The 69,819-nt window shown below is 57.2% G+C and overlaps 3 protein-coding genes across 6 annotated transcripts in view; 2 read left to right on the top strand and 1 right to left on the bottom strand.

Moving 5' to 3' along the window:
* Positions 1-16,249, top strand: part of LOC144947883 (AT-rich interactive domain-containing protein 1B-like) — a 114,807-nt gene extending 98,558 nt beyond the window's left edge. Inside the window, 11 exon segments of the mRNA XM_078877261.1 lie at positions 71-206; positions 1,630-1,904; positions 7,389-7,539; positions 8,053-8,169; positions 8,936-9,050; positions 10,273-10,890; positions 11,038-11,254; positions 11,536-11,666; positions 12,051-12,869; positions 12,871-13,560; positions 13,562-16,249. Of these exon segments, the coding sequence (XP_078733387.1) occupies positions 71-206; positions 1,630-1,904; positions 7,389-7,539; positions 8,053-8,169; positions 8,936-9,050; positions 10,273-10,890; positions 11,038-11,254; positions 11,536-11,666; positions 12,051-12,869; positions 12,871-13,560; positions 13,562-14,419 (4,127 nt within the window). The 3' untranslated portion in view covers positions 14,420-16,249.
* Positions 16,250-23,918: 7,669 nt separating this feature from the next.
* Positions 23,919-48,139, top strand: C47H6orf118 (chromosome 47 C6orf118 homolog). Its single transcript, XM_078877146.1, has 12 exons — positions 23,919-24,214; positions 27,620-27,840; positions 28,179-28,243; positions 32,659-32,781; positions 38,781-38,840; positions 41,585-41,703; positions 42,097-42,164; positions 43,137-43,321; positions 44,806-44,859; positions 46,070-46,131; positions 47,320-47,431; positions 47,835-48,139. Exons 1-11 carry the CDS (start codon positions 23,919-23,921, stop codon positions 47,423-47,425), a joined length of 1,359 nt encoding a protein of 452 aa, XP_078733272.1. The 3' UTR covers positions 47,426-47,431; positions 47,835-48,139.
* A 5,183-nt stretch (positions 48,140-53,322) lies between these two features.
* SRRM1 (serine and arginine repetitive matrix 1) overlaps positions 53,323-69,819 on the bottom strand; it is a 22,281-nt gene continuing 5,784 nt past the window's right edge. The window contains exons 4-16 of one of the 4 annotated variants that reach the window (XM_078877258.1): positions 66,007-66,177; positions 64,607-64,725; positions 63,780-64,136; positions 62,783-62,989; positions 61,881-62,051; positions 60,091-60,203; positions 59,136-59,207; positions 58,567-58,647; positions 58,027-58,159; positions 56,116-56,157; positions 55,227-55,313; positions 54,295-54,926; positions 53,323-53,464 (exon numbers count right to left, since the gene is read on the bottom strand). In XM_078877258.1, the coding sequence (XP_078733384.1) occupies positions 54,410-54,926; positions 55,227-55,313; positions 56,116-56,157; positions 58,027-58,159; positions 58,567-58,647; positions 59,136-59,207; positions 60,091-60,203; positions 61,881-62,051; positions 62,783-62,989; positions 63,780-64,136; positions 64,607-64,725; positions 66,007-66,177 (2,070 nt within the window). In that variant the 3' untranslated portion in view covers positions 53,323-53,464; positions 54,295-54,409. Of the gene's footprint in view, positions 53,468-54,294; positions 54,927-55,226; positions 55,314-56,115; positions 56,158-58,026; positions 58,160-58,566; positions 58,648-59,135; positions 59,208-60,090; positions 60,204-61,880; positions 62,052-62,782; positions 62,990-63,779; positions 64,137-64,606; positions 64,726-66,006; positions 66,178-69,819 lie in introns of all 4 variants that reach the window. The other 3 variants (XM_078877257.1, XM_078877259.1, XM_078877260.1) reach the window with 3 other exon arrangements.

Below are 69,819 nucleotides of genomic sequence, written 5' to 3'. Positions count from 1 at the left end.
CAGCACTCGCCCCGGCAGTCCGTGAAGGCTATGCGGGGGACCTTTGTCTTTGCGTGTGGCCACTTGGCAGCCGGCTCGGGCTCCATGCAGGGGCCCCAGACGCCGCAGTCGACCAGCAGCTCCATGACGGAGGGGGCGGCCGAGATGAAGCCCCCCACTCCGGCATCCACCCCGCACAGCCAGCCGCCCCCCACCGTGGGGAACAGGTGCGTGCTGGCACACACGCATGTACACATGCACACGCATGTACTCACGCGCACGCACGCACGGACACGCGCAAACACGCGCAGACATACGCAGACACATGCGTGCACACAGACGAATGCACACAGACGAATGCACATGCACACACACGCACGCGTACACAAACGCGTACACGCGTACACGCACACAATTGCAAATGCACGCACACGCAGGTGCAGGTTCATGTACGTGCATATAAAGTCACAGGAAAAGATCTCCCAAATGGGCTTTAACAGACTGTTGGGGCAAGTGCTGTTAGCCGGCACGGTACACGAAGGGGGGTGGTGGGTCAACTCCCAGCCCGGCCGCCTTTGTCTCCCCAGTGCCGGCCGGCCGTGGTTCTCAGCAGACCATCCTCTTGTGTTTCGATTTAAAGCTTTCGTGACTGCAGGGATTCATCTTCTTGGTTCTTCCGGTAAAGTCACGTAGAATGGAAATAATAAAATAATAAAAATGAAACATAATAAAATAATTCTCACAACGTTTCGGCCACAACGCAAGCAGCCTCCTCGACAGACCTGTTCTTTACCTGAGGACGGCTGCTTACGTTGTGGCCGAAACGTTGTGAGAATTATTTAATTATGTTTTATTTTTATTATTTTATTATTTCCCTTCTACGTGACTTTACCGAAAGAACCAAGAAGATACATCCTCTTGTGCTCGCTGACAGGTTGCCCCAACAGTCTGTTCGCGTTTGTGTTCTTCAGTGTATGTTCTTGTGTGTGTGTGTTCATTATGAGACCTCCTTTGGCAGTTGCAAGATATAGTAATAGGTTTTTACCTTTTTATCTGGCAACAAAACTGACACCTTTATACAAGGGATCATGTTTGCATTACCCATTATCAGAGTTGTATTTTTGTTTGCATTTTGACCGCAAGTGTTGGATCCCTTGTATATAGGTGTCAGTTTTGTTGCCAGATAAAAGGGAAAACGCCTATTACTCTGTGTGTGTTCATGTTCACGTGTGGAGGCGTGGTTGCGTAGTGGTTCGCGCTACGCTGCGCTACGAACTCAACGGCACGAGTTGGATTCCTGCTCACGGGACAACATCAGTTTCAAATAGCTTAACCGGTCCCACGCCTCCCCTAGGTCGACTCAGCCTTAAACGAGCGTGTGAACATCGGCGCTGGGGGATGTACACAGGCAGCCGGGCACGGTGCCCCGTACTGCCCTTCAGAGGTGCTCGCTTGCCCCAACGATGTGCTAAGGCGTGTGTGCGTGTGTGTGCGTGCGTGCGTGTGTGTGTGCGTGTGTGTGTGTGTGCGTGCGTGCGTGTGCGTGTGCGTGCGTGTGTGCGTGTGTGTGTGTGTGCGTGTGTGCGTGTGTGTGCGTGTGTGTGTGCGTGTGTGTGTGTGTGGGGGGGGATCTTTGTCTGCGTGCGCCAGGAACAGCACCATCAGCCTGCAGGACCCCTTCTCGGAGAACGGGGACCCGGCCTTCCAGCGCCGCAACGCGCTCACCCCCAACCCCACCAACGCCCCTTACCACAGCCTCACCCCGCCCGCCGGTGCGGGGCCCGACGCGCTGGCGCGGGCCGCCTACGAGCAGGGCCGGGCGGAGGGGCAGTACGGTGCCCCCCGTGACCCCCGTGACCCCCGCGACCCCCGCGACCCTCGCGACCCTCGCGACCCCCGAGACCCCTACAACCCCATGCGCAAAGGTACAGAGAGTGCGGGGAGAGGGGGGGGGCGCTGTGATAGGGGGGCTTTGTTAGAGGGGGGGCACTGAGGGGGACAGCATTGAGAGAGGGGGGGCTCTGTGAGAGGGGGGCACTGTGAGCGTGTTCTCTGTGTATGCAGTGTGCAGTGTTTATCTGTATGTAGCGTGTTCTCTGTGTATGCAGTGTGCGGTGTTTATCTGTGTGTAGCGTGTTCTCTGTGTATGCAGTGTGCAGTGTTTATCTGTATGTAGCGTGTTCTCTGTGTATGCAGTGTGCGGTGTTTATCTGTGTGTAGCGTGTTCTCTGTGTATGCAGTGTGCTGTGTTTATCTGTGTGTAGCGTGTTCTCTGTGTATGCAGTGTGCAGTGTTTATCTGTATGTAGCGTGTTCTCTGTGTATGCAGTGTGCAGTGTTTATCTGTTTGTAGCGTGTTCTCTGTGTATACAGTGTGCTGTGTTTATCTGTGTGTAGCGTGTTCTCTGTGTATGCAGTGTGCAGTGTTTATCTGTGTGTAGCGTGTTCTCTGTGTATGCAGTGTGCTGTGTTTATCTGTGTGTAGCGTGTTCTCTGTGTATACAGTGTGCTGTGTTTATCTGTGTGTAGCGTGTTCTCTGTGTATGCAGTGTGCAGTGTTTATCTGTGTGTAGCGTGTTCTCTGTGTATGCAGTGTGCTGTGTTTATCTGTGTGTAGCGTGTTCTCTGTGTATACAGTGTGCTGTGTTTATCTGTGTGTAGCGTGTTCTCTGTGTATGCAGTGTGCTGTGTTTATCTGTGTGTAGCGTGTTCTCTGTGTATACAGTGTGCTGTGTTTATCTGTGTGTAGCGTGTTCTCTGTGTATGCAGTGTGCTGTGTTTATCTGTGTGTAGCGTGTTCTCTGTGTATACAGTGTGCTGTGTTTATCTGTGTGTAGCGTGTTCTCTGTGTATGCAGTGTGCTGTGTTTATCTGTGTGTAGCGTGTTCTCTGTGTATACAGTGTGCTGTGTTTATCTGTGTGTAGCGTGTTCTCTGTGTATGCAGTGTGCTGTGTTTATCTGTGTGTAGCGTGTTCTCTGTGTATACAGTGTGCTGTGTTTATCTGTGTGTAGCGTGTTCTCTGTGTATACAGTGTGCTGTGTTTATCTGTGTGTAGCGTGTTCTCTGTGTATGCAGTGTGCAGTGTTTATCTGTATGTAGCGTGTTCTCTGTGTATGCAGTGTGCGGTGTTTATCTGTGTGTAGCGTGTTCTCTGTGTGTAGCGTGTTCTCTGTGTATGCAGTGTGCAGTGTTTATCTGTGTGTAGCGTGTTCTCTGTGTATGCAGTGTGCAGTGTTTATCTGTGTGTAGCGTGTTCTCTGTGTATACAGTGTGCTGTGTTTATCTGTATGTAGCGTGTTCTCTGTGTATGCAGTGTGCGGTGTTTATCTGTATGTAGCGTGTTCTCTGTGTATGCAGTGTGCAGTGTTTATCTGTGTGTAGCGTGTTCTCTGTGTATGCAGTGTGCAGTGTTTATCTGTGTGTAGCGTGTTCTCTGTGTATGCAGTGTGCAGTGTTTTTCTGTGTGTAGCGTGTTCTCTGTGTATGCAGTGTGCAGTGTTTATCTGTGTGTAGCGTGTTCTCTGTGTATGCAGTGTGCTGTGTTTATCTGTGTGTAGCGTGTTCTCTGTGTATACAGTGTGCTGTGTTTATCTGTGTGTAGCGTGTTCTCTGTGTATGCAGTGTGCTGTGTTTATCTGTGTGTAGCGTGTTCTCTGTGTATACAGTGTGCTGTGTTTATCTGTGTGTAGCGTGTTCTCTGTGTATACAGTGTGCTGTGTTTATCTGTGTGTAGCGTGTTCTCTGTGTATGCAGTGTGCAGTGTTTATCTGTATGTAGCGTGTTCTCTGTGTATGCAGTGTGCGGTGTTTATCTGTGTGTAGCGTGTTCTCTGTGTGTAGCGTGTTCTCTGTGTATGCAGTGTGCAGTGTTTATCTGTGTGTAGCGTGTTCTCTGTGTATGCAGTGTGCAGTGTTTATCTGTGTGTAGCGTGTTCTCTGTGTATACAGTGTGCTGTGTTTATCTGTATGTAGCGTGTTCTCTGTGTATGCAGTGTGCGGTGTTTATCTGTATGTAGCGTGTTCTCTGTGTATGCAGTGTGCAGTGTTTATCTGTGTGTAGCGTGTTCTCTGTGTATGCAGTGTGCAGTGTTTATCTGTGTGTAGCGTGTTCTCTGTGTATGCAGTGTGCAGTGTTTTTCTGTGTGTAGCGTGTTCTCTGTGTATGCAGTGTGCAGTGTTTATCTGTGTGTAGCGTGTTCTCTGTGTATGCAGTGTGCAGTGTTTATCTGTGTGTAGCGTGTTCTCTGTGTATGCAGTGTGCAGTGTTTATCTGTGTGTAGCGTGTTCTCTGTGTATACAGTGTGCTGTGTTTATCTGTATGTAGCGTGTTCTCTGTGTATGCAGTGTGCGGTGTTTATCTGTATGTAGCGTGTTCTCTGTGTATGCAGTGTGCAGTGTTTATCTGTGTGTAGCGTGTTCTCTGTGTATGCAGTGTGCAGTGTTTATCTGTGTGTAGCGTGTTCTCTGTGTATGCAGTGTGCAGTGTTTTTCTGTGTGTAGCGTGTTCTCTGTGTATGCAGTGTGCAGTGTTTATCTGTGTGTAGCGTGTTCTCTGTGTATGCAGTGTGCAGTGTTTATCTGTGTGTAGCGTGTTCTCTGTGTATGCAGTGTGCAGTGTTTATCTGTGTGTAGCGTGTTCTCTGTGTATGCAGTGTGCAGTGTTTTTCTGTGTGTAGCGTGTTCTCTGTGTATGCAGTGTGCAGTGTTTATCTGTATGTAGCGTGTTCTCTGTGTATACAGTGTGCAGTGTTTATCTGTGTGTAGCGTGTTCTCTGTGTATGCAGTGTGCAGTGTTTTTCTGTGTGTAGCGTGTTCTCTGTGTATGCAGTGTGCAGTGTTTATCTGTGTGTAGCGTGTTCTCTGTGTATGCAGTGTGCAGTGTTTATCTGTATGTAGCGTGTTCTCTGTGTATGCAGTGTGCAGTGTTTATCTGTGTGTAGCGTGTTCTCTGTGTATACAGTGTGCGGTGTTTATCTGTGTGTAGCGTGTTCTCTGTGTATGCAGTGTGCAGTGTTTATCTGTGTGTAGCGTGTTCTCTGTGTATGCAGTGTGCAGTGTTTATCTGTGTGTAGCGTGTTCTCTGTGTATGCAGTGTGCAGTGTTTATCTGTGTGTAGCGTGTTCTCTGTGTATACAGTGTGCGGTGTTTATCTGTATGTAGCGTGTTCTCTGTGTATACAGTGTGCAGTGTTTATCTGTGTGTAGCGTGTTCTCTGTGTATACAGTGTGCTGTGTTTATCTGTGTGTAGCGTGTTCTCTGTGTATGCAGTGTGCAGTGTTTATCTGTGTGTAGCGTGTTCTCTGTGTATACAGTGTGCTGTGTTTATCTGTATGTAGCGTGTTCTCTGTGTATACAGTGTGCTGTGTTTATCTGTATGTAGCGTGTTCTCTGTGTATGCAGTGTGCTGTGTTTATCTGTGTGTAGCGTGTTCTCTGTGTATACAGTGTGCTGTGTTTATCTGTGTGTAGCGTGTTCTCTGTGTATGCAGTGTGCTGTGTTTATCTGTATGTAGCGTGTTCTCTGTGTATACAGTGTGCTGTGTTTATCTGTGTGTAGCGTGTTCTCTGTGTATGCAGTGTGCTGTGTTTATCTGTGTGTAGCGTGTTCTCTGTGTATGCAGTGTGCTGTGTTTATCTGTGTGTAGCGTGTTCTCTGTGTATGCAGTGTGCTGTGTTTATCTGTGTGTAGCGTGTTCTCTGTGTATACAGTGTGCTGTGTTTATCTGTATGTAGCGTGTTCTCTGTGTATGCAGTGTGCAGTGTTTATCTGTATGTAGCGTGTTCTCTGTGTATGCAGTGTGCGGTGTTTATCTGTGTGTAGCGTGTTCTCTGTGTGTAGCGTGTTCTCTGTGTATGCAGTGTGCAGTGTTTATCTGTGTGTAGCGTGTTCTCTGTGTATGCAGTGTGCAGTGTTTATCTGTATGTAGCGTGTTCTCTGTGTATGCAGTGTGCAGTGTTTATCTGTGTGTAGCGTGTTCTCTGTGTATGCAGTGTGCGGTGTTTATCTGTGTGTAGCGTGTTCTCTGTGTATGCAGTGTGCAGTGTTTATCTGTGTGTAGCGTGTTCTCTGTGTATGCAGTGTGCAGTGTTTATCTGTGTGTAGCGTGTTCTCTGTGTATGCAGTGTGCAGTGTTTATCTGTGTGTAGCGTGTTCTCTGTGTATGCAGTGTGCAGTGTTTATCTGTGTGTAGCGTGTTCTCTGTGTATGCAGTGTGCAGTGTTTATCTGTATGTAGCGTGTTCTCTGTGTATGCAGTGTGCAGTGTTTATCTGTGTTGCAGTGTGCTGTGTTTATCTGTGTGTAGCGTGTTCTCTGTGTATACAGTGTGCAGTGTTTATCTGTGTGTAGCGTGTTCTCTGTGTATGCAGTGTGCAGTGTTTATCTGTGTGTAGCTTGTTCTCTGTGTATGCAGTGTGCAGTGTTTATCTGTATGTAGCTTGTTCTCTGTGTATGCAGTGTGCAGTGTTTATCTGTATGTAGCGTGTTCTCTGTGTATACAGTGTGCAGTGTTTATCTGTGTGTAGCGTGTTCTCTGTGTATACAGTGTGCAGTGTTTATCTGTGTGTAGCGTGTTCTCTGTGTATACAGTGTGCAGTGTTTATCTGTATGTAGCGTGTTCTCTGTGTATGCAGTGTGCAGTGTTTATCTGTGTGTAGCGTGTTCTCTGTGTATGCAGTGTGCTGTGTTTATCTGTGTGTAGCGTGTTCTCTGTGTATGCAGTGTGCTGTGTTTATCTGTGTGTAGCGTGTTCTCTGTGTATGCAGTGTGCTGTGTTTTCTGTGTGTAGCGTGTTCTCTGTGTATGCAGTGTGCTGTGTTTTCTGTGTGTAGCGTGTTCTCTGTGTATACAGTGTGCTGTGTTTTCTGTGTGTAGCGTGTTCTCTGTGTATACAGTGTGCAGTGTTTATCTGTGTGTAGCGTGTTCTCTGTGTATGCAGTGTGCAGTGTTTATCTGTATGTAGCGTGTTCTCTGTGTATGCTGTGTGCAGTGTTTATCTGTGTGTAGCGTGTTCTCTGTGTATACAGTGTGCAGTGTTTATCTGTATGTAGCGTGTTCTCCGTGTATGCAGTGTGCAGTGTTTATCTGTATGCAGCGTGTTCTCCGTGTATGCAGTGTGCGGTGTTTATCTGTATGTAGCGTGTTTTCTGTATGTAACGTGTTCTCTGTATGTAGCGTGTTCTCTGTGTATGCAGTGTGCGGTGTTTATCTGTATGTAGCGTGTTCTCTGTATGTAACGTGTTCTCTGTATGTAGCGTGTTCTCTGTGTATGCAGTGTGCGGTGTTTATCTCTGTATATCTCTCTGTGTGTAGCCCTGTCTATGCAGCGCCCTCTGGCTCTCTGTGCGGCGAACTGTCGTGATTAACGAGCGTGCTCCCCCCCGCCCCCTCCATGTCCGTCGCCACTCCCAGCGGTCCCCGTGCCCGACCCATACGGCTCCCAGGGCCCGTCGGCCCGGCTGCCTCCCGACCCCTACGGCCGGGGGCCTCCCACGGGTCTGGCCGGCCTGGGCAGCATGAGCCAGAGGCACCCGTACCCCTATGCGCCGGGCTACGACCGCCGGTGAGGTCCCCCCCCCCCCCCCGCCGCTGCCCCACACTCACCGATCACAACGCCACCTGGCACCGCTTCGTCGCGATTGGACGTCGCGGTTCACGCGAGAGTCGGTTCGCTTCTCGCGCTGCCCAACCACCCCCTCCCCCACCCCCCTCGTGTGCCGTCTACGGCCTTCGTAGGTGCTGCTCGCTCACGGCACTTGGCCCCGGCAGTCTGCGTGAGGGCTTTAAGTGGGGGACCTTTGTCTTTGTATTCCCTGTGGTGGGGAGCGGTGGCGCGGTGGTTCACGAACCCGGAGTTCACTTCCCTCTCGCGGCGAATATCGGTGACGATGATCTGAACCGGTCGTGAACCTTCCCCAGGTTAACTGGGGATGTTTGCCACACCCCGACCCCCTCAAGGGTGTGCCGTGCCGGCCTTCTTAGGTGCTGCACGCTAACGAGCACTTTCCCCAGCAGCTACTCTTGCCCCCACTGGTCTGTATGGTTACACGGGGGAACTTTGTCTTTGTGCGGTCAGGGCAGAACACGCGCTGTCGGTGGAGGCCGGAGTGGGCCCGGTAAACCCGCTCGTTCCGCCGTCCGTGGCGGACCCCGGGATGTACTCCCCCGGGGGGCGCGGGCCCCCCCAGCCCAGGTGAGGCCACAGCGTGGCGGTCCGCAGGGCCACGGGTAGCTGGGGGCCCCATGGGGAGAGCGAACGAGAGTGGAGGAGGCCTTGTCGTCAGAACCGTGGAGGATGGTGATAGCGAGGAGTGATTGTGATTAGCACGAAAGAAGTTCAACATCCATGATTGTACGTACGTATGTTTAATCGGAGGTGCAGGGGTTAAGGACGACAAACTAAAAAGCAGTTCTAAAGAAATTAGTTTTCAAGCTAGATTTAAAAGCGCATAGCTCAAGTTGCTTCCTAAATATCGCAAGAGCGTTCCAGACGGCCGCCAAAGCGCATCTGAAAGCGCGCCATGCAGTGACCGCCTTTTGTTCGATGGCGAGATAAAAACAAATTATAGGGAGGGAAGAATGTAGAGAAGGCGGGGGAGAGGGGGATGGTGCGAGAGGGAGGGTGAGAGGAGAGAGAGAGAGGAAACGGGAGTGAGGGATGGAGAGCGAGGAGATAGAGGGAGAGGAGGGAGAGGAGGGAGTTTGGGAGCGGAAGAGAGGCCTTCTTGAGGGTCCCTCGAGGCCCCTTGGTTCCACTTACCCTGTCTGGCTGCTGTGCGTGAGTTGGTCGTGGCGTTCCGGTCGGACCTCATTAAACATGCATGCTGGGTTATTTATTCATACACTCCGCTGCTGCCGCCGCTGCGGCCACGGCTGCCGTGGCGGCCGTGGTGGCGTTGCTGACGACTGCTGACGAGTGTGAAAAAACTGCCGTGGCACGCTGTGTTTACTCCGTTCAGGCACGACAACTACGGGCAGCCGTACCCGGGGCAGGGCCCCCACCAGGGCCAGCCGCCCTACCCCCCGCCCGGCCAGCACGCAATGTACCAGCAGCAGCAGCCGCAGCCACAGCCGGTAACGCACCGATCGGCACGCGCAGCCCTAGCCCAACACGACACGGTGAAGCCCAACACGATTAGGTCTGGCACGGCGAGACCCGGCACGGCTAGGCCCGGCACGGCTAGGCCCGGCACGGCTAGGCCCGGCACGGCTAGGCCCGGCACGGCTAGGCCCGGCACGGCTAGGCCCGGCACGGCTAGGCCCGGCACGGCTAGGCCTGGCACGGCTAGGCCCGGCACGGCTAGGCCCGGCACGGCTAGGCCCCGCACGGCTAGGCCCGGCACGGCTAGGCCCGGCACGGCTAGGCCCGGCACGGCTAGGCCCGGCACGGCTAGGCCCGGCACGGCAAGGCCCGGCACAACTGGTACACTCCCGGGTTTAGCGGGAGGTGGCGGACGGCAGATCTTAGGGGTGGTCGATGGACAATGTTAGATTTAAAAAGAGTCAACCGTTAATTCATGACACCGTTTATATTCATAAATATAATCAACATTAATAACCTAAATATACTCAGCACAGTCCCGACGGCTGAAGCTCACCAAGCGACGATGTCGCGGTGGCCATGTTTTCATGGGGTTGTTTATCCGGCAGCTGATTGGCCGCTGCAGCGTTGGTGACGATGTTTGGGGCCTCGTGATGATCGCACGCTTTTTCTCCTCCCGCGGGTCTCGCCACAGCGACGCTCGCCGCTGCTTCCCGTGGCCACGCCATGTGCGTGTTTGTTGTTGCTCTGGAGACCAGGAGATCGATCATCGATGTTCGGTCGCAGCGTTGATCGCATTCGTCGTGATTTCTCACTTAACAGAGTGGGCCGCATGAAGGCTACTGCCATCTTCCGCGGTGTGAGATGATGACGCTGATAGTAAAGCGGCTCAGCAGCGTCTCTCGGTTAAAATTAAACTATTTTTATTTTACCAGGTAAGGGCCACTGAGCTGTGAGCTTATTTTTCTCAACGAAGTGGTTTATCACGTGGAAATTTAGAGCGGCCAAATACTCTAAACGTACGTTCATTCTAAATTTGGAGAAAAAAACCAGAGGACCCGGAGAAAAATTCACGTGACCACGGGGAGAATATGCAAACTACAAATGTACAGGTGTCAGGGTCTGGATCGAACCCAAGACCCCCCGGCGAGGTAGCTAACATCTCGCCTCCGTGGCGCCCCAGTCACCGTAACTCCTCGTCTCCCCGTGCGTCTCCCTGACTCGCCTGCTTCTCTCCGTCTCTCCGTCTCGCAGAACTATAAGCGACCCATGGAGGGCATGTACGGCCCGCCGGCCAAGCGGCACGAGAGCGAGGCCTACGGCCTGGCCTACCCGGCCCAGCCGCCCTCCGACCCCTACGCGGGCTACCCCGTGCCGGGGGCCACGGGGGCCTACGGGGACCGCCGGGCGCCCCCCACGCACGCCCCGACCCCCGCCAGCCAGTTCCCCTTCGGCTACGCGCCGCCCGACCGCGCGCCCCCGCAAGCCCCCCAGGCCATCGTGGGCGCCGACTCGGGCCCCCCGCCGGCGCAGGGGTCGGCGGGGGGGCAACCGGGCTGGGGGCCGGCGCGCGCCGGAGGGGGGCCGGCGACTGGCGGCCCCGGGGACGCGGCGTACCCCCCCTACCCGAGCCGCCCGCCCTCGCAGGCCCCGCCGTACCCGGGGGCGGCGGGGGGAGGCCGCGGCGCGGGCGAGGACGGGGGGGCCCCCGCAGGGGAGCCGCCGGGCCCGCGGGCGCCGGGCGAGTGGCACTACGCGCAGAGGCCCGCGCCGTACGCGGCGACGCCGGCGCCGCAGCCCCATGGCCACGCGACGCCCGGCGCCGGCCAGAGGCCTCCGTACCGCACGGCCGGCCCCGCCGGATACCCGCAGGTAGGTGGCGGCGCCGTCGCGCGGGCCGCACGGCGGCCGCCCCCTCCCCCCGCCCCGGCTTGACGTGGCGCCCCCGCCGGCACCGGCGCCTCCGCCGTCGCCGCCGCGACCGTGACCGACCGCGCGTCTCCGTGCCGCCGCCCGTAGGTGTCTCCGAGCAAGCCGCCGTACCTCTCCGCCGGCGGCGTGCGGATGCAGAAGGTGGGGCCCCCCGTGCCGGCGTCGCAGCTGCCGGGGGGCGGGCCCCCCGCGCCGCTCGCTCTGCTGCCCCCCCCGCGCAAGGACCCCCCCTTCCCGCCGGGGTGCGTGGAGGCGACGCAGGCGGCCGTGAAGGCGCGCCGCCGCCTCACCGCCAAGGACGTGGGTGAGCAGGGCACGCGCACCGCTCCACGCTCGCCGCTCCACGCTCACCGCCGCTCTCCAGGCGCCACCACTCACCACCGCTCGCCACCGCACATCGCTCGCCACCGCTCGCCACCGCTCACCACCGCACATCGCTCACCATCGCTCGCCATCGCTCGCCATCGCTGGCCAATACTCGCCACCCCTCGCCACCGTTCACCATCGCTCCCCGCCTCTCGCCACCGCTCGCCACGACTCGCCGCTCGCCGGCACTCACCGCTGGCGACGTGGCTGTGGGAGCAGGCACCCCGGAGGCGTGGCGGGTGATGATGTCGCTCAAGTCGGGCCTGCTGGCGGAGAGCAGCTGGGCGCTGGACTCCATCAACGTGCTGCTGCACGACGACGCCACCGTCGCCAGCTTCAGCCTCTCGCAGGTGCTGCCACTGCTGCCCTGCTGCTCCGCACCGCCCTGCGAGCCGCCCTGCACCACCCTGCACTGCACCACCCTGCACTGCACCACCCTGCACTGCACCACCCTGCACTGCACCATCCTGCACTGCACCATCCTGCACTGCACCACCCTGCACTGCACCACCCTGCACTGCACCACCCTGCACTTGATAATGTTGATGATCATGGTGATGGTGATCGTGGTGATGATGATGACGATGACAATGCTGATGACAATGGTAATGATAATGATGACGGTGAGCGTGGTGGTGATGACAATGACAATGATGATGACTGTGACGATGACGATGGCAATGATGATGATGATGGTGGTGGTGACGAATGATGACGGTGCTGCCGCTGCCCAGCTGCCCGGCCTGCTGGAGCTCCTCGTCGAGTACCTGCGCCGCTGCCTCATCCACATCTTCGGCATCCTGCGCGAGTGCGAGATCGGGGGTCGCGCCGCTTACGACGACGACGACGAGGAGGAGGAGGAGGAGGACGAGGAGGAGGAGGAGGAGGACGGCGCCGCGCAGGACGCGGAGGAGCACGCGGCCGCCTGGGCCGGCCACTGGGTCGACGACGACGACGACGGAGAGGAGGGAGAGGAGGACCCGGGTTGGGACGAGGAGGAGCAGGAGGAGCAGGAGGACGAGGAGGAGGAGGAGGAGGAAGAGGAGGATGACGAGGCCTGCCCCGCCGGCCCTCCTGACGACGACGACGACGACGCAGGCGGCGGCGGTGGCGGTGGCGACGTTGCCGCGATGGCGAACGCCAACGAGCGGCCGCGGCGACGGGGGGGAGCGGCCGCCCCCCGCCGGCCGCCGGGGCCGTCCGCCGAGCGCAAGCGCAAGCAGGCGAGCCGCTTCGACCGGCGGCCGCTGGCGCTGGCTCTGGAGGACGCGGACGGGGCCTACGTGCTGGACCGCTCGGCCCGCCTGGGCCAGCCGCGGGAGTTCGACAGCGGCCTGCGGCACTGGCGGGTGGGCGGCGGCGACACCACCTGCCACATCCAGACGCACTTCGAGCGCCGGGACGAGCGGCCCAGGAGCCCGGCGCCGCCGCGGCAACCGCAACAGTTACCGCAGCAGCAGCAGCAGCAGCGACCGGCGCAGCAGCAGCGGCAGCAGAACGGGCCCGTGGAGGGCGCGCGGCCCAACGGCGAGAGCAACGGCGCGCGCAGCGGACGGGGAGCCGGCGGGCGGGGAGGAGGGCGACGCGCCGCCCGTGCGGAACGGCACGGGCGGCGAGGAAGCGGCGGAGCGAGCGGCCGGGGGCGGCGACCCGGCGCCGGGCTCGCCGGACGGCGCCGGCCTCGCCCGGGGCAGCCCCAGGCCGGCGGCGAGGGCCGGGAACGACGCGGACCGCAGGCCGTCGGCCTCCAGCAGGCGGGAGACGGCGCAGCGGGGCCAGCGGCAGCAGCTGGGCCAGCAGCGGAAGCGGCAGCAGATGCTGGAGGACGAGCCGCAGGGCCGCGACGAGGCGCCGCTGAGCCGCACGCGTCCCTGGCAGGAGTCGCTGGTGGGCCGCTGCGCCTGCGTCTCCAACATCGTGCGCAGCCTGTCCTTCGTGCCGGGCAACGACGCCGAGATGGCGCGCCACCCGGGCCTGCTGGTCATCCTGGGCCGCCTCGTGCTGCTGTGCCACGTCCACCCCGACCGCCGGCCGCCGCTGCGCCAGTGCCGGCGCCCCCCGCCGGACGCCCCCGGCGACGAAGCGGGGGGGGACGGTCGCCGCCCCGCGGCCGCCGGCGAGCGGGGGCCGAAGGAGGAGCGGGAGGAACCGGCGGCGACGAAGGCTGAGAAACGGCCGGACGGCGACGACGACGACGGCGCCGCGCGCGAGCCCGCCGACGGCGCCGGCAGGACGGAGCGGAGGCCGTGCGGCGGGGGCGACGCGTGGGGGGGGGTGGGGGGCGTGGGCCCCGGCGTCCGTGGTGCCCGCCGCCTGGCAGGAGGAGTGGCTGCTGGAGTGCGTGGAGACGCTGCGCGAGAACGCGCTGGTGACGCTCGCCAACATCGCGGGCCGCCTGGACCTGTCGCTCTACGCCGAGAGCGTCTGCCTGCCGGTGCTCGACGGCCTCCTGCACTGGGCCGTGTGCCCGGCGGCCGAGGCGCGTGACCCCTTCCCGTCGCTGGCGCCGTGCGCCGTGCTCTCGCCGCAGCGGCTCGCGCTGGAGACGCTGTCGAAGCTCGGCGTGCAGGAGGGCAACGTGGACCTCATCCTCGCGACGCCGCCCTTCTCGCGGCTCGAGTGCCTCCTGAGCGCGCTGGTGCGCTTCGTGGCCGAGCGGCGCAACCCGGTGTGCCGCGAGATGAGCGTGGCGCTGCTCGCCAGCCTCGTGCAGGGCGGCGGCGCCGACGGCGTGCCGGCCCGCGCCGTGGCGCGGCACAAGGGCACCGTGGGCAGCCTCGTGTGCTTCCTCGAGGACGGGCTGATGGCCGCGCTGCAGCAGACGCAGCAGCAGACGCAGCAGACGCAGCAGCAGCAGCAGGCGCAGCAGCAGGGCGGCGGCGGGGGTGGCGGGGGCGGGGCGGCCGCCTCGCTGGAGCCGCCCAGCGTGGACATGCTGCGGCGTGCCGCCGGCGTGCTGCTGGCGCTGGCCAGGCTGGACGGGTGCCGCGCCGAGTTTGTGCTGTACGAGGGCCGGCTGCTGGACATCGCCATGTCGCACATCCTCAACCCCTACATCTCCCCCGTCGTGGCCGACGTGCTTTACGTGCTGGGCCACACGTGACCCCCGCCCCGCCCCCCCGCTACGCGCGGCCCGCCCCACCCCGTGTCCCCCGCCGCCCGCCTCTCGCCGGGCCCCGTGTCACCGTGTGGTCTCGCTCGGGTGGGGGGGGGGCCCCGTGGCGTCGCTACCGGCCGGGCCTCCTCTCTGCGCTTCCCCGCCCGTTATTTTCCCCGCGTCTTAGTTTTGTGGTTTTTATTTTCCCCGATCGTCGAGTCCAACGCCGCCGTCGCCGCCGCCTCCGCTGGCAAGGCCCGGCCCGAAACCTAGGAGGGGACCGGATCTCCCCGCGGCACTCCCCGAGAAGCGGCGGACGTTCGAGGCGCCGTGCCGGGCGGGCGGGCGGCAGTTGGGATGGAGGACACTTTGCGCGTGCGCCGAGTGTTCACCAGGTCCAGCCGGGTGCCGTTTAAAAGCCACGAACAAGGAACTGAAACTGAAACCCGGCGCCCCCCCCCACCCCCACCCCGGGGCACCCCTGCCCTGCGGCCGCGCGGTGCCCAAAGCGCCAGCCAATCGGTACTCCTCCTCCTCCTCCTCGTCGCTAGCGCCGAGCCCTGCGTTTGGTACCGGCCCAGGAGACGTCGCCGTGTATTTAATTATTATTGACGTGGCAGAGTTGAGGTCGTGCGACGCGTGCGTGCGTGCGCACGTCCGTACGACGCGTGCATGCGTGCGCGTGCTGCCCGTGGTTTGGGGCCCAGAGGACGCTGCCCTGTGCGTGAAAGGGGGCCGCTCGGTGCCCTGAGCCTGCCGACCTGCGTGAGGGTGGGTGACTGCGTGTGTGTGTGTGAAAGAGTGAATGTTTATATGTGTGCGGCGTGTGTGCGGATGACTGTGCGTGCATTTCTGCCTTTGTCTAAGCGCGTTTGGTGGTGGGGGTGGGGCGTGGAGGCGCGCGTGGTGGTGGTGGTGGTGGTGACCGTGCCGTGGACAGCAGTGGGACCCGGCGCGTCGCCGGTCAGCTTGGTTACGGTGGAACCTCGGAGACCGCCCAGTGCCAGGCCGCGAGGACGTGGACAGCTGCAAACCGCCCGGACGCTGGGCGTGCACCCGGCAGCCCGCGGCGGGGACCGTGGATTTATAATCGCGACCACGGCGGCGGCGACGGCGACGGTGACGGCGACGGTTATCGTTATTATTATAATTATGGTTGTTGGCGCGTAAGCTGGGCCACCGGGCCCCGTTCCCGCCGTCGGCCGTCGCCCCCCCCCCCCCCACCACCACCACCTGCCCCCCACTCGCGTGCCGGGCGCGGCGTGCTCGTTGTACATACCTGTACATTGCCTACCCCCCCCCCTCCCCACCGCGCCCCCCTTATCATTATTACTGCTATCGTTATTATTACTGCGTGTATTTTATTTCACGTCCGTTTATAATTATTATCGTACTTTTCATTTTGTTTTATAAACCCGCCCCCCCCCCTTCTAGAAGGAAGTAATTGTAGCTAGAGTTGTGAGGACTGCTCCCCCCACCCCCCCACCCACCCCCCACCCCCCACCATCATCCCCAGTGCTTAATGGTGGGGGGAGGGGCGGGGTCCCCCGTGCCAGTGTACAGCCTCCCTCCTGCGTCCACCCAGCGAGCGACTCCCCCTGCCACGTCTTCGCGGGAAGACTTGAGGAGCGACGCGAGAGGGCACCGCTGCTTGGCGCCAGAGTCCTCCGCATCTTTGTATTGCCCAACAGCTCGCTCCCCCAGCCCCCCCCCCCCCCCCGTGTACATTCTGCCCACGGCGAGGTGACCCCCCGCCCCTCGCTCCTGCCACCCCGTGCCATTTATTCTTTATGAATCTTTATACTGTATGTCCCCCCTCCCCCGCCCCCCCCCCATGGTAAAAATAAATGTACATGAACCGCTTTCTACACGTCCAGTTGTGACCCGGACTCTCCACCCTCGTCACCCGCGTCTCTTCCAAGTCAGCCCTGGGTCAGCCCTGGGTCAGCCCTGGGTCAGCCCTGGGTCAGACCTGGTCCAGCCCTGGGTCAGACCTGGTGCAGCCCTGGTCCAGCCCTGGGTCAGACCTGGGTCAGACCTGGGCCAGCCCTGGGTCAGCCCTGGGTCAGACCTGGGTCAGCCCTGGGCCAGCCCTGGGTCAGCCCTGGGTCAGCCCTGGGTCAGACCTGGGTCAGCCCTGGGTCAGCCCTGGGCCAGCCCTGGGTCAGCCCTGGTCCAGCCCTGGGTCAGACCTGGGTCAGACCTGGGCCAGCCCTGGGTCAGCCCTGGGTCAGCCCTGGGTCAGACCTGGGTCAGCCCTGGGTCAGACCTGGGTCAGCCCTGGTCCAGACCTGGGTCAGCCCTGGGTCAGCCCTGGTCCGGAGTTGGGCCATTATTGGGTTTCATGTAAACCGCCCTGTCTCCGCTGCTGGCCTTATCAATAATAATAAGAATGTCTTAACGAGTCTCAAGACGTGCTTTCAGGAAGGCGCCGTGCTGGGATGTTTGGCCGACTGTCGATGTCGTCTTTGGCTTCGATTGGGAGGAGACCTCGGTGCTTGGAGAGAGAGAAAAAAAACCCCTGCCATGGTGCGCCGGTCAGCGTACAGGACTGGCCATCCAGAGGTCTCGCAGGTTCAATTCCATCTCCCGGCGCTGCAGTTGCAACAATGGGGCAGACATCTCAAATCCTCCCCCCCCCCCTCCCCACGCCGCAGCCTCTATCCACCCAGCGGTGTCAGAGGTCGCCGGTTTGACCTCGGGGCGTGGCGGTTGAAAATATTTGGTGCGGTTTTATTGAATCGCTCCCCCACCCTGAGGACACCGCAGTCAGACGACCGGCAGGTCGCGTGCAGTGGGGTGATTTTGACTTAGCTTTCGTGACTGCAGGAATTCTTATTCTATGGTTCTTTCGGTAAAGTCGCGTAGATAGAAAAAATAACAATAAAATCACGAAAATTAAAATGAAAATGAATGAAAAAATTATAATATCACGTTTGTTATCGCAACACAAACGGTCGTTCTTGATGACGACCTATTGTGTTGCGATCGAAAGGTCGTGATATTTTAATTATTTTTTATTCACTTTATTTACATTTTTATTATTTTATTCTTATTTTCTATATCTACGTGACTTTACCGAAAGAACCACAGGATATGGTGGGGTAATGTGTGGGTACTCCCATATCTTCCAACACGGTTTGGCCAGCATGGAAGAGTAGGCCAATAGCACTCGGCTCTCGAGGGACTCCTTTCTTGTGGAGGCCCTTCTGGCACCAGTGGCGAGGTCAAGAAGTTTCAGGGCCGAGGGAAAAACCGGAGGACCCGGAGAAAAATCCACGCGACCACGGGGAGAGAGACACGCAGACTTCAAATATACAGCAGGCGTCAGGGTCGGGATCGAACCCACGACCTCCTGTAGACCAGGCGAGGTAGTTAACATCTCCTAGCCACTGTGATGATGATGAGAGAGAGACACCGCAAACTCCAAATATACAGCAGCAGGCGTCAGGGTCGGGATCGAACCCACGACCTCCTGTATCCCAGGCGAGGTAGTTAACATCTCCTAGCCACCGTGGCTTTGCCAACCTGCACTTACCACTGTGGTGAAGTATGGTCAAATGCCACGTGGATCGAGAATATCGGGAATGTACATCATCATAACGTGCCACGGATGGGGACACGCGCCCGAGGAGACGGAGTGACGTGTGCTGCGTGGTTCGTTACGTTGTCGCAGGAAGCCTTCATCCAGCAGTGGATTGACCATGGCTCGTGATGATTCTTCATTATCGAGTTGTGAGTTAAAATCCTGATTTAGGGATTGACTCTGCCAATCATCCGTGGCGGGGTCGGTAAAATGAATACACAGAACCTCTTCCTGGTGGGGGGGGAGGGGGCAGATGAACAGTGGTCGTCCTATGGATAGACTCGCCCCGTTATCGGAACGTGGAATTTCCCCCACCGGCTCTGAGATGAGCACCAATGCCTCAACGTGCATTTGAAGACGTCACGTGTGTACGTTTATCGTGATGCCGCTTGCTGACCCGGGAAAGCCTCGAGTCTCAGGCCTTCTCAAGTCGGAGTGGAGATGTCGCTGCTGGGGGAGCGGTCGCGTAGCCGTGAACGCAACGAACCCGGCGACCCGAGTTCGATTCCCGCTGGTGGCCACCAACACCGGCGACGATTATCTGAATGGGTTCTGGGCCTCCCGTAGGTCGACTCGGCCTCAAATGAGTACCTGGTGTGGTGTGTAAACATCGCCACTGGACAGACAAAGGCGGTCGGGCGTGGTGTTGGCCACCCACCCCCTCGTGTGCCGTGCCGGCCTTCATAGGTGCTACTCGCTAACAGCACTTTCCCCAACAGTCTGTTAAGGCTATATGGGGGATCTTTGTCTTTGATCTCAACTGCGTGATTTGCAGGTGATTTTTATTCAGCATTGGGGGATCTGGTTTTGGCCTACACCAGTTGGTTACATTGTGTGTGTGTGTGTCATAGTTACATTGTGTGTGTGTTACACCCAGGATCCTATTCAAACCCATAGTGGCCTGGTCTCGGCTAGCTGATGAAAGTTGCAAGCGATAATTTCATCATTGCTTGCAGCTGGGATTGGCATCCTCCCCCACTCCTGATGCCGAGGGGAAATGGGCGAGGTTTAGGAATGTGGCTCATGCAGCTGCAATGGCTGCCTTGGATATGTAATGTAGTAACTCGGCGGGAGACGACTTCACGGGTAACACACTCTTTATTTTATCAAACTTGGTTACAGGTGACTAACACCTACTTTGTATCTCGGGTGACAACCACCCACTTAGCTACTTGGCGACTAACGCCCACTGAGCTACTCGGATGACCCACATCCACTTAGTACCCGGGTGACAAACACCCACTTAGCTACTTGGCGACTAACGCCCACTGAGCTACTCGGATGACCCACATCCACTTAGTACCCGGGTGACAAACACCCACTTAGCTACTTGGCGACTAACGCCCACTGAGCTACTCGGATGACCAACATCCACTTAGCTACTCGGCGACTAACGCCACTGGGCTACTCGGATGACCAACATCCACTTAGTACTCGGGTGACAAACACCCACTTAGCTACTTGGCGACTAACGCCACTGAGCTACTCGGATGACCAACATCCACTTAGCTACTCGGCGACTAACGCCACTGGCTAAGTCTTCAGCTCCGTCTTCGGGTCTTCAACTGGGTAACTCTCCCCGAGTGCTCTCGCGCGTCCCCCTTTATACCCCACCTGCGGACGTCGCTGCGAGCCCCCACTTATTCGACCAATCGCCGGGCGCTGGCTACGATCCTCTTTTCCCACATCTCATCGTGCCTCACCACTCACTCCGCGCCGCCCCGTCATCTGTCACTCCCGGCGCGCGCGTCCACACCACGCCCACAACGCGTGCCCAACCCCGCACCCCGCGCCGCCCCGTGATCCATCACTGTCACAGTCGGCGCACGTCAATACCACCACTACAGATACACGGTCCAGACCTCCCCAGAGACCCTGGCTGACAGAGGAGGTGTTCAGGCTGGCTGAGAAAAAGCGACAGGCTCACTCTCATCGGCTACAGCATCCCACATCGGAGAATGAGGAGGCTTACCGCAGCCTTCGCTCGGAGGTTCGGAGAGCCGTGAGGCGCTGCAAGGATGGGTGGTGGTCGCAGGTTGCTGAGGATATGGAATCTGCCTCTGGCCTGCGATCACAAATCACTCTTTAATTTAATCAAAAAAGTAACTTGTAGTGCTACACCTATCACCATCAGGGGAAAGAATGGTTATCCAATCTCCGACCCCCAGGAACAGGTTTGCACATTTTTTGAGCATTTCTGTGAGATCTTGGGGGAGGGGAAATCCCTCAGGCAGGAAAATATCATGGGGCAAAGTGGGAATGACCCTGCGGAGGCTGCAGTGCCTCAAATATTGTAAGAAGTAGTCACCCCCTGTGAGAGTGGCTAGCTGAGGTGCCATCTGTTGAGGAAGTACTGAAGGCGATCCGGAGTCTGAGACCAGAAAAGGCACCGGGCAGAGATGATCTCCCAAGCGAAATGTTGAGGGAGAGTGGCGTTTGTGCACATACTGCCCTACATGACATCATTATTACAGTCTGGACCACTGGATGGGTTCCGCAGGATTGGAAGGATGTCCTCGTGGTCCCTCTCTTTGAGAAGGGGGACCGCTCAGACTGTAACAACTACAGGGGCATCTCACTCCTCAGTGTGCCGGGAAAGGTCATGGCAAGGATTATTCAACATCGCCTTGCTAGGCACACCGAGGAGAGGCTTGTGGAGCCCCAATGCGGTTTCAGGAAAGGGCAGTATTGCACAGATGCCATATTTTCTGTCCGTCTGCTACAGCAGAGGTGGAGGGAATTCCAACAAGACTTACATCTCAGCTTTATTGACCTGGTCGTGCTTTCGGAGTCCCTGATGCTTTGCTCACACTCATTAAGGACCTTCATGATGGTGATCGGGCCCGGGTAAAACTATGTGGCCGAGAATCTGAGCCATTTCCTGTTCACCTTGGGGTGCGACAGGGATGTCCTCTGGCTCCCACATTGTTTAACATCTATTTCGACCATGTAGTTTGTGAAGTCTTCGATGGCTGTACCAGAGGAATTTTAATCTTGTACAGATACAATGGGAGGCTGATCGACGCCCGGGTGCGATCAAGGGATGGCTCCCTATTGGTCAACCACGTTATGTATGCCGATGATTTGGTAATAGCTGCTCATTCAGAAGAGGAGTTGGAGACGCTGCTGCTGAGACTGGAGCGTGCCACTAAGAGGTGGGGCCTTACCATCAGCCCCACCAAAACTAAGCACCTGCCTGGGTATTTTGTACCATCGGACACTCCACCCCCACAACTCCCAATCGGTGATGGGGCAGTAGTGGAGAGAGTGGAGAGTTTCCCATACCTGGGCAGTGTGCTTATGACCGACTCCAGTTTAACAGCAGAGGTCTCACTCCGTATCAGTCGAGCGGCAATATATTTTCATCGGTTGCATAACACTGTGTGGAAGCTATCTGGTCTGTCGCTCCGCACGAAGCTTCAGGTCTTCTCGGCCACAGTCATTCCCTCCCTTCTCTACGCTTGCGAAACGTGGACCCCCTAATGGAGCATCTTTGCCGGTTGGAAATATTTAGGCTGGCCTGCCCACGATCCATCCTGGGTTGTGTGAGGAGCTCACAAATCCTTGAAAGATCTGGGCAAAGTCCCATCGGCGAGCTCCTCCTGCAGGCAAGGCTGCGTTGGCTGGGTCATGTAGCCCGCATGCCCAGCCACCGCATGCCTAAGCAGCTTTTGTTCGGCCGGATCGAGAGGGGGCTAAACGGGCGCGGCACGGGCTAGAGAAGAGATGGAGTGATGTAGTACAGGAGGACGTGGAGCTGAGTGGACTTGCCGATGACTGGTACCAGCGGTGTCAAGATCGGCCTCAGTGGAGGAGGCTCGTGAAGGACGCTACTGGGCAGTTGGAGTCAGTCGACCTCCAACAACAACGGAGGGCGGAGGAGCGACGCTCACAACAACGAGCGGAGCGCCGGGTGGCTAAAGCACAGAAAGTTGGTACAGTAGGGGGCACAGGTGGTACATCAGCCAGTCATCTCGGTCATCTCAGTCAGTCGACCCGTGGCACCTGCTGGGTCTGCCCCGTGACCTGCCAGCGGGCGTTCGACACTTCACGTGGCCTCAAGGTGCACTTGGCCTGGCACAAGCGTCGTGGTGACGTCACCGCCACTTAGTGGCGAATGGCGGTTGTTGTTGTTGTGTGAGTCACAGTGAGTGAGTGTGAGAGTGAGTGAGTGTGAGTGAGTCACAGTGAGTGTGAGAGTGAGTAAGTGTGAGTGAGTCACAGTGAGTGAGTCACAGTGAGTGAGTGAGTCTGTGTGTGTGAGTCACAGTATGAGTGTGAATGTGACTGAGTGAGTGTGAGAGTGAGTGTGAGAGTGAGTGAGTGTGATAGTGAGTGAGTCACAGTGAGTCTGTGTGTGAGTGACTGAATGAGTGACTGAGTGAGTGTGAGAGTGACTGACTGAGTGAGTCTGTGTGAGAGTGAGTGAGTCTGTGTGAGAGTGAGTGTGAGAGTGAGAGAGTGACTGAGTGAGTGTGAGTCACAGTGTGAGTGTGAGTGAGTCACAGTGAGTCTGTGTGAGTCTGTGTGAGTCTGTGAGTGTGACTGAGTGAGTGAGTCTGAGTGAGTGTGTGTGAGTGTGACAGCGAGTGTGAGAGCGTGAGTGAGTGTGAGTGTGAGTGAGTGTGTGTCACAGTGTGAGAGTGAGTGAGTGAGTCTGAGTGAGTGTGTGTGAGTGTGACAGCGAGTGTGAGAGCGTGAGTGAGTGTGAGTGTGAGTGAGTGTGTGTCACAGTGTGAGAGTGAGTGAGTGAGAGTGAGTCTGAGTGTGAGTCTGAGTGAGAGTGAGTGTGAGTCTGAGTGAGAGTGAGTGAGAGTGAGTCTGAGTGTGAGTCTGAGTGAGAGTGAGTGTGTGAGAGTGAGTGAGAGTGAGTGTGTGAGAGTGAGTGAGAGTGAGTGTGTGAGAGTGAGTGAGTGAGTGTGAGTCACAGTGAGTGAGTGTGACTGAGTGAGTGTGAGAGTGAGTGAGTGTGTTTGAGTCTGAGTGAGTCTGAGTGAGTGTGAGAGTGAGTGAGTGAGTCACAGTGAGTGAGTGTGAGTGAGTGTAAATGAGTGAGTCTGTGTGAGTGTGTGTGAGTGTGACAGTGTGTGACTGAGTGTGTGACTGAGTGTGTGTGAGTCAGTATGAGTGTGTGAGTCTGAGTGAGTGAGTGTGATAGTGAGTGAGTCACAGTGAGTCTGTGTGTGAGTGTGAGTGACTGAGTGAGTGACTGAGTGAGTGTGACAGTGTGTGACTGAGTGTGTGACTGAGTGTGTGTGAGTCAGTATGAGTGTGTGAGACTGAGTGAGAGCGGCAGTCGTCGCCATGGAGTCGCCCCGCTCCTCGCGTTGTTTGCGCGCCCCACGTCCCCATGGCAACCACGACGCCGAGCCCACGTGGGGGGGTGAGGGGGTGGGGGCCGTGGGCACCCGGGGCCCCATTGCTGCCCAGGGCCCATTGAGACGGCCACGAGGCTGGGACCGAGGCAGACGCAGCAGGGTGCAAGAGGGGGCAGCACTAGGGGGGGGGGGGGGCAGCACGAGAGGGGGAGGGGGCAGCACGAGGGGGGGGGCAGCACGAGAGGGGGGTGGGGGCAGCACGAGAGGGGGGTGGGGGCAGCACGAGGGGGGGGGCAGCACGAGGGGGGGGGCAGCACGAGGGGGGGGCAGCACGAGAGGGGGGTGGGGGCAGCACGAGAGGGGGGTGGGGGGCAGCACGAGGGGGGGCAGCACGAGAGGGGGGTGGGGGCAGCACGAGAGGGGGGTGGGGGGCAGCACGAGGGGGGGGGCAGCACGAGAGGGGGAGGGGGCAGCACGAGGGGGGGGGGGGCAGCACGAGAGGGGGTGGGGGCAGCACGAGAGGGGGGGGGGGCAGCACGAGAGGGGGGTGGGGGCAGCACGAGAGGGGGGTGGGGGCAGCACAAGAGGGGGGGGGGGCGCCATGGGGCCCGCGGGCCGCGCGTCCCTGCGGCGTCTCCTGGATCGCACGGAGGCCGCGCACCGCGCCGAGGTGGCCACCTTCACCCGGGGCCACCTCAACCCCGACCGCGTGCTCCGCGCGGCCCCGCCCGGGGCGGCCCCTGCCCGCCTCGCCTGGGCCTCGGCCCGGCCCGCGGCGGCCCCGCGCTCCCGTGGGGCCCTCGGGGTCCGCGGGGAGCAAGAGGCTCGCGTGGCAGCGATGACCGAGCGGCTGGCGTCTCTCACTCTGGGCGCGGGGGCCATGCGTGGCCCCACTCGGTAGGAGGTGGCAGGGGGGGTGGGGGGCGCGACTGTCGTCCACTCTGCCCCAGGCTCGATCCGCTGCTGGATTACGGCCTCCCTGCTCCCCTCCCCCCACGCCCGTGGGAGTCGCGGTGGTGGTTGTGGCCACGCTGGGTGCTGTGTGTGGTGGTGGTGGTTGTTGTGGCCACGCTGGGTGCTGTGTGTGGTGGTGGTGGTTGTTGTTGTGGCCACGCTGGGTGCTGTGTGTGGTGGTGGTGGTGGTTGTTGTGGCCACGCTGGGTGCTGTGTGTGGTGGTGGTTGTTGTTGTGGCCACGCTGGGTGCTGTGTGTGGTGGTGGTGGTGGTGGTTGTTGTGGCCACGCTGGGTGCTGTGTGTGGTGGTGGTGGTTGTTGTTGTGGCCACGCTGGGTGCTGTGCGTGGTGGTTGTTGTTGTTGTGGCCACGCTGGGTGCTGTGCGTGGTGGTGGTTGTTGTTGTGGCCACGCTGGGTGCTGTGCGTGGTGGTGGTTGTTGTTGTGGCCACGCTGGGTGCTGTGTGTGGTGGTGGTGGTTGTTGTTGTGGCCACGCTGGGTGCTGTGTGTGGTGGTGGTGGTTGTTGTTGTGGCCACGCTGGGTGCTGTGCGTGGTGGTGGTGGTTGTTGTTGTGGCCACGCTGGGTGCTGTGTGTGTGGTGGTGGTGGTGGTTGTTGTGGCCACGCTGGGTGCTGTGTGTGTGGTGGTGGTGGTTGTTGTTGTGGCCACGCTGGGTGCTGTGCGTGGTGGTGGTGGTGGTGGTTGTTGTGGCCACGCTGGGTGCTGTGTGTGTGGTGGTGGTGGTGGTTGTTGTTGTGGCCACGCTGGGTGCTGTGTGTGTGGTGGTGGTGGTGGTGGTTGTTGTGGCCACGCTGGGTGCTGTGTTTGGTGGTGGTGGTTGTTGTTGTGGCCACGCTGGGTGCTGTGCGTGGTGGTGGTGGTGGTTGTTGTGGCCACGCTGGGTGCTGTGTGTGGTGGTGGTGGTTGTTGTGGCCACGCTGGGTGCTGTGTGTGGTGGTGGTTGTTGTTGTGGCCACGCTGGGTGCTGTGTGTGGTGGTGGCGGTTGTTGTTGTGGCCACGCTGGGTGCTGTGCGTGGTGGTGGTGGTGGTTGTTGTGGCCACGCTGGGTGCTGTGTGTGGTGGTGGTGGTTGTTGTGGCCACGCTGGGTGCTGTGCGTGGTGGTGGTGGTGGTTGTTGTGGCCACGCTGGGTGCTGTGTGTGGTGGTGGCGGTTGTTGTTGTGGCCACGCTGGGTGCTGTGCGTGGTGGTGGTGGTTGTTGTTGTGGCCACGCTGGGTGCTGTGTGTGGTGGTGGTTGTTGTTGTGGCCACGCTGGGTGCTGTGTGTGGTGGTGGTGGTGGTTGTTGTTGTGGCCACGCTGGGTGCTGTGCGTGGTGGTGGTGGTGGTTGTTGTTGGCTCGATGCTCCACCAGGTGGTGCTCTGGCTACACGGGCGATAAACAATCCGAGTGCCCGACTGAGTCGACAAAAATGTATCCATATTGAGTTTAATGGAAGGTTTTTACCCTTTAAACTGGTACAAAACTGACACCTTTATTCAAGGCATCATGTTTGCAATGACCACAACACAAGTAGTCAATAAAGCAAACAAAAAGAAGCAACTCTGATAAGGATAATAATATGCACTGTCCTTGAAGTTGATTGGCCCACACCCGAGACGGCTGTCAGTTTTGTACCAGTTTAAAGGGTAAAAACCTTCCATTATATTTTGCCACTGGTAAAAGAGATCTCATAGTGTAAATGTTTACCCCGAACTCTCAATACTCTGATATTGCACTGTTTTTGAGTTGTACGCCTTCTGGTGTTATCTGGCCCTACACCAATGGGGACTAGGCTCTAAAGAAAGCCGTCTCGGGTGTGGGCCAATCAACTTCAAGGACAGTGCATATTATTATCCTTATCAGAGTTGCTTCTTTTTGTTTGCTTTATTGACTACTTGTGTTGTGGTCATTGCAAACATGATGCCTTGAATAAAGGTGTCAGTTTTGTACCAGTTTAAAGGGTAAAAACCTTCCATTATATTTTGCCACTGGTAAAAGAGATCTCATAGTGCATATTGAGTTTGTGAGGACTCTGTCAGGATCGCTTTTTTTTTAATTTTAAGATGTTTTCAGCCAATTAATGAGTTGTTTATACAAATAGGAGGAAAATTCGGAGCACCCGTAGAAACCCCACAGAGAAAAGTGCTATTCCAATCATAATAAAACAAATTCTTACAGTTAATTTTTTTACCAAGTAAGGCCCACTGAGCTATGTAGCTCTTTTCCAGAAGCGATCTGGCCACAAATGATAGCTCCGCGAAGCGGCTTACCATGTGGGCATTTATAGCAGCCAAATATTTTAAACGCGTGACGTTCATTATAAATGTGGAGGTATAAAACCGGAGGACCCGGAGAAAAATCCACGCGACTACGGGGAGAGAGAGACCGGTAACTCCAAATCTCCAGCAGGCGTCAGGGTCTGAATAGAACCCACGACCTCCTGCATACGAGGCGAGGTAGTTGACATCTCCTAGCCACCGTGATGATGATGAGAGAGACACGCAAACTCCAAATATACAGCAGCAGGCGTCAGGGTCGGGATCGAACCCACGACCTCCTGTATACGAGGCGAGGTAGTTGACATCTCCTAGCCATCGTGATGATGATGAGAGAGACACGCAAACTCCAAATATACAGCAGCAGGCGTCAGGGTCGGGATCGAACCCACGACCTCCTGTATACGAGGCGAGGTAGTTGACATCTCCTAGCCACCGTGATGATGATGAGAGAGACACATAAACTCCAAATATACAGCAGCCAGGCGAGGTAGTTGACATCTCCTAGCCACTGCGGTGCCCTACGATGGTGGCACTGCCCGGGAGCGATTCGCTCTTTTCCAGGATTGTCCCTGCTTGCTGATGATGTTTGTAGAGTTCCAGTGGCACTTGAAGAAGAAGGGATCTCGTAGCTAGCTCTGTGCTATTCGCTTCCGTGGGCCACGAACACACAAAGGGTTGCACTGTTCCAAATATTTGTTCCATATTTTATTGCATCCTCTCCCAACCCCCCCCCCCCCACCACAATTTTTCCCGATCGTGGTGTTGGCGCCCCGCTTTCAGACAACGAATCAATTTGGATGACTCGGTGTTCGAGAAGTGCCCGCAAAAGCGGATGTCACAGAGCTAGCTCCTGAGATGCCTCGTTGAAGTGGCCTCTGGCTTCATGTGGGAGGAAAGCGGGGCAACACCCACCCGGCCTACGCGGGTGTAACACTTAACGCTCCGCACAGATGGATTTAAGAATGCGATCTCATTGGAGCCACGTAGCGGCAGGCCCACAGCGCCTGGCGTCTCCACAGTCGTCTCCCGTCCAGGTGCGAGCCAGGCGCCACTCTCTGCCCACAGAGTCCGCGCTGAGAACGGCCCGCCTGCGTCGCCCGTGGTCGACCCCGGCCAGGAGACGGCCGAGTCAGCCGACCGATGGAGGTCCGGCGGCCGCGGTGGCCTCGAGGGGGCCCGAGGAGGGGGGGCCCCAGGGGGGGGCCCACCCCCCGAGTTGGTGCTGGGCGGGGTGACGTGGCGGGATCGGTACCGCTCCCTGCGGAAGGTTGACACCAATCTGTTCGGTAACCACCAACCCCCACCACCACAACCACCCCTGATTAGCACGGTTCACTACGTATGGTGCGAAAGAAGTTCAACATGCGTACGGCACATACCCCCTGCCTCCTCTGCCCGACCCCTCAAATGACCCCAGCGATTCGGGGGCAATGATGAGCGTAAACAGTAAAGTCATCTCTCAAAAGCAGAGCTGGAGGCACGTTCCAAAAGTCATGTCGAATTGCAATTTAATATTCCTGTTCAAAACGCATCAACCCGGCGACACGCTCGAGACGGGGACTCACGTCGCAAGGGTCGGAGGTCGCCACGAATGTGCCCATGCTGACCGCCCCTCGCTCCACAGGCGCCAGTGGACGTGCGGTGGGGGCCAGGCCGGGTGCCGGACGGCGCGGGGCGCGACCCCTTGGGGTAAGGCCCCTGACTTCCCCGTTCATCTCTTCGCGGCTCCTGGCTCCCTCCCGTCTCATGATGAAACCGTCGCTGTCAACCCATCACGGTGTACCCCGTATTCTTGTACAGGGACATTGAGTTTTCAGGTCCGTACGGCGTACAGCCGTTTCAATACGGACACGTTTTTTTCGTCTATTTGTGTTTATCCCTCGTGATGGGGACTTTGTGGGATGAACGTTGAGATGTACAAGGGGCACGGGGTGACCAACAAGGTCTGAACTGGTCTGTAACAAGTTAGGCAGCACTGATAAGGTGTTGCCAGGTATGCGAAACGTCTCGGCAGCGATCCGCGTGCCAGTGGGGGAGCGATTCATAATTATTTGCTCGTGAGTGCTTTGTGGGGATGCTTTTTGTTGTTAACGTAGCAACATTTGAACCGAGATTGAGATCGATTATTTTTTGTTTTAGTAAGACGGGGAAAGCCGGGAGAACCCGGAGGAAGTGTGTGAGAGAGAGAGAACATATAAACTCGTAGGTTTTTTTCGGTAAAGTCACGTAGGTAAAAATAAAAATAAATAATAATTAATAAAATGATAAAAATAACCATAGAAATAAAATAATAAATCACGACGTTTCGGGGGCAACACAAGCGCCCGTCATCAGGTGGGGCAACCACAGCACAAAACAAACGAAAAAACCTAAGAGTTTGAATCCTTGCAGTCACGCAAGCTTCAAGTCTAGAACATACAAACGCCACGCAGTGGCCCCACTGCAACGCCACTCTGCACACACGCTAGGGGAGCGGGGATGAGCACGTGGGTAACATACAGATCGACGCAGAGTCCGTCGGAGGCACCGATGGCTTCGGCTGAGAGAGAACGACAGAAAGCCAGGACTACTGGAGCAGAGAGCACGTGGAGGGGAGTTGGGTGAGACGAGAGGGAGAGGTAGGAGAGTGCGTGGAGGGGAGTAGAGTGAGACGAGAGGGAGAGGTAGGAGAGTGCGTGGAGGGGAGTAGAGTGAGACGAGAGGGAGAGGTAGGAGAGTGCGTGGAGGGGAGTAGAGTGAGATGAGAGGGAGAGGTAGGAGAGTGCGTGGAGGGGAGTAGAGTGAGACGAGAGGGGAGAGGTAGGAGAGTGCGTGGAGGGGAGTGGAGTGAGATGAGAGGGGAGACGTAGGAGAGTGCGTGGAGGGGAGTGGAGTGAGATGAGAGGGGAGAGGTAGGAGAGTGCGTGGAGGGGAGTAGAGTGAGATGAGAGGGGAGAGGTAGGAGAGTGCGTGGAGGGGAGTGGAGTGAGATGAGAGGGGAGACGTAGGAGAGTGCGTGGAGGGGAGTGGAGTGAGATGAGAGGGGAGACGTAGGAGAGTGCGTGGAGGGGAGTAGAGTGAGATGAGAGGGGAGACGTAGGAGAGTGCGTGGAGGGGAGTGGAGTGAGATGAGAGGGGAGAGGTAGGAGAGTGCGTGGAGGGGAGTGGAGTGAGATGAGAGGGGAGAGGTAGGAGAGTGCGTGGAGGGGAGTGGAGTGAGATGAGAGGGGAGACGTAGGAGAGTGCGTGGAGGGGAGTGGAGTGAGATGAGAGGGGAGAGGTAGGAGAGTGCGTGGAGGGGAGTAGAGTGAGATGAGAGGGGAGACGTAGGAGAGTGCGTGGAGGGGAGTGGAGTGAGATGAGAGGGGAGAGGAAGGAGAGTGCGTGGAGGGGAGTAGAGTGAGATGAGAGGGGAGAGGTAGGAGAGTGCGTGGAGGGGAGTAGAGTGAGATGAGAGGGGAGAGGTAGGAGAGTGCGTGGAAGGGAGTAGAGTGAGATGAGAGGGGAGAGGTAGGAGAGTGCGTGGAGGGGAGTAGAGTGAGATGAGAGGGGAGAGGCAGGAGAGTGCGTGGAGGGGAGTGGAGTGAGATGAGAGGGGAGAGGTAGGAAAGTGCGTGGAGGGGATAGGAGTGAGATGAGAGGGGAGAGGTAGGAGAGTGCGTGGAGGGGAGTAGAGTGAGATGAGAGGGGAGAGGCAGGAGAGTGCGTGGAAGGGAGTAGAGTGAGATGAGAGGGGAGAGGTAGGAGAGTGCGTGGAGGGGAGTAGAGTGAGATGAGAGGGGAGAGGTAGGAGAGTGCGTGGAGGGGAGTAGAGTGAGATGAGAGGGGAGAGGTAGGAGAGTGCGTGGAGGGGAGTAGAGTGAGATGAGAGGGGAGAGGAAGGAGAGTGCGTGGAGGGGAGTAGAGTGAGATGAGAGGGGAGAGGTAGGAGAGTGCGTGGAGGGGAGTAGAGTGAGATGAGAGGGGAGAGGCAGGAGAGTGCGTGGAGGGGAGTGGAGTGAGATGAGAGGGGAGAGGTAGGAGAGTGCGTGGAGGGGAGTGGAGTGAGATGAGAGGGGAGAGGTAGGAGAGTGCGTGGAGGGGAGTAGAGTGAGATGAGAGGGGAGAGGTAGGAGAGTGCGTGGAGGGGAGTAGAGTGAGATGAGAGGGGAGAGGTAGGAGAGTGCGTGGAGGGGAGTAGAGTGAGATGAGAGGGGAGAGGTAGGAGAGTGTGTGGAGGGGAGTAGAGTGAGATGAGAGGGGAGAGGTAGGAGAGTGCGTGGAGGGGAGTAGAGTGAGATGAGAGGGGAGAGGTAGGCGAGTGCGTGGAGGGGAGTAGAGTGAGATGAGAGGGGAGAGGTAGGAGAGTGCGTGGAGGGGAGTAGAGTGAGATGAGAGGGGAGAGGTAGGAGAGTGCGTGGAGGGGAGTAGAGTGAGATGAGAGGGGAGAGGAAGGAGAGTGCGTGGAGGGGAGTAGAGTGAGATGAGAGGGGAGAGGTAGGAGAGTGCGTGGAGGGGAGTAGAGTGAGATGAGAGGGGAGAGGCAGGAGAGTGCGTGGAGGGGAGTGGAGTGAGATGAGAGGGGAGAGGTAGGAGAGTGCGTGGAGGGGAGTGGAGTGAGATGAGAGGGGAGAGGTAGGAGAGTGCGTGGAGGGGAGTAGAGTGAGATGAGAGGGGAGAGGTAGGAGAGTGCGTGGAGGGGAGTAGAGTGAGATGAGAGGGGAGAGGTAGGAGAGTGCGTGGAGGGGAGTAGAGTGAGATGAGAGGGGAGAGGTAGGAGAGTGTGTGGAGGGGAGTAGAGTGAGATGAGAGGGGAGAGGTAGGAGAGTGCGTGGAGGGGAGTAGAGTGAGATGAGAGGGGAGAGGTAGGCGAGTGCGTGGAGGGGAGTAGAGTGAGATGAGAGGGGAGAGGTAGGAGAGTGCGTGGAGGGGAGTAGAGTGAGATGAGAGGGGAGAGGTAGGAGAGTGCGTGGAGGGGAGTAGAGTGAGATGAGAGGGGAGAGGTAGGAGAGTGCGTGTAGGGGAGTAGAGTGAGATGAGAGGGGCGAGGTAGGAGAGTGCGTGGAGGGGAGTAGAGTGAGATGAGAGGGGCGAGGTAGGAGAGTGTGTGGAGGGGAGTAGAGTGAGATGAGAGGGGAGAGGTAGGAGAGTGCGTGGAGGGGAGTAGAGTGAGATGAGAGGGGAGAGGTAGGAGAGTGCGTGGAGGGGAGTAGAGTGAGATGAGAGGGGCGAGGTAGGAGAGTGTGTGGAGGGGAGTAGAGTGAGATGAGAGGGGAGAGGTAGGAGAGGGCGTGGAAGGGAGTAGAGTGAGATGAGAGGGGAGAGGTAGGAGAGTGCGTGGAGGGGAGTAGAGTGAGATGAGAGGGGGAGGTAGGCGAGTGCGTGGAGGGGAGTAGAGTGAGATGAGAGGGGAGAGGTAGGAGAGTGCGTGGAGGGGAGTAGAGTGAGAAGAGAGGGGAGAGGTAGGAGAGTGCGTGGAGGGGAGTAGAGTGAGATGAGAGGGGAGAGGTAGGAGAGTGCGTGGAGGGGAGTAGAGTGAGATGAGAGGGGAGAGGTAGGAGAGCGTGTGGGGGGGGGGGGGGGCGAGTAGAGTGAGGGTGAGAGAGGTGAGCAGAGGCGAGTCCATGGATAATCTTGAATCGGGGGATGGAGTGCGATCTTGAAACTGATTTACGATCAAATCGCGAGCGGAAGAAGGGACCGGAGTCGCTAACACGTGGACCCCTCCTCCCTGAGGTCGCAAACGGGTTTTGATTCCTTACCCGTACCCTGCCGCACCAGGGTTGCAAACGGGTACCCGTATCCTACCCGTACCTGGCTGGGTACGGGTAGGGTACGGGTACGGCCGGGTACGGGTACCCGTTTGGCTGGGTACGGGTAGGATACGGGTATTGGGTACCTGATTGGGACCTCTGGGATGAAGCCATGTTGCAGGCGCGGGTGGGTTGATTCTAGGAACATGAATTGTGAGAAGAGACAAGACGTTGGGAAATGAGTAACAAACGGTGACTCACCAGTGACTCACGGCCTTCCCGTACCCGGCCGCACCAGGGTCGCAAACGGGTAGCCGGGTATCGGGTAGGGTACGGGTATCGGGTACCCGGTTGCGACCTCTGCCTCCTCCTCCTCCTCCCGCGCCCCTACAGGCGACACCGACCGTCGGCGCCACGGCCCGGCCGGGCTGGAGGCGCCTACAGGAGCGGCGGAGCGCCCTGCAGGCGGTGACGCGCCGCTCGACCGCCCTCGGCGACATCATCGGAGACATCGTGGTGAGCAGTCGCCGCCCCTGCAGCTACTTGTTGCACACTCGAAATGAAGGACCGTGGGCAGGTGCTCCAAGTCGAGGGCAAGCACATTGATTGTGGTCAATAGCAACCTTGTGAAGAACAGCACCGTCACTCTGTGTGAAATGCAACAGCACGTGTCACACGCAGCAATTCTCCCGAGTCGCCATTAACCACGTGGCTGGTGTATCCGCGCGGTTCTTCATTAACAGTTTTCTCTTGAACCCAATTCTACTACTGATAAACCATCTTTGTCTTTGACAATCACATTTGCACATCACTATTGGAATATTCCTTTAATCCGAAGCTGTATGTCTATCTATACCATCCACTTATATCGGTATCTTACACCCATTATATGTACTGTATGTGTGCAGTATACGTACTGTATGTCACCATTGTACAGCTTACTACTTCACATGTGTTCTATTCCCAATAACATTGCAAGTAGTCATACTCTGGGTGCATGGGCAGGGTTATAGACTAAACAGTATTAGAGTTAGAGAATTACAATGACAGTAGGTAATTGCAGTGCGTCATACCCTTTACAATGCACAGTGCTAAAACGCCTCTAATTGCATATATCACAAACAATTCAAAGCCAAGCTTGGAGTCTAGAACAAGTCTAGAACATTTATATGACGATCAAAAACAACCTTTGGATCCTTTACATGTAAAATGCACCAGCACGTGTCACACACAGCAATTATTCCGAGACGCCATTAACCATGTGACTGGTGTCCAAGTGCGGTTATTCAATAACCCTGCCAGCCACCTACAGGCCCGACTCAGTCATCACATGCTGCTGTACACACATGCATTGATGCACTGCACAGCACATCAGGACCTTCACAGAACCACACTTTACTCCCTTGATGCACAAGGACATAATTAAAAGAGTGATCCATTCCTAATGTGCCACATACTACTGTCAGCAGATACCCCTATAGCTACTACTGTCAACACAGTGGCCCCTATAGCTACTACTGTCAACATAGTCACGCCTATAGCTACTACTGTCAACACAGTCACCCCTATAGCTACTACTGTCAACATAGTCACGCCTATAGCTACTACTGTCAACACAGTCACCCCTATAGCTACTACTGTCAACACAGTCACCCCTATAGCTACTACTGTCAACACAGTCACCCCTATAGCTACTACTGTCAACACAGTCGCCCCTATAGCTACTACTGTCAACATAGTCACGCCTATAGCTACTACTGTCAACACAGTCACCCCTATAGCTACTACTGTCAACACAGTCACCCCTATAGCTACTACTGTCAACATAGTCACGCCTATAGCTACTACTGTCAACACAGTCACCCCTATAGCTACTACTGTCAACACAGTCGCCCCTATAGCTACTACTGTCAACACAGTCACCCCTATAGCTACTACTGTCAACACAGTCACCCCTATAGCTACTACTGTCAACACAGTCACCCCTATAGCTACTACTGTCAACACAGTCACCCCTATAGCTACTACTGTCAACACAGTCACCCCTATAGCTACTACTGTCAACACAGTCACCCCTATAGCTACTACTGTCAACACAGTCACCCCTATAGCTACTACTGTCAACACAGTCACCCCTATAGCTACTACTGTCAACACAGTCACCCCTATAGCTACTACTGTCAACAGTCACCCCTATAGCTACTACTGTCAACACAGTCACCCCTATAGCTACTACTGTCAACACAGTCACCCCTATAGCTACTACTGTCAGCACAGTCGCCCCTATAGCTACTATTATCAACATAGTCACCCCTATAGCTACTACTGTCAACACAGTCACCCCTATAGCTACTACTGTCAACACAGTCACCCCTATAGCTACTACTGTCAACACAGTCACCCCTATAGCTACTACTGTCAACACAGTCACCCCTATAGCTACTACTGTCAACACAGTCACCCCTATAGCTACTACTGTCAACACAGTCACCCCTATAGCTACTACTGTCAACACAGTCACCCCTATAGCTACTACTGTCAACACAGTCACCCCTATAGCTACTACTGTCAACACAGTCACCCCTATAGCTACTACTGTCAACACAGTCACCCCTATAGCTACTACTGTCAACACAGTCACCCCTATAGCTACTACTGTCAACACAGTCACCCCTATAGCTACTACTGTCAACAAAGTCACCCCTATAGCTACTACTGTCAACACAGTCACCCCTATAGCTACTACTGTCAACACAGTCACCCCTATAGCTACTACTGTCAACACAGTCACCCCTATAGCTACTACTGTCAACACAGTCACCCCTATAGCTACTACTGTCAACAGTCACCCCTATAGCTACTACTGTCAACACAGTCACCCCTATAGCTACTACTGTCAACACAGTCACCCCTATAGCTACTACTGTCAGCACAGTCGCCCCTATAGCTACTATTATCAACATAGTCACCCCTATAGCTACTACTGTCAACACAGTCACCCCTATAGCTACTACTGTCAACACAGTCACCCCTATAGCTACTACTGTCAACACAGTCACCCCTATAGCTACTACTGTCAACACAGTCACCCCTATAGCTACTACTGTCAACACAGTCACCCCTATAGCTACTACTGTCAACACAGTCACCCCTATAGCTACTACTGTCAACACAGTCACCCCTATAGCTACTACTGTCAACACAGTCACCCCTATAGCTACTACTGTCAACACAGTCACCCCTATAGCTACTACTGTCAACACAGTCACCCCTATAGCTACTACTGTCAACACAGTCACCCCTATAGCTACTACTGTCAACACAGTCACCCCTATAGCTACTACTGTCAACAAAGTCACCCCTATAGCTACTACTGTCAACACAGTCACCCCTATAGCTACTACTGTCAACACAGTCACCCCTATAGCTACTACTGTCAACACAGTCACCCCTATAGCTACTACTGTCAACACAGTCACCCCTATAGCTACTACTGTTAACACAGTCACCCCTATAGCTACTACTGTCAACACAGTCACCCCTATAGCTACTACTGTCAACACAGTCACCCCTATAGCTACTACTGTCAACACAGTCACCCCTATAGCTACTACTGTCAACACAGTCACCCCTATAGTTACTACTGTCAACACAGTCACCCCTATAGCTACTACTGTCAGCACAGTCGCCCCTATAGCTACTACTGTCAACATAGTCACCCCTATAGCTACTACTATCAACACAGTCACCCCTATAGCTACTACTGTCAACACAGTCGCCCCTATAGCTACTACTGTCAACACAGTCACCCCTATAGCTACTACTGTCAACACAGTCACCCCTATAGCTACTACTGTCAACACAGTCACCCCTATAGCTACTACTGTCAACACAGTCACCCCTATAGCTACTACTGTCAACACAGTCACCCCTATAGCTACTACTGTCAACAAAGTCACCCCTATAGCTACTACTGTCAACAGTCACCCCTATAGCTACTACTGTCAACACAGTCACCCCTATAGCTACTACTGTCAACACAGTCACCCCTATAGCTACTACTGTCAACACAGTCACCCCTATAGCTACTACTGTCAACACAGTCACCCCTATAGCTACTACTGTCAACACTGTCTCCCCTATAGCTACTACTGTCAACACAGTCACCCCTATAGCTACTACTGTCAACACAGTCACCCCTATAGCTACTACTGTCAACACTGTCTCCCCTATAGCTACTACTGTCAACACAGACACCCCTACAGCTACTACTGTCAACACAGTCACCCCTATAGCTACTACTGTCAACAGACACCCCTACAGCTACTAATGTCAACACAGTCACCCCTATAGCTACTACTGTCAACACTGTCACCCCTATAGCTACTACTGTCAACACAGTCACCCCTATAGCTACTACTGTCAACACAGTCACCCCTATAGCTACTACTGTCAACACAGTCACCCCTATAGCTACTACTGTCAACACAGTCACCCCTATAGCTACTACTGTCAACACAGTCACCCCTATAGCTACTACTGTCAACACAGTCACCCCTATAGCTACTACTGTCACACAGTCACCCCTATAGCTACTACTGTCAACACAGTCACCCCTATAGCTACTACTGTCAACACAGTCACCCCTATGGCTACTACTGTCAACACTGTCTCCCCTATAGCTACTACTGTCAACAGTCACCCCTATAGCTACTACTGTCAACACAGTCACCCCTATAGCTACTACTGTCAACACAGTCTCCCCTATAGCTACTACTGTCAACCCAGTCACCCCTATAGCTACTACTGTCAACACAGTGGCCCCTATAGCTACTACTGTCAACACAGTGACCCCTATAGCTACTACTGTCAACACAGTCACCCCTATAGCTACTACTGTCAACACAGTCACCCCTATAGCTACTACTGTCAACACAGTCACCCCTATAGCTACTACTGTCAACACAGTCACCCCTATAGCTACTACTGTCAACACAGTCTCCCCTATAGCTACTACTGTCAACCCAGTCACCCCTATAGCTACTACTGTCAACACAGTCTCCCCTATAGCTACTACTGTCAACCCAGTCACCCCTATAGCTACTACTGTCAACACAGTGGCCCCTATAGCTACTACTGTCAACACAGTGACCCCTATAGCTACTACTGTCAACACAGTCACCCCTATAGCTACTACTGTCAACACAGTCACCCCTATAGCTACTACTGTCAACACAGTGACCCCTATAGCTACTACTGTCAACCCAGTCACCCCTATAGCTACTACTGTCAACACAGTGACCCCTATAGCTACTACTGTCAACACAGTCACCCCTATAGCTACTACTGTCAACACAGTCACCCCTATAGCTACTACTGTCAACACAGTCACCCCTATAGCTACTACTGTCAACACTGTCACCCCTATAGCTACTACTGTCAACACAGTGACCCCTATAGCTACTACTGTCAGCACAGTACCGTGCCGGCATTCATAGGTGCTCGCTAACAGCACTTGCCCCTCCAGTCTGTTAAGGCTACACGGGAGATCTGTTTTTTGTGCGTGTGTCACTGTCTGTGTGTGTCTGCGTGTGTGTCACTGTGTGTCTGTCTGTGTATGTGTCACTGTGTCTGTGTGCCTGTGTGACTGTCTGTGTGTGTGTCTCTGTGTCTGTGTGTGTCTGCGTGTGTGTCACTGTGTGTGTGTCTGCGTGTGTCACTGTCTGTGTGTCTGCGTGTTTGTCACTGTATATGTGTGTGTCTGTGTGTGTCACTGTGTGTGTGTGTCACTTTGTGTCACTGTGTGTGTCAGTGTGTGTCACTGTGTGTGTGTGTCTGTGTGTGTCACTGTGTGTGTGTCACTGTGTATGTGTCACAGTGTATGTCTGTGTGTCACTGTGTGTGTCACTGTGTGTGTCACTGTCTGTGTGTGTCACTGTCTGTCTGTGTGTCACTTTGTGTCACTGTGTGTGTCTGTGTGTCACTGTGTGTGTATCACTGTGTGTGTCACTGTGTGTATCACTGTGTGTGTCACTGTCTGTGTGTGTCACTGTCTGTCTGTGTGTGTGTTACTTTGTGTCACTGTGTGTGTCTGTGTGTGTCACTGTCTGTGTGTGTCACTGTGTGTGTGTCACTGTCTGTCTGTGTCACTTTGTGTCACTGTGTGTGTCTGTGTGTCACTGTCTGTGCGTGTCACTGTGCGTGTGTCACCGTGTGTGTGTCACTGTCTGTCTGTGTCACTTTGTGTCACTGTGTGTGTCTGTGTGTCACTGTCTGTGCGTGTCACTGTGCGTGTGTCACTGTGTGTGTGTCACTGTCTGTCTGTGTCACTGTGTGTCACTGTGTGTGTCTGTGTGTCACTGTCTGTGCGTGTCACTGTGCGTGTGTCACCGTGTGTGTGATCGTGCTGCGTGCGCGTCAGTGCTCGTTACGGGAGCCGTGGGCCGTGCCCCCCCCCCCCCAGGGTTCCACTCATCCCGCCCCCCCCGACTACCCCCCCCCCCCACCCCCCACAGAGAGAATACGATGAGTACCTCGCGGTGCTGATGGACGCGCATCAAGGCGTCGACTACGAGGTGGGTAGAAGGCACAGGCGCAGACCGGCAAGTGCTCACTCGCACCGCCCCCCCCCGAAGGAACTAGAGGGGTATTTGGTCTACTCTTCCACTCGTCCACGCTGGTCAGACAGCTCGGAAGAGGTCGGGGCTTAGCTGCGGGTGGCACCCATTGTGTACGAACTGCTGGGCGGGCAGAGGCGGTGCGGGTGGGAGAGTTGGGGGCTGGAGATGAACTTCAGGAACTCCTCTGGTTTGACTCCCGACGAGATGAAGCCAGAGGTCACGTGCAGAAGGCTTCGTGTGGGAGGCATCGCAGAGAGGACCCTGTGATATACGCTTGCGCGGGCTCCGCTCTCTGTCGCGACGAGTCATCGAGAGAGTTACGAGGTCTCATGACGGGCAAACGACGCAATAGAAAATGTAGAACAAATCATTCGGTATTCTTAGGTTTTTTCGGTAAAGTCACGTAGGTAAAACATTAAAATTAATAGGTTCCACCTGAAGACGGAAGCTTGTGTTGCCTCCGAAACGTCGTGATTTTTATTTTACTTTTATTAATTTTAATGTTTTACCTACGTGACTTTACCGAAACAACCTAAGAATATGAATCCTTGCAGTCACGAAAGCTTCAAATCTAGAACAAATCATTCGGAGCATTGCGACCCTGCGTGTTTGGAGAGCAGCCCACGGATGCACGTGTCACAGAGCTACCTCCGAGAGCCCTTGTTCAACTGACACTGGGTTCATGTGGAAGAGCGCAGAGAGGACCCGGATGTCAGAACTAGCTCTGTCATATCCACTTCCGTGGGCTGCGTTCTCTAACAACACGCAAGCGGTCCCGGCCATCGGACAGGAAAATAAAAACACTGGAACGGGGTCTCTCTGGATTTTTTATTTTAAGTAACAAGTGTGACCACATCGCCACCTGGTGGAGGCGGATGAACACGACGTCTTAGTCGCATGCCTGTTCAGGCTGTCAGAGGCGCGCCGTCGTGGCAAGATGATAATGATCTCACCCGGTACGCAGGAGGTCGTGGGTTCGATCCTGATCCTGACGCCTGCTGCTATATTTGGAGTTTGCGGTGCCTCTCTCTGTGGCCGCGTGGATTTTTCTCCGGGTCATCCGGTTTTTCCCTCCGCATTTAGAATCGGCATCACGCGTTTTGAGCGTTTGCCTGCTACACACGACATGGGCGCTCATTTTGTGGCCAGGTCGCTTCTGAAGAAACAGCTGCATAGCTCAGTGAGCCTTACCTGGTGAAATAAAAATAGTTTGTTGATTAACCGCGACTAACCCAACCAATAATAGGCGCGGCATATTCTCAGATTAACACGATCCATTGTAACTTATCTGACTACGTTAACCCCCCGCTGGCCTTCGCAGGTGATAGGCTCAAAGTGATGCCATCACTTCTAGATTTGAAGCTTTCGTGACTGCAAGGATTCATATTCTTAGTTTTTTTCGGTAAAGTCACGTAGGTATAAAATTAAAATTAATAAAAGTAAAATAAATAAAAAAATCACGTTTCGGAAGCAAAACAAGCTTCCGTCTTCAGGTGGAACCGTCACAGCACGATAGCTGTATCAAGTGAGAGAAATTCCTAGAAAACCGTCCTTGTATATATACTGGTTGAGGGTGGGAGGAGCCAAGGCAGGCCCCTGGATATTATTATTTTTATTGTGAAGTTGTTGCGGCTGAAGCCGCTGCTAAGAATGAGACTTTGTTGTGTAGACTGGGTGAACTGGGAGGTTCCAAGAGTTGTTCAGGTGCGGCTGCTGCGAATGGGACTGAGCCTTTGTTATGTAGATGAAACAGCCCTTTGCTACGTTGCTGGGATTAATTCTAGATTTGCCAAATATGTGTGGTAAAACTTTTTTTATTTTATTTTTATGAATTTACATTTTTTACCTACGTGACTTTACCGAAAAAAAACTAAGAATATGATGCCATCACCTTTACTCCCCTGTGTGAGAGCAAAGCAGGGAGACTTCTTGACAATTCTGGCTGTCGCCTGACGACGTTGGTTGTTATCATCAGCAGCGACACGTCACAGTGCTCGCATTGTAAATGTTGTGGGTTTACTCTCCAACACGCCGGTGTGCTGAACTAGTAACTACTTGCCACGTTTTATTTACGCGACAAACCTTACTACTACTTCGCTATGTCGGGTGGTGGGTTAACGACACGTTGATATTTCAGCGATATAACCCAAAAACCTTTATTGTGAATGTTGTTGGTCGCGAAAGCGTGCTACTACTACGCGCTAAACTGAGCTGTAGATGATGACAACAGCCACCACCGACACCGCCACATCTCCAGGGGACACAGGCGACCTGCATCACGTACCACAGCGAGTCCTCGCTCCACGCGGTCGTCGCAGTAGTCGGCGCCTTCATCAGAAGCGCCGCGTTCAGCGAAGACGAGTTCCCCCGTGATGCCGTTTGGCCAACGCCGGTTTAAACCCGCGTGGTATTATTTTATTTTCGTGCCACGGGAGGAGGAAACCCCGCTCAAGACCCAGCCGGGCAGAACTCGGGAATCGAACCCGTGAGGTTGCACCTCGCGACCTCGTGGGGCCAGCGCCGTTCCCCCCCCCCCGCCGCCGCTGTTCAACTTTGCCTCCCGTGGCGGCCAAATGATGATTGCCGTTCGTAATTATTCGTAAGAATACTGCCGAGAGTGATAACGCACGGACGGGGGGATTTTTAGACGGCAACTCTCTCCTGCCTCTCGCCGACCCCCCCCCCCCCCCCCCCCACAGGCTCTCGTGGCTCAGCTGCGCTGCGTCGGCGAGGGGCGAGACGCGGAGTTGCGGGGGGCCGAGCGGGAGCTGTGGGACCTCGAGGCGCAGGCCAAGGCCGCGCTGACGCGGAACGAGCGGTGGGAGAGACGCGGCGAGGGGTGGGGGGCTCCGTGTGTGGGTGGGGGGCTGCGTGTGCGTCGGGGGCTCCGTGTGTGTGGGGTGGTGATGGGAGTTCTGAGTTCTTCCTGGGGGTATCAACCACGTGCCATCATCATCACGGGCATCATCACTTTCATCGTCATCATCATCACTGTCATCGTCATAATCATCACTGTCATCGTCATCATCATCACTGTCATCGTAATCATCATCACTGTCATCATCACTGTCATCGTCATCATCATCACTGTCATCGTCGTCATCATTTTCTGTCATTGTCATCATCGCCCCTGGTCATGCAGATGAGGTCACGGTGACCCCACGCTTGTGACCCCCCCCCCCGACCCCCCCCCCCTTCCCTTGTGCCACAGACTTCGCGCTCAGCTGCGGGAACAGGAGCGGGAGCCAGCCACTGCGGAGACTCCGGTTCTCATCCCGGGTCAGTGGCGGCCGCTCGTCTGTGTGTGTGTACACGCACAGTAGCGTGCGTGCCCCCCGTGTGTGTGTGCACCCCGTGTGTGTGTGCGTGCACACAATGTGTACGTACGCTCTACATACACATTGTGTGTGGGCAGCATGGTCGGCCCAGTGGTGTTGTTACTCGTGCCTCGCGGCGAGAAGCGCCTGGGTTCGATGCCCGACTCGTTCTGTGTGGGGGTTGTTTCTTCTCTCGCCTGTTCTGCATGGGGTTCCTCTGGGTTCTACAGTTTACTCCCACGGCTAAACGCACACACACAGGCACACGCACACACACGCACACACACACACACGCACGCACACACACACACACGCACACGCACACACATGCACGCACGCACGCACACACACACATGCACACACGCACACACACATTCACGCACACGCACGCACACGCACACGCACGCACACGCACGCACACACACGCACGCACACATGCACGCACGCACACACACACACGCACACGCACACACACACGCACACACATGCACGCACGCACACACACACACACACGCACACACACACTGTGTCGGGGCAGACACTGCAGGGCGAGCAGGTCAGAGGCCTACTGTTGATGAAGGTGCCGCTGTGCTCGCGCCGGTGAACTTGTTCCGCACCCTAGGTAGCCATCCGTGCTAGTTGGCGGCGCTATCAGCACGGTGACATTGTAGCCGGTATTGCCCAAAACGTTGCGATGCTGTAAAACCACCCGCATGTTGCTCAATTAAGATCACACAGCAGCATCTCCCCCCCCCCTCGTGCAAACGCAAGGCAGGACCCTCTTGAAAAGGAGTCGTGAGACACTTCTGGGTAAAAAGCGCCGTCATAATAGCGACACGAATGGTGCACCGGGCGCCCTCCGCGTGTGGCCGCAGCCTGCGTCGCTCTGCGCACGGGCCGCTGACGAGTTCACCCTCTACCCCCCAAAAAACAGAGCCCCCACCCCCACGGACCCCCGTGCCCCCCGGGACCCCGTCTGCGTCGTGCCGCGTGCGAGCCCTGCACGCGGAGCTGGCGGGCGCGGAGCGGGCGCTGGCCGGCGCGAGGACGCGGCGCCAGCAGCAGCTGGTGCCCCGCACGGAGACTCAGCTCCTGGGGCAGAGAGTGCGCGACATGCGGGTGAGCCAGTGAGCCTGTGAGACACGGGGCCGCGTGGGGCAGTTGTGGAGAGAGAGGGGAGAGTTTCCCACGCCTGGGCAGTGTGCTTCGTGACCGGCTCCGGTTTGACAGCGGAGGTCTCACTGCGAATCAGTCAAGCGGCAATATCTTTTCATCGGTTGCGTAACGCTGTGTGGAAGCTACCTGGTCTGTCGCTCCGCACGAAGCTTCAGGTCTTCTCGGCCAGTCATGCGCTCCCTTCTCTACGCTTGCGAAACGTGGACCCCCCCTAATGGAGCATCTTCGCCGGTTAGAAACATTTAGGCTGGCCTGCCTACGATCCATCCTGGGTTTAACCAGGCTGGATTGTGTGAGGAGCTCACAAATCCTTGAAAACTCTGGACAAAGTCCCATCGGTGAGCTCCTCTGGCAGGCAAGGCTGCGTTGGCTGGGGCATGTAGTCCACATGCCCAGCCACCGCATGCCTAAACAGCTTTTGTTAGGCCGGATAGAGGGGGCTAAACGGGCGCGGCACGGGCTAGAGACAGGAGGACGTGGAGCTGAGTGGACTTGCCGATGACTGGTACCAGCGGTGTCAAGATCGGCCTCTGTGGAGGAGGCTCGTGAAGGACGCTGCTACTGGGCAGTTGGAGGCAGTCGCCCTCCAACAACAACGGAGGGCGGAGGAGCGCCGGGTGGCTAAAGCACAGCAAGTTGGCACAGTAGGGGGCAAAGGTGGTGCGTCAGCCAGTCATCTCGGTCATCTCAGTTAGTCGATCTGGGTCTGCCCCGTGATCTCCTGCCAGCGGGCATTCGACACTTCACGTGGCCTCAACGTGCACATAGCCTGGCACGCTTAGTGGCGAATGGTGGTTGTTGTTATTGTGCGTGTGCGGCACACATGAGGCGAGTGTGAGTGACACCAAAGCTGGTGTCACTCAAATCCAGTGAAATAACGAATGTGATTGTGATGTGATTGTAATGCCACTGTGCTATTGCCGGGGCTTAGCCCACCAACTGTGGTTGGGGCCAAAACCCGGATTGGCTGGCCTAGCCACGCGGCCACCTCCTAGCGTCACTTTATCATCGCTGCTAAACGTCCTGGATTCTGCACCGGCCGCTGGAACTGGGTCGGCGGGTGACGTCGCGACCTTGGGTCTCGTTGTGACCTTGGGTCTCGTCGCGACCTTGGGTCTCGTCGCGACCTTGGGTCTCGACGCGACCTTGGGTCTCGACGTCACCTTGGGTCTCGACGTCACCTTGGGTCTCGACGTGACCTTGGGTCTCGTCGTGACCTTAGGTCTCGTTGTGACCTTGGGTCTCGACGCAACCTTGGGTCTCGACGTCACCTTGGGTCTCGACGTCACCTTGGGTCTCGACGTGACCTTGGGTCTCGTCGTGACCTTGGGTCTCGTTGTGACCTTGGGTCTCGTCGTGACCTTGAGCGAACGGGTTCAAGTGCGTCGTCGTCTGCGTGTCTAAACGGCGCTGTACCTGCGCCGCAGGTGGAGGCGGCCAGACTGGCGCGGTCCACGCAGCGCCTGGACAAATCGGCCGAGGTGAGCTCCGGCGTGCCCACACTTTGCGACCCTTGCGAGTTGGCGTTCTTGGTGGTGACGATTATTCCGCTTGCTTACGCACCAAAGCCTCCATCTCTTCGTGGCTCTTCTTCGGGAGGGTCCTGTCAGATCTCAGCCGTCGGGCGCCTCGCGACCACTTGCCACGCGCTTCCCTAATTGACAAATGTGTGATTTTAGAAAATTTGGCAAACTTTGCCGCGTCTTCTCGAAACGTCGTCGCAAATGATTTCGCGTCCGCTGTAGGTAAAGCTGGCGTGCGAAGTAGTCGTATTTAACGGTTGAAACGCACACCGCTGGCAGCCTGGCGGGTTTGAACCGCGTTCCTCTTTCGACATCAAGCAGCGAACGCTGGGCCGCACCAACGCCCAGCTACAAAAACAAATTGACAAAAAAAAATCGGAGGGCGCACGGGAGGATGCGTCCTTTGCCTTGTGCTCGGGAGGGGGGGGGGGCAGAGGTCATGGCAAGACGGGACAGGCCGTGGTGCGGAAATCCGCAAGGGAATGCGGCAGGGCGAGTGCTGTAGACACGAACGGGCTGCGCTGGGCGGGACGCCGTGTGCAGGGCGAGGGCCGATTGCCCGGCCAGGCAGCTGCGGAGAGCGGTCCCCGCGAGTCTGGCGACCGACGGGAAGAGAGAACCTCCGAGCAGACGGTGGGAGCCCGAGGGCAGAACTTGGTTCTCAACGAGTCTGTAGGTCGCCGCGTGTCTCCGTGTTACTCTCCAGGTCTCTGTGTGAGTCGATGCCAACGAAAATAACAATTGGAGCCATTTTGTCGAATTTGGCAAAAAGGGCCGCGATGGTGGTCCTTAATAAACGACGTCACGGAGCAGTCGAGAAAGGCCCCTGGTCTGTGCATCGCTTTGTAAGTGTGGATCTTGGTGAGTCTGTGGGCGTCTCTGTGAGTTTTGGGTCTCTGTGAGCATCAGAGCAGAGGGTTGGAGACTTGCAGTAGTAGCTGTGGGATCTGGAAGCAGGGGGGGCCACGGTGACTTCTCGATGTACGTGTGCGTTGAACTTCTTTCGCGCCATACGTAGCCAACCGTGCTAATCGGCGGTTGTGGGTGGAAGGCCGGCAAACTACACACGAGGCAGTTCTCAAGACGCGAGTTTTCAATCACGATGTCGAGAGAGGTCGTGGTGGTCACACAGAGCGGTGATCGTGAACTCGCTGCTCTGGCCGCGCAGGAACTGGAGCGGGAACTCCGCCGCATCCTGGCGCGATACAAGATCCCACCAGAAGCACAGGGGTACGATGCCCACACTGCAGACTCACTCACGCGCACGTAGACTCACCCAATACACGCTTAGACTCACCCACTGAACACGTGCACGTAGACTCACCCCAACACTCGCTCACGCGCATGTAGACTCGCCCAACACTCGCTTGCACGTAGCCTCGCTCGCACGTAGACTCACCCAACACTCGCTCGCACGCACGTACGTGGACTCGCCCAACACTCGCACGCACGTGGACTCACCCAACACTCGCACGTGGACTCACCCACTGAACACTTGCACGTAGACTCACCCATCACTCGCACGCACGTGGACTCACCCAACACTCGCACGCACGTAGGCCTGAGTGGGACTCTAACTCACTCGAGCGAGCGAGCGAGTATCATGTTGAATGGATCACGTGGCTAAGCATTCCCATACTAGCGGGTCCTGCCCCATGACCTCCTGCCAGTGTGGCTGCTGCACACACAGGAAGCCTTCAACATTTCACATGCACCTAGCCTGGCACAAGCGCGATGCGGGCATGCCTCGTGGAAAACGTCAGTTGTGAGGTGGCGTAATGGGGAGCACACCGCTGTTAACCTGGCCGACTTCTATTCCCAGCCACTGTGGGTCATGGGCTACCCCTAGGTCAGCTCAGTCTTGAACAGGTACCCAGTGTGAACATCAGCACTGGAGAGACAAAGGCGGCCGGGCGTGGTGCTGGCCGCAACACCCCATCAAGCGCCATTGTAGCAGCACTGGCCCTACACTTCATGGAGGCTATGGGGGGGGTGGATGTCACCACATGTCCAGGTCAAACGTGGACACACGGACAACCCCAGCTGATGCTGACATCACGTACACAAAGGCAAAGATCTCCCACGTAGCCCACAGAACCGGTGGTGGACGTTCCACGTGGCGAGGTCAAAACTGGACGTCCGTGTAACGACCACCGCTGGTTCTCCTGGGCTGTGCCCAGCAGAGGAGCCCCGACTCCTCAATGCTCATGTGAGCTGGATGCCCACTTTTAATTTTGGCCCCGAGAAGAGATTGCGTGAGCGCTGAACAGAGTGGGGGGAGATGTTGCGAGGAATTGCCGCTGCAACTCTTCGCGTGCACCTCCTTCAGAAGTCCGTCGTTAGCCGGTGCGGGTACTGCAGCGACGCGGCGGGTAACGTGGTCGGCGGGTAACGTGGCGTGGTTGCCGTGCGCCGCAGGGAGCTGTGGCGAGCGATTAACGACGGTGCGGGGACTCGGCTTGCGCGCGACGCAGAGCACCCACGTGGGAGCTTGGATCCTCCTCCCACGACGACGAGGCAATAGACCAAAGTGAGTCTCACGTGCGAGGCGTTCTCTCCGATGTTGCAGCGAGCTTGTTTCTTGCGACGTCCGAATTGTTGCGAGGCCCTGGGCGACGATGCTGTTTTGGGCACCACTTTGTTTGGCAGCCTTCGCTTTCTTAATGCGGTCACGGGCGGTGGTGTAACCTCTCTCCTGGTTCCAGGCACATGCTGAACTTCTTTCGCACCGTACGTAGCCAAGCGTGCTCATTGGAGGTGTGGGGGAAGAACTAAACCATTTGCTTTCCTACTTTGCCCCCCCCCCACCCGCACTTCACTTTCAATGCACTGGCCATGAAAATGTTTCTTTGTCAGGAGAGTTTGTTGCTTAGAACCAGAATGAATTCTCCCCTCCAGCCTGAACGAGAACGTTCATGTCACCCGCCTTGCAGGTGGTGATCAGACGTCCTGTTTGGTGCGATGGCAGCGTCACGTCGGACCGGCCGCGTGTCGAACGCCCTCCCGGCCGCGTGTCGAACGCCCTCCCCCCCTCCGAGCGGAAGACTGCTGGGACTTATTGCCACAGCAAGGCTTCTTGTTGTCGCGTGAACGCGGTTTTCTTGAACACGCTTCCGCGCCATGTGTACACCACACCAGCCCAGGTGAACGTGGAGTCCAACTGCTGACTGTCCGCCCACGCCCTGCGCGCACGTGAACTCAAGACGCACGACACAGTGACGCTTAAATGAAACCTATTTATTTTGCCGAATGTCCACAAGTTTTGAAAAAAAAAATCAAATCAACAACTCACCGAGTCTGCGTCATTTACATTCGGAAAGGCGCGAACTCAAAGCAGCCAAGGTCGCCGAGGCCCGGTCACTCTTGGGGGGGCGGGGGAAGCTGGATCCCGAGCAGCGGCAGCAGCCTCTTGCTCCAGTACGGAGCCAGACCCCCAACAGACCCCCAAGCCTCGCGAACGCACCGCCCCTGGCTCGTGGTGGGGACAGCGCTGGGTGGACGCTCCTGCCAATCAGGGGGGCTAAAGCCCTGGGGGGCAGAAGGGCCGCAGGGGCCACAGAGCACCCCCACCCTCCCCTCCTCATCCTGCCGCATGCCGCCAGCTACAAATTACAACGCAAATTCATACCGTGACACGGCCTGTCACACACCGGGTCCCCTTCGCCTCAGGGCTTCCCATTTCTCGTTCGATATTTTCCAGGCAACTGGGGGTAGGTGGCACTTGAGCCAGCCGTAGCCACGGGCAGCCGCCTACCCGGACAGACCCCACCCCCCCCGGCCGAGATTTTATTAAAGCCCCCAACGCTCGGCCCCTTCCCCACCACCCCCCTCCTTTGATGAAACAACTCGGGAGGGGCCTCGACTCGACCTCAACGGCCGAGAGTCCGATTCGCACCCTCGGCCTGTCCCTGCGAGACTCCCCAGGACTACCGCTCTCCCCCAACGCAAAAACCCAACACGCAAAGCGCTACGGTAACGCGACCGCCGGCGCAACACAAGCTGTAGCCGCGGGCGTGAGAATTAACGACGGCATCTGTTTTGCTAACGGCGGTGCACCTCGACAAAGAGACATTTATACAGATAAAGAACTCAGCCCAGCAGACAAAACGTCATGCGCACGTAACCCGTGTTATTTCTCTTGATTACAACAACGGGCACCAGCGTCGCAGAGATACACGGGTGTGTGTGTGTGTCGTGCACTCCGCGTGTGTGTGTGATGTGCACGGTGCCTTGTGCGTGGTGTGGTGCGCTGCGTGTGCACAGTATGGAGCCCTATGTTTACGGAATAGCTACGTGCTCATTGTGGTGTGATGTGGTCATTGCATGGTGCAGCTGTGGGCTTTGCTCAGTGTGGTGTAGCGGTGTGGTGCGCTAAGCGAGTTGGTGTGGTGTGGTCAGTGTGGTGTAGTGGTGCAGCCTATGAAGTGTGGTGGAGCGTTGTGGTGTAGCGGTTTGGTCCGCTCAGCGTGGTTCGCGGTGTGCTCAGCGAGTTGTAGCGGGATGGTGGACTCGGTGAGTTCTAGTGGTGTGGTTAGAGGCGTGGTGCGCTCGGTGTGGTGTAGTGTGCGAGGTATGGAGTGGTGCGCTGTGTGTGGTGTAGTGTTGTGTGCAAGGTATGGAGTGGTGCGCTGTGTGTGGCATTCCCAGTGTGGTGTCGCTGCGTGCTCTAGCGTGCTCTAGCGTGCTCTATGCAGCAGTGTGCAACTGGCCAGCTCACATGCGACGCGTCTCGTGCCTCTGCCAGTGCCGGGTGGTTTCGTATCCCGTGGGTGCGTGGGATCGCACGCACGGCTCTCTCTCCGTGTTACCGGGAGCTGGGTGTGCCGCGGGGGAGTGTGCCGCACTGGAGGGGAGTTGGTGGTGGGAGGGGGTGGGGGGGGAGGGGGGGTGTGCCGCTGGCTGTGCGGTCAGGACGTGGCCTGGGCGGCCGATTTGCGCATTGACTCGAGAGCCTTCTCCCTCAGGGCCCGCTCCAGGTCGTCGAGCCCTCCTGAGTCGTGCCGCCCCCGCCCAGCCTGGACAGCCCAGACAGACTTACACTCACACACCCGCACTCACACTCACACGTACACACACACACACCCGCACTCACACACACACACTCACACACCCGTACTCACACACACTCACACACCCGCACTCACACTCACACATACACACACTCACACACCCACACTCACACCCACACACACGCGCACTCACACACACACCCGCACTCACATACACATACACACTCACACACCCACACTCGCACATACACACACGCGCACTCACACACCCGCACTCACACATACACGCACTCACTCAACCGCAATCTCACAGCCCCACTCTCACTATCAAATACCAGCACTCTCACACCCATACATACACCCATACATACACCCATACATACACCCACATGCTCGCACACTTTCGCTCAATCACACTGGTACTCTCTCCGCAACAGCCACCAATTCGTCGCTAAGTGGTGATGACGGCACCAAGGCGCTTGTGCCAGACGTGGCGCACTGAGGCCACGTGAAATGCTCTTTGTGCTAGTTTGTTGTCCTTCCCTACAAACCTCCGATTAGCACGGTTGGCTACGGAGGGTGTGCGAAAAAAGTTCACACGTACATACAAGTGTCGAACGCTCGCTGACAGGAGGTCACGGGACAGATCCAGGTGTTATTGGTTAACTGCCTGAGAGCTTAATGATTGTGAGCAGAGGATCTGTGACCAAAAGAAAAGCCCAGACCTTTCCATGGTATTATGGGGCTTGACCAATGTCGCTCAAGCAGACACACACACACCTGCTCACAATTCGCACCTATCCAGACACACACTCACCCAGGCACACAACCACTCGCACCTCCACTCACTAACATTCTCACTAGTACACCCGCATACACCCACCCACACACACACAGACTCGCACACGATCACACTCGGTCATCCGTAACAGAGGCATCTGCCTGCTCAGAGAAACTTGGTTCAGCTCGACCAACATCAAAACCTCACCCAGCCGCACACGACAAACCCATCGTAAGCACCACACACACAATCATAGACCACTTGCCCATGACCGAAGCCATCACATGTCCATCTCCATTAACCTTAACAAGCTTAAAATATTTTTATATAATTTTTTTTGTCTTTTCCCGCAGTCGTATCCCCATCGTGCTATCGGTGTTGTATCAAGCGACAAAGAATCGTTTTGGAAATCGCGCAGAGCAGTGCGACCCACTCGTGTTAGAGAACGGCCCACGAAAGCGGACTTCACAGAGCTACCTCCGAGGTCCCTTCAAAGTGGCCGCTGGTCTAGACAGGAGGGGGGCAGCACTTTCCCACTCGCCCTGCTATCTCAGAGTAATGTTCCAAACGATATTTTGAATTCTGCGCTTTGAGAACGTGGGTTGTTAATGAGAGTCGTGGCGGGCTCAGCGCTTCGACCTCGGAAGTTCAGAGCTCGTCGCTGTGGGACAGCACCGATAACCGGGACACCCAGAGCCGGGACACCCAGAGCCGGGACACCCAGAGCCGGGACACCGCCTGCACAACGTGGAAGCAGCACCACTAACTCCGCTGGGTGCTCGGTGCCACCGATCTCATGAGCGAGAGCGGGCACAGATGGTGGCTGCAGGGAGCATTGGGGGGTATCTATCGAGTGTGCAGGCGGTGCAACTGCTGCCGGGGCCCACTGGCAGGAGGGGCTACGAAGAGGGTGGAGGAGTGGCAAATTGGACTGCGTTGGGGAGGCCCATTGCATTCCTTGCACCCAGGGCCCAAGTTCCCCACTCGACCCCACTGCCAAAGACATTTTTTATATTCCCACAACCCTATTCACAATCACCGATATATCAAAAAAAAAAATCTAAACCAGAGCTATTGATTGCAGACCGCAGACTGCGTCCTGCACTCGGCACCGAAGGCGCCTAACGCCAGGGGCTGGGGGAACCTCCGGCTTCCCCCCCGGGGGCCGGACACGAAGCCATCACTTGATTTCACATGGCCTGCGGCAGGCCCACGGGAAACATTGAAATGGGTCACTGTGAGCGCGTTGGCCACACTAACCCGGTACCGGGTACGGGGGAGGGGGGGGGGGAATTTTCGACTGTGGCAAAAACAAAAAACCCGCCACGTTTAGCACTGATGAAGCGCCGCGCTCAAAGCCACTTCGGTCAAGAGGCCCCCTTTGCGGTGACAGAAGTGGCTGCGGGCGTGAGCGTGTTGATGCGACTATACCCCCCCCCACCCTACCAGAACAACCAATCGTAGAGTCCTATATCCTGCCCTCGGTAAGGAAGAGAGGCTCCGCCCCCCCCCCCCGGCCCTGCTCGCCACAGGTGGATGGGCGCACGGCCGCCACCCCGAGTTCAATGAGAACCAAGCGGCGTTCGTTTCACCCGCGCACGCACACACACGCCAGCACACGCGGGGTCACTCAGCGCCCTGGCTGACCCTGCGTGTGAGGGGTTAGGTCGAGGCTAGGGGGGGCAGCACCTCGGGGGCCAGGTCGCCGCGCTCCTTGCGATGCTTCTTGTGTTTGCGGTGCTTCTTCTCCTTCTTGTGCTGCTTCTTCTCCTTTTTCTTCTTCTTTTTCTTGGACTCGCCGTCCGACACCTGCCCCACACCCCGCCACAAGGCTCAGTTGAGTCGAGCGACGAGCAATGTGCGCGGCGCACGTGTATCGATATCGCAGGGCAAGGTTATGCTGCTAAAAAACACACGCCATGAAAAACATAAATGCGCCGACGTTGGTCGGAATATCCTTAATCGCGCGGCGTGGGAGCTCGTTGCAATCATCGGCTGGATGACGCGTAGCAGGGAGAGCACACACGTGCACGTACCACGACATCACATGCACGCAAAGACATAGATCCCACATATACCCTTAACAGACTGTTGTTAGCGAGCACCTATTAAGGCGGGGACGGCACACGAGGGGGCGAGCGGCCAGCACCACGCCCAGCCGCCGTTATCTCCCCAGTGGTGAATTTACATGCCGCAATATGTACTCATTTGAGGCCGAGTCGACCTCGGGGAGGCCCAGGACCGGTTCAGATAATCGTCACTGGTGTTGGACGTGAGCAGGAATCGAACTCGGGTGGTCAGGTTCATAGTGCAGTGCGCCAAATCCTATGCTACCGCTTGCACAAAGCCAAAGATCCCCCAGTATAGCCTTAACAGACAGTAGGGGCAAGTACTGTTACCGAGTAGCACCTATTGAAGGCCGGCACTGCACACGTGGGGGTGGGTGGCCAACACCACTCCCGGCCGCCTTTGTCTCCCGAGTAGCGATGTTTACACACCGCACCAGGTACTCAATTTAGGCCGAGTCGACCCAGGGGAGGGCTACACACACACACTCGCTCTCACAGGCATCCACAAACCTGGTCAGGGGATGCGCTGTGGGAGTCGTCGTGGTCCACGTGGGGAGGGGACGCCAAGGCGTGGGGGGGGGGCCCGGGCGGTTGCGGGGGGCTCGCTGCCCGAGCGCGAGGGCGAGTGAGAGGCGGAGCGCGAGGCGGAGGGAGACGCGGAGCGCTCCGCCGGCCGCTTCACCCCCGCGCGCGTCGCCTCGCCGCTGCTGTCACACAGATGAGCACAGCGTGAGCGCAGCCATCGCCACGGAGACTCGGACACACTCACACGCCCTAACCCGACTCCTAACTACAACACGAACAATACCCCCAACGCACAACCCTGCCCGCCACTCTAACCCCTAGCCCCAAACTCTAACACTACCCCGACCCCCAACTCTAATACAACCCTATAACCCTCTTATGCCTAACTAACCCGACCTCAAATATCCATTTTCTATTGCACATCCAAGTTGTGCCAGCACCGGGCCAGCACAGTACAGGTGGTTTTCCACTGAAATTTCACCAAGCAGAGCCGGAGCAGAGCCAGAGCAGAGCTGGGGCAACTCAAACACAGCGACACAGCGACACAGCGACACAGCGACACAGCGTCACAGCGTCACAGCGTCACAGCGTCACAGCGTCACAGGGTCACAGGGTCACAGGGTCACAGGGTCACAGGGTCACAGGGTCACAGGGTCACAGGGTCACAGCGTCACAGCGTCACAGGGTCACAGGGTCACAGCGTCACAGCGTCACAGCGTCACAGGGTCACAGGGTCACAGCGTCACAGGGTCACAGCGTCACAGGGTCACAGGGTCACAAGGTCACAGGGTCACAGGGTCACAGCGTCACAGGGTCACAGGGTCACAGGGTCACCTACACGCGTCCCGACGTCACGCGCCGCGCGTGTCAAACGAGCGGCACCACGGCTCGGCTTGCTGCGGCGGGAAAGCAGCCGGCGCCTGCTGAGCCGCTGCGTGCTGGTCACGCCAGCGGACAAAAAGAAAGTTCAGGGCACCGCTAGGCGGCGATTTGCCGGCGCGGCGCTCACCGCGTGTCGGGCGGGGCGGGCGCCGGTGCCGCCCGCCGCTCCTCCGCCGGCTTCTCCCCCGCGGCCCCGTCGAGGGGAGGGGCCGCCGGGCGGGCGTCCCAGCGGGCGCGGGTCTTCACGGGGGGGGGCGCGGGCGGGGGGGAGGGGCTCCCCCCGTCCCCTCTCTCCGGCCCGGGCGACGGGGACGCCCGGTCCCTGCGTCGCGGGGGCCGGGGGGGGGCTCGCGGACGCGGGGCGGCGCGGGAGGGGCCTGGGGGAGGGGGACCTCGCGGGCCCCCCCTTCTTCGCTTGGGGCGGGGGGCTCGGGGGAGGGGAGGGGGACCCCGAGAGAGAGGCCTCGCGCCGCGGGGGAGGGGCCGGGGGGGACGCCCTGCGTCTCGCGACGGGGGGCGAGGCGGACCCCTGCCGCCGCTTGATGCGCTGGGGGGGCACGGGGGACGGGGAGGGGGAGGCGCGGCGCTTGGCCCTGGGGGGGGGGCGGCGGCGAAGGGGTGTGGGAGGGGGCGCGGCGGCGGGGGGGCGGCGGGGGAGACCCGGAGGAGCGGCGCTTGGACCGAGGGGGCGGCGGGGAGGAGGGCGAGGGGCGGCGGCGCACGGCGGGGGAGCGGTGACGGTGGCCGGGAGATGGGGACCTGCGGAGGGAGAGAGACGCGGTTCAGTACGGGGGAGATGGCCTTGCACAACACAGTAGCAGCACAGCAGAGACACATGCACAACACACAGCAGCACAGCAAAGACACAAGCACAACACAGTAGCAGCACAGCAGAGACACATGCACAACACACAACAGCACAGCAGAGACACAAGCACAACACACAGCAGAGACACATGCACAACACACAGCACCACGTGCACTACACACAGCAGCACAGCAGAGACAGCCGTACGACACGGACGAGGGGCTCGGGGGCCGGAGGGGGCGGTGCGCGACCTGCGGTGGACGTGCGGCGACGGGCTGCGACGGCGCCGTGGGGAGGGCGAGCGCCTACGACGTCCGGGGGAGCCGCTGCGGCGCCGCCTGAGCGAACAACAGCACGACGTTACACACGCACAGGTCCCTCGCGTAGCCTCACCAGACTGTTGGGGAAAGTGCCGTTGGCGAGCACCTGTTTAGACCACCGGCAAGGCGCACAAGAGGTTTGGCCAGCACCATTCCCGGCTGCCTTTGTCTCCCAGTGGAGATGTTTACACACGACACTAGCTACTCATTTATGGCTAAGTTGACCTTAGGGAGCGCCCAGGACCTGTCTAGATATCACTGGCCACCGATGTTTGACGTAGCCAGGAATCAAACCCAGGTCGCCGAGTTTGCAGGACAGTGTTGCTAACCTCGACACAGACACACTCCTCCATAACCACGCTCACACGTCACTACCTTGCGAGCAAGTCTTCAAAAACGTTTCCGAAACCATCGGGAACATTTTTTGAAGCAAAGCAGCAGTGAGCCTGGTTAGCGGATGGGTGGCCACCAGACCTTGCCAGGGTTTTAGGACATGGGGCTGCCAGCTGCGTCGATCACATGGCCGTGCTGAGCGTAACCCCCTCATTAGCACGGGCTTTCATCCGGCCTCTGGTTTCCTCCAACTTGACAAAAGGCTCATTCGCGGATTTGGCCAAACATCCCGGCGTAACTTGACACTCTTCAAAAAGCCCCCCCGGGACTCGGCGAGGCTTTTAATTGCCATCGGCACTGCATCACACAACGGGGGGGAGGGGGGGCTGGGAGGGGACCTCGGCGCCATCTCGTCAGGCTCCCGCCCGTGACCGTGGGCGCTAGGCCGGGCGTAGAGCGTGCCGGTGTGTGCCGGGCGATGTCCCACCTTGGTGGGTGCGGTGGGGGGTGGGCTTCCATCGGCGGCGCCCTGGCAGCGTGAAAACGACACAAACGCACGCGCACCACGGCTTTACCCATCCGCACACGCAGTCCCGAGAGCCAGCGCCGGTCACCACCGCCTGCTACACAGCGCTACCACCACCGCCTGCTACACAGCGCTACCACCACCACTACCACCACCACCTGCTACACAGCGCTACCACCACCACCACTACCACCACCACCTGCTACACAGCGCTACCACCACCACTACCACCACCACCTGCTACACAGCGCTACCACCACCACTACCTGCTCCACAGCACTACCACCACCATCACCACCTGCTACACAGCGCTACCACCACCACCACCACCTGCTCCACAGCGCTACCACCACCGCCTGCTCCACAGCGCTACCACCACCACCACCACCTGCTCCACAGCGCTACCACCACCGCCTGCTACTCAGCGCTACCACCACCGCCTGCTCCACAGCGCTACCACCACCACCACCACCTGCTCCACAGCGCTACCACCACCGCCTGCTACACAGCGCTACCACCACCACCACCACCACCTGCTCCACAGCGCTACCACCACCACCTGCTCCACAGCGCTACCACCACCACCACCACCACCACCTGCTCCACAGCGCTACCACCACCGCCTACTCCACAGCGCTACCACCACCACTACCACCACCACCTGCTACACAGCGCTACCACCACCACTACCACCACCACCTGCTACACAGCGCTACCACCACCGCCTGCTCCACAGCGCTACCACCACCACCACCACCACCGCCTGCTACACAGCGCTACCACCACCGCCTGCTCCACAGCGCTACCACCACCACCACCACCTGCTCCACAGCGCTACCACCACCGCCTGCTACACAGCGCTACCACCACCATCACCACCTGCTCCACAGCACTACCACCACCATCACCACCTGCTCCACAGCGCTACCACCACCACTACCACCACCACCTGCTACACAGCGCTACCACCACCATCACCACCTGCTCAACAGCGCTACCACCACCACTACCACCACCGCCTGCTCCACAGCGCTACCACCACCACCTGCTCCACAGCGCTACCACCACCACTACCACCTGCTCCACAGCGCTACCACCACCACTACCACCACTACCTGCTCCACAGCGCTACCACCACCACCACCACCTGCTCCACAGCGCTACCACCACCACTACCACCACCGCCTGCTCCACAGCACTACCACCACCACCACCACCTGCTCCACAGCGCTACCACCACCACTACCACCACCGCCTGCTACACAGCACTACCACCACCATCACCACCTGCTCCACAGCACTGTGTGTGTTTGTCTCCGTGTCTGTCTCCTGGCACAAGCGCCATGGTAATATCACCGCCACTTAGTGGCAAATGGCGGCTGTTGTTGTGTCTGTGCCTGTATGTGTCTCCGTGTCTCGCTGTGTGTAAGGGTGTATGTCTCAGTCCTCTGTGTGTCTGTATATGTGTCTGTGTGGATTACCTCCAAGTCTCTCTGTGTCGGTCTAAGTGGATCTCCATGGCTCTGTATATCTACGTGTATGCATGCACGTGTATATTACTGTGTGTATCTCCGTGTCTGTTAGTATACCCCTCCACGCCTCTATCTCAATGTATACGTGTGTTCTTTCGCGTCTCTCCGCGTGTGCATCTCCACTCGACCACGGGGAGATACCAGGCGAGGTAGTTAACATCTCCTAGCCACCGTGATGATGACGGGAGAGAGACACGCAAACTCGAAATATACAGCAGGCGTCAGGGTCGGGATGGAACCCACGACCTCCTGAGTACCAGGCAAAGCAGTTAACATCTCCTAGCCACCGTCAAGGCGGCGGCGAAGAAGACGACGCTACTCTCGACGGCGCGGCCCCCACCTGGGCGGCGAGTGGTCCCGGTGCCGCGGGCGGCGCGGGGGGGATGGGTGGGGATGCACCACCTCCTTCTCCGCCACCTTCACCACTGCCGTCGCCGCCTCCTCCTCCTCCGACGACGATGACGGAGACGAGTCTGAGAACGACACGGAGCGGCGAGAGACACGCACGGGCATCAGGTGTCGGCGCCGGCGAGAGGGGGGCAAGGGAGCGGGGCGAGGGAGGGGGGCGAGGGAAGGGGGGCGAGGGAGGGGGTGGCGGGGGGGGCGAGGGAGGGGGTGGCGGGGGGGAGATCGCGAGCAGCGCGAATGTGTGGGCTGTGGCACGGGTTTTTTTTACTAAAAAGACAAAGATCCCCTGCATAGCCTTAACAGACTGTTGGTGCAAGTGCTGTAAAAGTGAGCACCGATGAAGGCCGGCACAGCGCACGAGGGGGCGGGTGGCCAGCACCACTCCAGGCCATGTTTGTCTCCCGAGTGGCGATGTTTACACACCGCACCAGGTACTCACTTTGAGGCTGTACACACACACACACACCCTTACCGGAGCTCGAGTCCTGGTTCTGGCGTCGGTACTGGCGCCGGGTCTGCACCGAGTCCGGGTTCGTCCCCTTCCTCTCCTCGTCTGAAACACAAGTAGCAGCACCTCGTCAACAGCTCCTCCTCACCCCCCCCGCCACACCCCCAATCAACCATCTTCGTTAACACGTCCTCGATAAACAACCCTCGTCAACAAGCTCGGCGTGAGCCTCCGTCACAAACTCCTTGGCCTCCCCCCTCGCGAGTCCCTCCTCACCAGCAGCCCGTTCGTCAATCCACTGCTAGATGAGGGCTCCCCCCCCACCCCACGCCGTGTAGATCGCGTGGGGGTTTTTATTTCCACAACGTACGTCACCACGTCACCACCACGACACCACGTCACCACGACACCACGTCACCACGTCACCACATCGCCGAGCAAGGGTTCGGAGGGCATTGCGGCAAAGTCCACTTGCACCGCACCACGTTCGCCGCCTTCACCAACACCCTGACGCCACCTCGTTAGCCAAAGCCTCGTTAAACACCCCTCCCCCCCCCCCCCCCCCATCGTCTACATCCCCCGCTCGTGCCCACCAGAGTCGGAGGATCCAGCCTTGGGAGACTTGGACAAGGAGCGGCCTCCTCCTCCTCCGTGCCGCTTTACGTCTGCGATGAACGTGAAGAGGAAAGTGCGTCAAATGAAACCATCGCGCGGGCAGTGCGAGCGAGCCTCTACCAGCTGTGCGACCAAGACTAATGTGGTGCCCGGTGGGCATGAGAAGCTGTTAAAACAATAGAATTTCATCATTTTACCAGTTAAGGCCCACCGAGCTATTGAGCTCCTTTTCGGAAGTGCCCTGGGAACCAATGATAGCTCAACGGAGTGGCTTATCACGTGGAAATTTATAGCAGCCAAATACTGCAAATACGTGTTTCTAAATGTGGAGGGAAAAACCAGAGGACCCGGAGAAAAATCCACAAGACCACGGGGAGAACATGCAGACTCAAAATATACAGGCGTCAAGAGTTTGGGATCGAACCCACGACCTCCGAGATACCAGGCGAGGGAGTTAACGTCTCACCACCGCGGAGTAGTGGGCGAGTATGAATCTGCATGTGTGTCAGGTGACTGCGATAAGGGTGTGTGTGTGTGTGCACGAGCAAGGGGAGTGTGCGTGTGTGCGAGTGAGCGGGTGTGTGTATGTGTGTGTCTGCATGAGTGGGGAGAGGTAGCGGTTAGCGCGACGCTGCGCTATGAACCTGGCGACCCGGGTTCGATTCCCACTCACGGCCAACAACACCCAGTGACGATTATTTGAACCGGTCCTGGGCGTCCCCTAGGTCGACTCAGCCTCAACATGAGTACCTGGTGCGGTGTGTAAACATCGCCACTGGGGAAACAAAGGCGGTCGGGCGTGGTGCTGGCCACCCACCCCCTCGTGTACCGTTGCGGCCTTCATAGGTGCTCGCTAACAGCACTTGCCCCTACAGTCTGTTAAAGCTATACAAGGGATCTTTGTCTTTGCGTGCATGAGTGAGGGCTACCCACCTGGGTGAGGAGAGTGGGAGCGGTGAGGGTGGCGAGTCCGGTGAGGTGCCGACCGATGTGAGTGGCGCCGGCGTGGTGAGGAGGCACTGAAGGATCGAGACCGGGATTTATGCCTGTGCCAACAGCAGCAGTCACCATCATCATTAGAGAGCTACCACACACACCACCACCACCACCCGAGCACACTGGCCATACTACAACACAACTACACACATCACCCATAGCATACACACTTCTCACACTACCACACACAACACCATACACCACCATACATCACACCAACACCACCACCCTACATCACACCAACACCACCACCCTAGCACACTGCCCATACTACAACACAGCTACACACATCACCCATAGCATACACACTTCTCACACTACCACACATAGCACTACCATACACACCAGACTACCCATAGCACACACACTTTCTCACACTACCACACATAGCGCTACCTACCATATACACAACACACCACACACAACACGCATACAACATATACCACCATACAAAGACCACCATCCACATCGGAACATTAGCCACAACTTGCAGACAACCCGTACCGTACACACCCCATACCGTCCACGCCGAACCTCGCACACAACACCATTCACGACACCGCACCGTCACACCGCACCGTCACACCGCACCGTCACACCGCACCGTCACACCGCACCGTCACACCGTCACACCGTCACGTCACACCGTCACACCGTCACGTCACACCTTCACACCGCCACACCGTCACGTCACACCGTCACACCGCCACACCGTCACACCGTCACACCGTCACACCGTCACACCGCCACACCGCACCGTCCTGTCACACCGTCACACCGCACCGTCACACCGTCACGTCACACCGTCACACCGCACCGTCACACCGCACCGTCACACCGTCACACCGCGCCGTCACGCCGTCACACCGCGCCGTCACGCCGTCACACCGCGCCGTCACACCGCACCGTCACACCGCGCCGTCACACCGTCACACCGCACCGCCACACCGTCACACCGCACCGCCACACCGTCACACCGCATTGCCACACCGTCACACCGCACCGTCACACCGCACCGCCACACCGTCACACCGCACCGCCACACCGTCACACCGCACCGCCACACCGTCACACCGCACCGTCACACCGTCACACCGCACCGCCACACCGTTACACCGCCACACCGCACCGTCACACCGTCACGTCACACCGTCACACCGTCACACCGCACCGCCACACCGTCACACCGCACCGCCACACCGTCACACCGTCACACCGCACCGTCACACCGTCACGCCGCACCGTCACACCGCACCGTCACACCGTCACGTCGCACCGTCACACCGTCACACCGTCACGTCACACCGTCACACCGCACTGTCACACCGTCACACCGCACCGCCACACCGTCACACCGCACCGTCGCACCATCACACCGTCACACCGCACCGTCACACCATCACGTCACACCGTCACACCGCACTGTCACACCGTCACACCGCACCGCCACACCGTCACACCGCACCGTCACACCGCACCGTCGCACCGTCACACCGCACCGTCGCACCGCACCGTCGCACCGTCGCACCGTCACACCGCACCGTCGCACCGTCACACCGCACCGTCGCACCGTCACACCGCACCGTCACACCACACCGTCACACCGCACCGTCACACCGTCACACCGCACCGTTACACCGTCACACCGCACCGTCACACCGCACCGTCACACCGCACCGTCACACCGCACCGTCACACCGCGCCGTCACACCACGCGCGACCCTCACGTGCGTGGGCGGGGGGAGGAGCGCCGTCCGCGGGAGCGTGAGCGCCGGCGCGAGGACGAGGAGTGGTGGTGCGACGGCGACGGGTGGCGGTGGCGCCGGGGGCTGGCTCGGCGCATGCGGTGAGGCGAGCTGCGGCGACGCGTCGGCGACGACCGGCGCCGCGAACGCGACCTGCACGCACACAAAGACAAAGATCCCCCGTGTAGCCTTAACAGACTGTTGGGGAAAGTGTTGTTAGCGAGCACCTGTGAAGGCCGGCACGGCACACGAGGGGGTGGGTGGCCAGCACCACGCCCGGCCGTCTTTGTCTCACCAGTGGCGATGTTTTACACACCGCACCAGGAACTACCTCGGGAAAGCCAGGGATTGGTTCGGTCGTGAATGGGAATCAAACCCAGGTCACGAAGCACAGTGCGCAAACCACTGCACCACTGCTCCGCATACCATCACACACACCCCACCCAACCACCCGTATCACCACACCACCCCCATATAGCTCACACACCACCACCAGCACCAATAATACCACACACCACCCATACCTCTACTTAAGTTACATCTAAAACTCAGTCCGCATTACACATTCAGGCCTTTTGCCAATCCACTGCTGGATGAGGGCCTCGCCAAACCTATGCGAGTCTTGTGAAGTTACTTGACCACACTTCACCACGCTGGTCAGTGCGGTCTAACCAAGAGGGAGCACAGGACCGGTTCGGGTCTCACTCGACACAGACTCTAGGCAATGGAACTCGGGTCGCCGGGTCCAGAGCGCAAGTGCGCTCGCCACTATGCCACCGCTCCACCCTAAGTTTCCCATTAGAGCCGGTTGAACAGCCACTTCTCTATTGAGACGGCCTTCATCCAGCAACGGAGCGATCGCGGCCGACGGCGTGCGGTCTCACCGCGAGCGGGAGCGGTGGTGCGGGCGCCGTCGGGAGTGTGAGCGCGAGCGGCGCCGGTCCTTGCCGCGAGCGGCGCGCGCTTCACCGTCCGAGTCGGCCGCCTCCACCTCCTGCTGCTTCTTGGCGGGCAGCGACGGGGGCGGCACCGCCGTCATTCCCACCTCCACTCCCCCCGCCAGCGCCGCGGCCTCCAGCCTCATCACCTCGCTGGGTCCACGCACACACACAGGCCGACAGGGCATCAACGTAAGTTTTGCGAGACCATTACACGGCCAAACCTCTTATGAAGTGTAGGGTTGTTAATTGAGCTTTCTCGCGTGATTGATGAACGCAAACACAAGGGAGAACAAAACACACGGATATGCATGGGTTGTTTCGATTTAAAGCTTTCGTGACTGCAGGGATTCATCTTCTTGGTTCTTTCGGTAAAATCACGTAGAAGGAAAGTAATAAAATAATAAAAAATAAAACATAATAAAATAATTCTCACGACGTTTCGGCCACAACGCAAGCAGCCGTCCTCAGGTGACTTTACCGAAAGAACCAAGAAGATGCATGGGTTGTGTTCACGCATTCCAATGCACGTCTGGTCCTCGGCAGAAGTTAAACGGCGATGATGATGACGAAGTCGCGTTGCTAGCCGCACAACGAACGAGGGGACGTCACAGGTGAAGACGTCGCCATGGGGAGGCGAGCGAGCGCGTGTGTGGCCACGTGATGTCATCGCCTAGGCCGTCATTAATACAGTTATCTTTACGAGAGTTAGCGTATGCCCTCGTGTTCGCCGGACAGATGGACAGAGCGAGCTAGCGCATTAACGCTGTGAAACTTGCTTGGAATGCATTAACGATGAATTGCGAAATACAATTACAGACATACGGGGTGACCTATACCGCGTGTCGTATCGTGAGAATTCATATCACACCGTATGCTATTGCGAAAGTGAACAACGCGCTGACGCAATTCGGAACCCCCTGGGGACGAGGCTGGTGCCCACCTGGTGGTGGAGGTGACCTCGGGGACCGGCGACGATGCCGCCAGACCGTGGTGTGCCGCCGACTGATCGGGTAGCGCCGGGGGCGAGTCTCCATGGTGAGTGCCCGCCGGCGGGTGGCTCATCTGCCCCAGCGCGTGCGCCAGCGCCGACAGCTGCGCGAGGTTGGGCACGGCCGACACCGGCGTCGCGGCCGGCGCCGGGGTCGGCTGCGCGGCGGCGGCGTTGGCGGCCTCCAGGAGAGCGGCGTGGGGGTGGTGCGAGGGGGCGTGGGACGGCGCCCGTGACGGGGACGGGGAGGCCGAGGAGGAGGAGCGACGGCGGTCGCGGCGGCGTGGGGAGCGAGAGTGGGAGCGGCGCCTGGACAAACGCACGCCAAGGCACGCGGACAAACACGCGTTTTCACGTGCCCCCAATAAGAAAGATCCCACGTGTAGTCGACGCAAGTGCTGTTAGCGAGTGGCACCTGCGAAGGCAGGCATGGCACGCGAGGGGGTGCGTGGCCAGGACCACGCCCGGCTGCCTTTGTCTCCCCAGTGCTGCCGTTTACACACCGCACCAGGAACTCATTGAAGGCCCAGGACCAGTTCAAACATTGGTAACCGACGCTAACCGTGAGTGGTAACCCAAAGTCTGGTCACCAGGTTCGTAGCGCTACGTATGCACGTTGAATTTCTGCACTAACCAATGCACCACCGCTCCAACGCACCCTCACAAAGACGACAATAGCAGCACACATTCGACCACTCAGTGATGGCGACATCACCACAGCACTTGCGAGGGCCGACCGTTGTCCCGGCCATGCGTTTGCGCGAGAGGCGTCCGTTCACCTTGTGGGGCCGCTCCGACGAGGGGACTTGGAGCGCTCCCGCGCCTTCCTCTCCTCCTCCCTCTTCTCCGCCAGCGCCTCCTCCTTCATCTTCAGAGCTGCCAGCTTCTCCTGTTCCAGCTGAAACCGGCAGCAGCAGGAAAGCGTCACCCCTCGGTAGGCTCTCAAGAGGAGGAGGTCAGGAGAGCTCTATCTGCTGAGGTTACTATCCCGAAGCTACATTAATAATAACAATGAACATCCCAAAGCATCTCTGGATGAACAGATGATGCCTTTTACAATTCGCAAGTAGCACACACGCCTCTAAATCATCCACAGCGCACCCGATCTTGTCAGATCTCGGAAGCCAAGCAGGGCTAGGCCTGCGCAGCCCTTGGATGGAAGATGTTCGTGTCTAGGACAGGTGTCATCGGCTGCCACAGGGCCGCCTTGTCAACAGGTGGCTGAATCGCAAAATACATTGTTGTACTGCACTGTTCTCCAACACCTATGCTTCCCCCGCTTTTACCAACCCGCACGGAGCAGTGAAGTACTGTCAAAGAACTCCCTCACTCCACACGGTATGGAGAAGTCCTCATCCAGCAGTGGATTCACAAGAGGGCTACACACGAGCAATGTGTTAATGTGACGCTGCGAATGACGCCAAGCATGCTTGGGAAGGACACTCGTGGCTTGAGGTATGTATGTACGTCATGTTCCCATCACTAACGAAACATCACTACTAATTACTAGCCATTTCTCATCACCACGAACCACTGAGCACTGCAAATAATCACGAATCACCAACCACAGCCCATATATAAACACATTCCTGCGGAGGGAGCTGGTAGAAACGTTGGGTTGCTCGGTCAATGGCCTGCAGGGTCAACGGCGGCGTGGTGTATTCCGCAAATATGCCCGACTGTGAGGGCGGGCACAAGCCGGCGTGAGTAGGTTAAATGTTGAGTTTTATAAGGGCACCACGGGGTGACCAGCCCCTCCCCACCCAGCCCCTCCCCTCCCACCCCCAGCCCCACCCCACCCTCCCCACCCAGCCCCTCCCTGCACGATGGACGGACACAATAATCCCCTGTGGGCTGGTGGAACCAGTGGGTTCCTACCAGTAACATTTAAGTATACTTTGACCTTCTTTTCGCACCGTTTGTAGCCAACCGTGTTCATTGGAGGTGTGGGGGTACGACGGCCAGTGGCAGGGACTAACTCTTGAGTGGCAGCCCAATGATGGGACACGTCCGAGAGAGGACGCCCAACACAGGAGACGGAGCGGTAAAAACCGGCTCGTGCGCCGGACGGAAAGTCGCGTCGCGTGACGGCGAGACACGGCGGGCAGCCTGCGGAGGCCGCTCGCCGGGCGGCGAATTGATGGTGGCCGTTGATGAGGGGTGGACGGGCGTGACGAACCTGTCTCTGCTTGATCTCCTCCTTCTTCTGCTCGAGGAAGATGGAGGGGATACCGGCGATGTTCTCCTGCGCGCTCAGCAGCAGCGGCCACAGCTCGCCCACGAAGAGCCGCGCGTTCTTGCCGTTGAGAAACCCCGTGAGGTTGATCTGCATCAGGCGCCCGTCGGGGTTCTGAGGGCAACAAGGGGCACAATGGCGCCACACCGCGCCGATCTCAGCGCCCGAGCGCCAATCGGCAGTCCAATGCACGTCACTCGTCAAACTGACACATGCAGTGTTCAGAGCCGCCCCCCCCTCCACCCCCCAACAATCTCTCGCCCACAAGTCCCATCAAGGCACCCCCCACCCCTCCACTCCTCTGTCAGTGACGCAAACTTCTTAAAGTGTAAAGTCGCCAACAGGCCTCGAAAAAGTCACTAGATTGGCATTCTCAAGTAGTCAGACACGTCGTTAGACAACTGCAGTGATTCGTAAAAGATATTTTGGGGTCAGGCCATGTAATGATCTGGCCAAATTTTTGTCGCAAGACCGACCCCCCCCCACCCTCCTCACCACCCCACATCGCCAATAAATTTACATTTTCAAGCGTTTAACGTAAACACCTCCGTGTTAAATTTACGAGGCACTCAACAGAGTTGCACCCACCTCGTTGCCGTTGGGTACGCGGCTCTAAATGCTTTGAGCGCACGCAGAGAGCTTTTTCCAAAATCCACTGTTGTACTCCACTTCTATGCGCCAGCACTTACACACCCCGCGTTGCTGAGCAAGAGCGGCCACGGCCCATTGGACTCCACACGCCCCGACGGCCGCAAGAGGCAACTTAAAGGGCCACAAAAAGATTCCGAATCTGGAGTTAATTTGCCCGGCTACATCGCTTTTTTCCAAGGGGCGACTTGCCTACCAGAATTAAAGGGCAAGGCGGAAAACAGAAATAAGCAAAGGCTCAGATTTTCTCGGCAAGGTGTCGCCAACTAATAAGGGTACAGCGTGGTGTCCTGCTAACAAGGGCTCAGGAGAACCAGGTGAACCGATAAAAGATAGAAGATCCTTAACGCACACTCCTCGGAACCCCGACTAAACCCCGCACGACGACCAAGTCCTCGTCCTAGGAAGTCACTACGTGTAATCGCTTTTAGGGGAAACGCAGAAAGTCGATAAATCTAGCGACACACACTCGGCGAGTCGGCAATGCCGCGGTCCGCGTGGCGAGACCCACGGCCGAGTGTGCGCGTCGTCACAACCTGCCCTCCTCGTCGGGCTCCCCGTAAAACAATGGCTACCAAAGCGGAGCGTCGCATACGAGCCCACTCATCAGCAGGGCCAGCACAGGGCGAAGACATCCAAAGCAGCGCCGTGCGGGGTGGAGGCATTGGGGATCAGTGGCGCTTTGCCGCAGAAGAACAGAAACACTTGGGCTCGCTTACGCGGAAAAATATTACGCAGAGTAATGAACCAGTATGTATTAATTTAAATACGAATAATGCTCCGCAAGGGCACTCAATGCGTGTTTATGCGGTGCTGCGTATGCTAATCGTGTGCGATTGCATGAACATCACTCCGCACCTATTACATTAACAGGGCACCGTCGTGATGACGGGAGTGCTCTTGCCAATAAAAGTCTGGCGATGCACAAATGTTCATTTAACAAGTTCCACCGAAGGTCGAAACCCGATGCAGCGTTCAATTCACTTAAACAAGCGCTGCCGATTAACGCAAGTATGGAAGAGCAATAGGCTGACAGGCTAAGACACTTTGTTTTCTTTATGTTAAGTGATTAAGGTGAAAAATGCCTATTCATCTATTTATAACGATCAACAGCACACTACGAGACTTGCACAATAATACTACAAGGGAGAGATGTTCTAGTGCTGACCCTGCTCACAACCGGGCACACAACTTTAACTCACAACACAGAGAGCGGTCGAGCTATCTGTGACAGCGGTTCACCGGCGCTGGCGAGACGAGTATCGGCAGTGGTGGTGGTAGTAGTCGTGATATCGTGGTGGTGCGGTGGCAGTGAGGATGCACCGGAAGTACTAAGACATCGGAGGGAGGAAGGAGAGTGCGTGCGAGAGTGGCGTCTTCAGACGTGGCGCTCGCCGGCGGGGCGGGCAGGCTGCAGGGCCGGGCCGTGCCCCCAGGGCCGACAGACATGCGTCTCTCTCACCGGGCCCTCCCCCGCTAGCGCAAGCCATTACCAACCATGTACCACACATCTGAATCGCAACACACGAACAAGCAACCATGAGATGGGCCCCGCGACACACAACGCCCCTAAGCTAGGGTTTGAGGCAATGCTGCCACGACTGGGATTGTCCTACGGGTTAGACTCGCCATCGCAACGCAATTGGTCATGGTCAAATACCGCAATGCAGGAGCCCTCCTGAAAAAGTGCGGCTTTCCTGGATAATATTTTGCTGGTTAGCAAAAATATTATTCTAGCGGAATTATCGCCGCTCATTTTACGTGACATAACAAAAGGACGGTAAAAATAGAGTTGGGAATAAATGGCCGTTAACCCATTTAATCGGAGCTTCACAAAATGACCGACATACTTTCAGCAGTCCGTTTAATTATTTAACGGCTAATTACACACGCGGCACAATTATCGCAGTCATGGCAGGCGGGAGGTGAACAAATTTCAGCTGAAGAACGCGCCTATCATTTGCGGGTGCTGGAAAAGCACAAACACGATACGCCGCGATACAACTGTGGCCTGCAAGTAGCAGTTTACGGGAAACAGATATTGCGATAATTGTTGTATCGGACATTTTATCCAGTGTCCCATCCGTAAAGGTTGAGTATCGAAAAATGGGATCGTTAATCACTACTGCCGCGAGAGATTTCACTCGTAGCATCAGCAGCAGCGGCGCCACCGCGATTACCTCCTCAGTTCGGAGAGAAAAGTGACTAAATCTGAGCGTTGAACACCACCACCACCGCAACTTTTTTTCTTGAAAAATCAACATCAACATTGTAACGTTTAACCACACACACACGCACGCGCGCGCACACACACTGGCCACGAGCGATAGTAAATTTTAATTAGATGCGGTTAATTATGCTCCGAATATAATTAGTACATTGTTTAAATTAACATGTGAGTTTTTGCCGCCGTTCATAATCCCGAGTGCGGTTTTCCGGGTCGGGCTGCGTGTTTGAGCGTTCTTTCTCTCAACCTTTAACGCCACGCACTGCTTGCTTACTTACTTAGGGCGTGTACAAAAGTTGACTTCAACGAAAAAAAAGAGACCCGGAAAACCACACTTGGGATTTGAAATCACCATTTAATTTAAGTATTAAAAACAAATATGCCATTCATAGTTAATCGAGTATAAAATGTACTTCTGCCGATCGGCAGCTACAAAACACATTGGATAACAGTTTAAGGCATTACAATGATTACTTTGTGCAATTAACCTGCTTGTCAGACTCACCTCCGCTTAACACAGCACTGGAGAATAGGAGTCATGATGTGTGAGCTAACAACTTGAGATGAAATAACTCCAAATTGGGTGTCAGGCCTTTTAAATCATAAATCACATCATTAGACACCATCAACACAGAGTGTGGACAGTCAACAACAGTCATTGTGCATTTGCTTACAACAACAACCACAACATTTCAAGGTTCATACCCCCGCCCTTCATCAACAGGCGCCCAGCAACAGCAACAACAACAACAACGACGACGAGAGAGAGGCAAGGCCTCGTCGTCAACGCGTCGTTACGTGAAGCTGCGTGCGCCAAGAGCAGCGACTGCTGCCTCTGCTGGATTCTCTCCTGCGCCGGAGCTGCTGCGATACGAATCGTC

The sequence above is a fragment of the Lampetra fluviatilis genome, chromosome 47 (genome assembly GCF_964198595.1).
Source record: "Lampetra fluviatilis chromosome 47, kcLamFluv1.1, whole genome shotgun sequence".
Classification (NCBI taxonomy): domain Eukaryota; kingdom Metazoa; phylum Chordata; class Hyperoartia; order Petromyzontiformes; family Petromyzontidae; genus Lampetra; species Lampetra fluviatilis.
This window is presented reverse-complemented; position numbering and strand designations above follow the sequence as displayed.

Bases quoted from the DNA above. Each gene is read 5' to 3' on its own strand.
- C47H6orf118 (XM_078877146.1), top strand. From the start codon at position 23,919: ATGGGGCCCGCGGGCCGCGCGTCCCTGCGGCGTCTCCTGGATCGCACG. The intron at 24,215-27,619 runs GTAGGAGGTGGC...CTCTGCCCACAG, and splicing joins GCCATGCGTGGCCCCACTCG to AGTCCGCGCTGAGAACGGCC. The intron at 27,841-28,178 runs GTAACCACCAAC...CTCGCTCCACAG, and splicing joins GGTTGACACCAATCTGTTCG to GCGCCAGTGGACGTGCGGTG.